This window comes from Scleropages formosus, chromosome 2 (genome assembly GCF_900964775.1).
Source record: "Scleropages formosus chromosome 2, fSclFor1.1, whole genome shotgun sequence".
Taxonomy (NCBI): Eukaryota; Metazoa; Chordata; class Actinopteri; order Osteoglossiformes; family Osteoglossidae; genus Scleropages; species Scleropages formosus.
The window spans coordinates 15,646,655-15,699,860 of NC_041807.1; the positions used below are offsets into that span (position 1 = coordinate 15,646,655).

The 53,206-nt window shown below is 43.8% G+C and overlaps 4 protein-coding genes across 10 annotated transcripts; 2 read left to right on the top strand and 2 right to left on the bottom strand.

Annotated features, from left to right (window-relative positions):
• Positions 1 to 3,097: 3,097 nt before the first annotated feature.
• On the top strand, positions 3,098 to 11,046 carry tnnt2e (troponin T2e, cardiac). The gene is made up of 8 exons (XM_018747151.2): positions 3,098 to 3,180; positions 6,231 to 6,291; positions 6,594 to 6,710; positions 6,852 to 7,133; positions 7,821 to 7,933; positions 8,583 to 8,673; positions 9,577 to 9,614; positions 10,698 to 11,046. The coding sequence occupies exons 1-8, from the start codon at positions 3,098 to 3,100 to the stop codon at positions 10,738 to 10,740; spliced, it is 828 nt and encodes a 275-aa protein (XP_018602667.2). The 3' UTR covers positions 10,741 to 11,046.
• A 100-nt stretch (positions 11,047 to 11,146) lies between these two features.
• On the bottom strand, positions 11,147 to 22,198 carry LOC108931665 (dynamin-1-like protein). Of its 3 annotated transcripts, XM_018747619.2 has the most exons (20): positions 21,988 to 22,198; positions 20,683 to 20,827; positions 19,187 to 19,222; positions 18,099 to 18,145; positions 17,356 to 17,427; positions 16,992 to 17,078; positions 16,734 to 16,896; positions 16,388 to 16,508; positions 16,134 to 16,265; positions 15,575 to 15,781; positions 14,791 to 14,911; positions 14,540 to 14,695; positions 14,361 to 14,450; positions 14,149 to 14,241; positions 13,983 to 14,036; positions 13,244 to 13,318; positions 12,697 to 12,858; positions 12,444 to 12,553; positions 12,026 to 12,185; positions 11,147 to 11,851 (listed from the first exon to the last, which is right to left on the bottom strand). In XM_018747619.2, the coding sequence occupies exons 1-20, from the start codon at positions 22,087 to 22,089 to the stop codon at positions 11,795 to 11,797; spliced, it is 2,190 nt and encodes a 729-aa protein (XP_018603135.1). In that variant the 5' UTR covers positions 22,090 to 22,198; the 3' UTR covers positions 11,147 to 11,794. The 3 variants fall into 3 exon arrangements, with proteins under 3 accessions (XP_018603135.1, XP_018603133.1, XP_018603134.1); XM_018747617.2 differs by lacking the exon at positions 13,244 to 13,318; XM_018747618.2 differs by lacking the exons at positions 13,244 to 13,318; positions 19,187 to 19,222.
• A 376-nt stretch (positions 22,199 to 22,574) lies between these two features.
• Positions 22,575 to 27,251, bottom strand: dnajb9a (DnaJ heat shock protein family (Hsp40) member B9a). 2 transcript variants are annotated; one of them, XM_018747094.2, is made up of 3 exons: positions 27,046 to 27,150; positions 26,174 to 26,407; positions 22,575 to 24,598 (listed from the first exon to the last, which is right to left on the bottom strand). In XM_018747094.2, the coding sequence occupies exons 2-3, from the start codon at positions 26,388 to 26,390 to the stop codon at positions 24,144 to 24,146; spliced, it is 672 nt and encodes a 223-aa protein (XP_018602610.1). In that variant the 5' UTR covers positions 26,391 to 26,407; positions 27,046 to 27,150; the 3' UTR covers positions 22,575 to 24,143. The 2 variants fall into 2 exon arrangements, with proteins under 2 accessions (XP_018602610.1, XP_018602609.1); XM_018747093.2 differs by having other exon boundaries at positions 22,579 to 24,598; positions 26,174 to 26,404; positions 27,046 to 27,251.
• Positions 27,252 to 31,337: 4,086 nt separating this feature from the next.
• On the top strand, positions 31,338 to 51,355 carry pnpla8 (patatin-like phospholipase domain containing 8). 4 transcript variants are annotated; one of them, XM_029248360.1, is made up of 10 exons: positions 31,338 to 31,455; positions 33,558 to 34,469; positions 35,435 to 35,584; positions 35,707 to 35,858; positions 36,072 to 36,166; positions 37,658 to 37,829; positions 38,080 to 38,137; positions 40,777 to 40,971; positions 47,989 to 48,184; positions 49,309 to 51,355. In XM_029248360.1, the coding sequence occupies exons 1-10, from the start codon at positions 31,384 to 31,386 to the stop codon at positions 49,590 to 49,592; spliced, it is 2,286 nt and encodes a 761-aa protein (XP_029104193.1). In that variant the 5' UTR covers positions 31,338 to 31,383; the 3' UTR covers positions 49,593 to 51,355. The 4 variants fall into 4 exon arrangements, with proteins under 4 accessions (XP_029104193.1, XP_018602979.1, XP_018602981.1 ...); XM_018747463.2 differs by having other exon boundaries at positions 31,377 to 31,455; positions 33,309 to 34,469; XM_018747465.2 differs by having other exon boundaries at positions 31,381 to 31,455; positions 33,368 to 34,469.
• The last annotated feature ends 1,851 nt before the right edge of the window (positions 51,356 to 53,206 follow it).

Consider the following 53,206-nt stretch of genomic DNA (forward strand, 5'->3'; position numbering starts at 1 on the left):
TGATTGCAGTCAAATACTTTATTACTCTCTAATGAAAGGCTGTTATTCCTGGGTTGACTCCGCCCATTTTCCTCTTAAAGTAACAGCAGTGCTAATTCTCAAAGGGAAACGGTAGTGCTTTACAGTGGATTTACCACGATCGCATCGATGTTTGTCTACAACTTGTTAAGTCCCTTTCCCCCGGCAAAAGATCCCGCCCAAAGACATATGTCAATCTCCATCAATTTCAGTTAGTTAGTTTTGCTCCATATGGTTTGCGTTTACATTTTTTGAACACACTCATATATTGCCAAGGAATTAAACCTATGTACAATTTTGTCCTCACATTATTTTAAAATTCTGTCTTCTTTTTTTTTTTTTTACCACTATGGGTATGTCTATTGTAGTGGATAGCTTTACATGATAACTGTTTAAAAGACTGACTTTGCAACTGCAATAAAGAAATGTCCAAAAACTGTCCATAAATGTTCTGTGTTTTGCCAAATGATTTTAGCGTTTGCCTTTTAAAATGTAGATAATGATTAAAATACACTTAAGAAAAGTTTTAAATCGATTTACTTATCCAAAGGGATAAAACAAGTATGATACGGAAAAGCCCAGTTAAAGTAGGAGCATAGCTTCAGTATACATATATTTTAAGCTAGTTCAGTCTAACAATAGATAATAGTTTCAGCATGCTGACCAATCAGAGCGCAGAAGAGTCACATGACCATGGGGACGCGTATAATGTAAGCCGTGAAGCCCGATTCAAGTCATCTGAATTCTGCACAGCACAGAAAAAGAGTCAGATCCCTTCCCTGTAGGTCTCAGGTAAGAGGAATGAGCACCTGCCTGCATGCCGTACTGCGGATGCATGCTTTGGACAAACTTGTGCACTTTAACCTGGCAGAAGAACACAGCGGATGCCACCTTGACCCGTTTATGAGATGGCAGATCGCAGTAGAACTTGGACCCTAGAGAAAATGACGGCATCAAAAATCACATAGTCACATAGTGTCCGTCAGAAATACTGCTTTTCCCAGATGGCAGTAAGACCAGGGATGAAGCTCATGCGGTGCGGGGATTTGGGGGTAAAACCAGTTTTAGGGCTGTCATCTGTGATATTTCATTCATTCAGCCACGTTGCCCCATGGCTGTGGTATTTCGCACGGCGACAGGAGCGACAGCATGTATTAGCCTCGGTGAAACTTTGAATCATCTGTGAAATCCTTGGAGGTCTTTGGAGACGTGCATGTGCAAGGGCTCAGATGACTAAGGTTTATCACACCTAAGGTCATGCTGCATAGACTTTTACAACCAAAGAAGCCTCTTTGCATACGTCACATATATATATGTACATGCAAGTATAGAGACAGTCAGCACAACATTTAAGGACAGAGCTGACTTATGCCTTTAACGTCCTTCTATGGACAAAGTCAAGAGCACGCTGCCAGGGACCCGACTGGGGATGGAGCCATCAAAGAACGCGAGCAGTGGAAACACGTGGATGTGGAGTCAGCCAGCACTACGGCACAGAATGGCCCAGGGAGACGGGAGAACTAATTAAACACACCGAGTTATTTTTCCACATCGCTTCGCACCTGTCCCCGCTCTGTGGGGAACGCAGTCCCCGACTGGTGACCTTGAATGTATAAAAGCAAAGACAAACTGCCAAAAGTGTTTCTTGAATTTATGACTGTATTTGCAATTTGTATAGGTTCTGACTGGGGAAAAAGTGCAGGTCACACTATGCTGGACCAGTTAGGAAGAGTGTTAGTCTCCGTTAGTCGCGCACACAGGTCGCACCTAGCATTACTCGCATGAGACCATGTACAGTTTCAGCACGGGGACAAAACGGAGAGGAATTACCCTGCAATTACACTGATTGTTTTGAGTACGAGGGGCCCGCTCAACCACGGAAGCTATGTTCAACGATCAGAGGTTGATGAGAAACGTGTGTCAAATACTGAGCAATCCGATCTCTCAGTGTGGCCAAAATTAACCCCGGAGGAACATATGGCGTGATTTACTATCATACTAAAAGTGTTGCTGGTTCAGATGGGCCAAGTAGCATTGTTTGGAGGGCTGATTCGCACCTGTTCTAAAAGCACTCTTCATTATTCTTAGAAATAGCCCCTCCGCACACTGCTTCCGCGTCGGCCGTGCAATCTATTTCCACACGGGGAGACGTCATGAGAACTTCCAGATGGCATATTTATCCAGCTGAATAACATTTTCTGAAATAATTTACCTGAGCGACTGAAAGATTTTTAACACAAGCACTGACTTAGATACAGAATGTACATGTATATGTACAGGACATACAGTATATGCCTGTGGGCTTTGTTGACCAGGTCAGGGTGTGTATGTGCACTCACATGGTGCACTTCTGCGTCCTAATCACTGTAGTCTACCTGTGTAGATGGGGAGTCATATTCAGTGCTGGGGAGGGTCAAGGGGCACAGAAGTCACATGACCTGAGCCACAGCCCTCTTCTTTGCCTGTCACACTGTTCGTGTATTCAGGGCAGGAATTTGGACCGAAATGATCAGCATGTTCTGTAGCTGGAGAGGTGGGATTATGAGAAGGTCAGATGAAGCCCTTTGTTGCCATGACCTTGTAGGAGGTAACAAAGCAGGACACAGCCAATGAGAGAAGAGGAAGGGTTCAGCTGCAATACAGTTGCTTGGCAACATCAGGGTCAATGGTGCAAATGAAGCTGCCTCACACCCAGAGATGCTTAGAGGTCCTGGGAGGAAATGCATAGGGATTAACTTGGTGTAGGAATGACTAGAGACTCAAAACTCTTAAAAGTTCATGGCCATGTTTGCTGGGGAAAAAACATCATAAGCAGTCTAACAAAGCCATGTACTGTTTTAAATTCATATTATGGATGAATGAGACTACACTCGAGAGGATGAGGCAACAGAAAGATTCTGGGTATACCAAACCTACCACCAGTTCCCTGAATAACCCCGTATAAATCTGCCTCTTGTGTAAAGCATGAATACTATTAGTTTCATGTCATTTACCAAAATGACAACACGGTCACAATACAGGTACATGGGTTGAACTGCAATTACTGTGATTCACGTGCAGGTCCAGGTGCAGTTCAGACATGGCCGACATTGAAGAGGTTGTAGAGGAGGTCATAGAAGAAGTCGTGGAGGAGGAGGAGGAGGAGGAGGTGGAGGAGATGCAGTAAGTATTTATTATTGTCTTTTATTTTTTCCAGTATGCCAACATTTCATTGCTCAGATTCCAGTGTCCATCATGTGCATGGATGATGTTTTAGCATCGAATTCATGTAACCGTCATCGGTCTAATCCTCATCAAATACTTTCCATCTTCTACTTTCTTTCATGTTGCCCGTTTTTGATAAAGGGAAGAAGGTAAGGTCCCGAATGCGTGATTCATTTGCATTCAAAACTGACAGTAACAGTTTCACTAATGGCTGTATTCCATAACTGACCTCCTGTCAAGAGGAAGACAAAACAAAGAAACGTGCAGCTAAAAGTGAAAAACCTCTCTGGTTTTTCCCCCAGGCTGCAGTTTGTATGTTAATCAAGGGTGTATATTACAGAATAAACTAACGCTCATCCATCAGTCCGTCCACGGCATTTAAGCTCGATGACCGATCTGTAGGTGGACTTCATAACGAGCATTAAACAAATATCAGTCGTTGAATTTTTGTGTGTGAAGTATCACATTTCCCCTCACTTAGTAACTGTTTTCTCATTGTTTTGTCTCACACAAAGTGACTGAAACGAAAGGTAATGTTTCCTTCCCATCCGTATACATTATATTTATTATTTGTTCACTTTGTGCACTCACTTGTTTACAGGTGTGTGGTTAACCACTGTGCAATGAGATCTTTTGCAAATTTGCCTCTATGAACGTAACCACCACCATGGCATATTAAGAAATACAGATTTATTATAGAGCAGCATACACTTAACTACAACCAAAAATAACAGAAATGGATCAAAATGACATAGAGACAGAAGTATACTGAACATATGTAAATACATACAGGTACATGACAGAGCTCAAGAGCAAAGGGTTACAATACTCAGCAAGGTTGGGTATAAATCACTAAGAAGATCCAAAAAAGGTGAATGAACCTTCAAGAACTCACTGGAATGATCATGAGCCTTCAGGATCCTTGTAAAAAACATCTACGGTCCTCATAGAAATATCTCAAGCTGCACCAGCAGTCTATAAGCCACTGTAAATCAAGTAAAAGTTATTTCCCCAATAAGTTAAAAAAGCACAGACATGTCCACTAAAGTGTAAAGCATCCAGCTTTGTGAACTGAGTTTAGCGCTGCTCATTTGGTTAATACAGGGGGAGAAAAAGATCAAATTGAGGGTTTCTAGAGTGGAGCTAGAATTAAGGTCCAAGCCACCCGATCAGTCCAAGAATCTTCTATGGAGAAAAATTAGAATGGAAAAAATACAAAATATTTGTATGTTGTGACCCAGTCAATAAATTATCTGGACTTCCATCCGGAGCCCAAAAGGAATCACCACCTTCATTCGAAATTCAAAATTATTTTTATTTTAATCCAGCTGCTGACCAAACAGAAGCGGTGATTGCCTATGTTTGTCAGTTACTTACCCCTAGCAAACCACTTCTTTTCATGTGCAAATGGGAACAGCAGGTTCAACATGGGAGCGCAACCAGTGGTTTTTGTTAACCAAGTTCAGCTAACTTCTCTCTTTAACCCAAGATTTCCCTCGTTGTGCTTCGGCTTGTTTTTATTCACTCGAAAACCTCCTGTTGCATGAAAGAACTGCTCGTGAAGCATCCCGAAGGTCATACGTGAGCTCGCACACTCTTCTTCTGAACTAAACTAGCCCAGTTACTCATTGATGTTTTGTTTTCTTCTTATTCCCTTCCGACAGAAGAAGGTATGTAATGTTTTCCCTTCCTTCATCAGTGTGCAGTGATCTGAAATGATTGTCTTTAATTCAGTTTTCATCAATATTAATAAGCTGATTAATGTCTTTACCCACAGCCCCTGCCGAGGAAGAGCCCACAGGTGAAGTAGATCTTGAAGAGCTATTTACATCGATGTATTCCCCAGTTGTCTGCATGATTTGGTCTTAAGAACATGCAATAATGTCTTTTTTTTCCTTTTTCTGTATCTTGCTACCTACAGAAGGTAAGTTTCACTTACAGTTTGGGGTTCTGTTGACTGCTGTACATTGTCTGTTTCAAAATATTTTTAAATAAACTCTGGTTTTCTTTTATATAACAGATGACTCGAAGCCCAAGCCAAAGTAAGTGCTGATATGCTACCAAAAAAAATATTTCCAATTAAAATCACATTTACATTTATCCATTTAGCAGACACTTTTCTCTAAATTGACATACAACTCAGAGTAAACATAAGCACTAAGCACAATTTCATAATTTCATAGCATAACCATAATTTCACAATAGGCAAAGCATTTTAAAAGTGTTTTATCACGATTGCACCTGCTTCCAGCATTTTTGCAGATGCACATTACACAAGTAGCTGCCTCTAAAATCGAGCACAATAGGAAATATAAAGGCGATCATGGCAGGTTGTGTGATGCAAATTTGGTGTGAGCTAACAGGAGACCAGGAGGGAGATATGCCCAAAAGAGTGTGCCTTGAAGGCTCTGTCATTGCCTCTCAAAGACAGTGTGAACTAAAGAGGTAAAATTGTCCAGGTGGGTGGAGGAAGGAGTGAAGTTTTTGGGGACTGTTAGGTGTGGACTGTTGTTTATTATGAAGCAAATGAGTTTTTCCTGAAGAAACAGAACAGTGAAAGGATGCAAGGAGATCCTTATAAACTGTCAAGTCTGAGATTTTCAAAGTTCTGCCAGTTCTCCCTAGAAGCACAAATTTTGGTTCTGTTAGCACAAAGCACAAATCCTATAACCATAGCTGGTCAGGGAATTCTGGAGAATTTTTCAGAATCTTGAAAAAACTATTTAAAAGTTGCTCTTTAGAGAGCTTTCAGTATTGCTACTAAGACAGCTGGTAGTATAGTAGTTAGAGTTGCTGCCTTTAGATCCAAAGGTTGCAGGTTTGATCCTCACCTCTAGCTACAATACCTTTGAAGAAGGTACTTATCCTAAATTGCTCCAGTAAACTTACCCAGATATGTAAATAATTGTAACCTTAACACTGTAAGTCACTTTAGTGGAAAAACATCAGCTAAATGAATAAATGTAATGCTGAAACTGTCACTTACTGCAACACTTTCACTTCGATAGGATGTTCATGCCAAACATCGCACCTCCAAAAATACCAGAGGGTGAGAAGGTGGACTTTGATGTGAGTGGGATTTTCATTTTATCAGTCTGAACATCCCCCCCCCCCCCCCACACACATACCACACTGGCCGAAACCGTTCATCTCAAGCGGGGTCACGGCGAGCCGGAGCCTAACCCGGCGGCACAGGGCTGGAGGGGGAGGGGACACACCCAGGACGAGACTCCAGTCCATCGCAAGGCACCCCAAGCGGGATTTGAACCATGCCCCCCTCCTCCCCCCACATAAACAACCCAAACATGGGCACACCAGAGTGCTGTGCTTAGAAGATGAGGAGATAACAGCTTTCCATTCCACCTGCACAGGACATCCACAGGAAGCGGCAGGAGAAAGACCTGCAAGAACTACAGTCCCTCATTGAGGCCCACTTCATACAGAGGAAGAAGGAGGAAGAGGAGCTTGTTGCTTTGGTGAACCGCATCGTAAGTCTATGCGGCACGGAGGGGTGCGATCCAGTTTGGAACATCACCTCCTCTTGGCGTAAGACCTGTAACTGTCTGCAAGCCTCAGATGTGTAGCTGGAGTGTCCAAAAAGCCTCTCCTTTGTGGGTGGGTGCATGCAGGAGAAGCGGCGCGCGGAGAGAGCAGAGCAGCAGAGGATCCGTGCAGAACGGGAGAAGGAGAGGCAGGCCAGGCTGGCGGTGAGAGTGAAGAACACACACATGTGGTATCCAATCTGTGACACACACTGTGAGAGACAGTGGCTTAACAAATGGGTTTCCCTCCTGCAGGAGGAAAAAGAGCGGAAGGAGCAGGAGGAGCAGCGCAAAAAGCAAGATGAGGATGCCAAGAAGAAGAAGGTCCTAACCAACATGACCCACCAGTATGGCGGCATCCAGCAGAAGGTTCGATCTCAGCCTAGAGGTTCAGAGCTCGGTGAAATACTCCATATTTCTTCTATAAATGGAGCATCTATTACCTTGACTCATCATGGCACTTCTAGTACTCACAGTTCTTGTGTACTTGAAATGCAGACAAACACAATGAAATACACTGGCTCTTTGTGATACGAATAGCCACGTTTCAAATTTCAGCAAAAATTCCAATTAATTTTAATAGTATTAATAATAGTAATAATATTTTCTTCATCTATACTCTACAATTTCCAATTGTTGCTGAGCAAACAAGTTCCTTGGTGCCAGTACATCGCCCTCAAACCGAATACAGCACGAGACTACGTTAATTCATCAGCTCGTTTGTCATTTTCTTGCGTGCAGAGGATCAGTACCAAGACAATGAATGCTGCGCAGGTTTTATAGAACGAACTAGACAATAATTCACAGGAGGATTTAATAGGCGTTTGTGAAAAGAAGGTATTTTTATTTTCCTTCGTTTTAAATCAGTTTTAATGTTGTTTAAAGTTCATTTCAAAAGATTAAAATCAAAAGTCTGTAAAAGTGTTTTTAATTTTAGCCATATTACACTTTTACAGAACCTATCCCATAAACCGAGGGACACCTGTATTGTTAAACTCACTCGGTCATTGTTCTAGATGGTTTTACTCATGGCTCCACACCCACCCCACCTTGCAGGGGGAAGGTCGTAAAGGGGCTAAGAAACCAACCGAGAGGGAGAAGAAGAAGAAGATTTTGGCCGAGAGACAAAAGCCACTCAACACTGACCACCTGAACGAGGAAAAACTAAAGTGCGTATGAAATATGTCTGTGGTGCCTGCAGACACACATAGTGCATATACAACCTTGGGATTAATTAACGGTGCTTTTCTTATTCACATAACCTTCAATTTTAATGTTAACCATTCAGATGATCACATATTTGTGCCATACACATTGAAACAGCATTCCATCTGAACTTTAACTTGTTGGTCAGCTGTGTAGTCTCCCTTTACTAGTTTGAGCCAGTAAAATTCAAATTAATTCTAGCCACTAATGCTTATACATTTGCCAGGGGCATTACGGTGGCACAGTGAGTAGCACTGCCGTCTCAAAGGACCTGAGTAGTGAACGTGGGTTTGATCCCTGCTCAGTCTGTATGGAGTTTGCATGTTCTCCCCATGTCTGCATGGGTTTCCTCCCACAGTACGAAGACATGCTGTTTAGGTTCCCCCATAGTTAGTGTGTGAGTAACACAGAGAGAGTGTGTTCCAGTGATGTATGGATGAGTGACCCAGTGCAAGTAGTGTATCTAGCAGTCACCCTGGTGAATAAGGTGTGTGGGCTGATAACACTACATAAAGTTCATCGTAAGTTGCTTTGGAGAAAAGTGTCACCTAAATAAATAAATGTACATGGTGTGTGGTAAGTTCCCCCCTATAACTGGATATCACTGCACAGAGAGAAAGCCACTGACCTCTGGCAGTGGTTGATGGGACTGGAAGCAGAGAAGTTTGACCTTGGAGAGAAGCTCAAGAGGCAGAAATATGAGGTAAGTGCTGAGGTCTCATGCACAGTCACTCTTATTCAGATGATGTTCTTATCTCAGCTCTGGAGACCCTCCAAAACACCTTAGGTCCACATTTGCTTTTTTCACCTTAATGTCCTCTTCTACATCCTCATCTTTCAATGATATTAAAACTTTAGAGTTCTGCCAAGGCATGGTAATATCTCTATACATCATTGCTTGCGTAACTAACACAAAAGAATGCTACACCATAATGAAAATGAATCCTGGGTAAAACTAATATGTAAGATGCAAGAGCGTGGCTCCTCTTTTGGTTTATTCTGTTTCCTTTCAAGACACTGGTGATATTGCAGCTCTAGTACACAGTGGAAAACACTTTGGTTTCAAAAGGTTTTTCCGTCAAGTCACAATCATTTACATAAGTCTAACTGAACTTGCATTGGTACATCCTAAGGATGATGTGTAAATGTTAAATGTAGAATTCCTTTTTGTCACAGCTTGATATTCAATGCTTATTACTCAGGTTTACAATCCTAATCAGGACTACAGGATAATAGCAACTCCTTTGCTGAGTCTAGAACCTATAACATTGTTAGGACAGTTTTGGATGAAGCAAGAAAAGAGGTTGTTGCTGTAGATCCCAGTAGACACCGTGAGATGATGCACAGGATCATCCAATGGTCACCAACACTAACCTACATAAAACACTCAAAACTTAATAAAACACTCCAGAACTTAATCAATAGCAGAAGATGTAACTAACTGGTGTGAAGGTACAAACCTTGCCCTTAGACTTCATTCACACTTGGGTAGCCTGCTCTCACCCTAAACCAGCATCCACACCCAAGACCAACATGACTGTGAAAACATGAAGGTTACACACATATTCTTCTAACACTGAACCAGGTTCTCTTATGTCCTTTACAGATCACTCAGCTTCTCGTTCGGGTCAAGGACCACCAAAGGTAAGCACCAAAAACCATCCTAGTGACACCCACAACTAAGCCATATTAAGGTCACTGTGGTTTGCTTGATGTTATAATTCCAAAGTGCTCAGCTTGTCTTTTGTGCCCTATCTCCATGTGGCTCCCAAACTATGGATTTATTTACCTTATGCTTTTATCCAAAGTGAGTTACAGTCCCAACTGTCTTACAATGAGTTACATATTTATACAGCTGGCTATTATCTACTGGAGTGATTGAGGATAAGGACCTTGACCAAGAGTATGACAACAAGAGGTGGAATTTAAACTTAGACCCTTTAAATACAGGGTAGAAGCTCTACATCAACTACACACTTTCTTTAATGCATAAATTTAATAACCTAAAAGTACTAAAGAAGAGTCATTAGACTAAGTCAGTAAACTGATTAAAGATTTCTTTCATATTCTGTTCTACACATACTTGCAGCTTAGGTTGATATCATGAGTCAACATCAGACATTTCTGCTTTGACTCAGGCAAACTGGATGGATCCATCAGCCTTTTGAAATCAATTAAAATGCTAAATACCAAAAATGTTTCAGTTGTGATATTAAACCAATACTGATCAACAATGGCCCAGGTTGTCACTACGATAGGACGTTGTTCTAAATGATGCCTTATATGTACGAAGCGCAACTATTTCTGTAGTTAAATGAATGTGTTCCATTAGGTTCTTACATGATTCCATGAGTATTTTACATGTCATTGTTGTGATCGTGCTAGCAGACTGCTCTCAAACCATAACTGCACAAGAGAGATGTTTTTTTTCTACGTGTGTTTAGCCTATCTGGTCTATGTCAGGATCGAGCAATGAAGTGAAAATAATCACGGCAGGTTTAATTGTTGTACTCAATTACACGGCAATGTAAGAACAGTATACATTATCACGAGTCACTGGAGCCCATTTTCATTATACAACACCCCATTATGTGAGGGACGGCTGTGCTGTCTACTGCGCTTTGCTCTTTCTCCACATTAACACTCATGGTGCTGTAACATCCTGGAACCTGTTGGTTCAATGGATGATCAGGGTCTGATCGCAACATGTCTTTTTCTTCTTCTTAGCGCCAAGGGTCGTGGCAAGGGCAAGATGGGCCGCTTGCGATAATGGGACAGCAGAAGAAAGCAGCAGAAAGTTCCAGAGAAGCGCCAATACTGCTGCTCCCGTGTTCTGCTTGTGGCAGGGCCCCACTATGCTGGGAGCATTTGCAAACTTTTTGTTGTATTATATGTACAAACAATTAAAATTAAAAAAATAATAAATAAAAAAATCACTGCACTAGCTCAAGTGGTTCGTTTTAAATACACCACATACTACTATCTTGGTTCAGGAAATGACAGCTGAAGATTGTATCTGTGTGGCAGGCTGTTATTTCACATTTAGACTGCATCACTTATTAATGTCATATCAGTTAAAAAATAAAATAAAAAAAAAAAAAAAAAAATTAAAAAAAAAAAACCAACACCACCTACAGACTGGTCCGCACAACAAAAATTTTCCACCGTGTTTGGGATCATCCTGGTAAAATACTTTTTTAATGTTATTACACCTCATCTTGATACAATATCTTTGCTCAGATGAAAAATTCAAAACCATCACACCCAAGCACCCACCATTGTAAGAATACAGGTCATCAGTGCTATCACCTACTTAGCACAATAAAATCTGTCTGGATTTCCTGTTTCGGAGACAAAGATGTGAACATAATGATGGGCTGCTGTCAGAACCACACGCAACCATCCCCAGTCATTCGTACAGTGCAACACTAACCATAACTCACACTGGATAATACAAAAAGTGGGTTTTTTTTTTTTTTTAAATTCTGCCAACTGAGGGCAGCCCAACAGGACAGGAGTTCTGCTAGTGTTTCGTACACCCTGAACTAGGAAGCATTAATGTGACTGTATTTTCTGCACTATTTTCGGTTTTCTAGTCAACACACATAACCAAGAGCACCATGACACTCATTCAGTGTTGACTGGTGAAAGATACTCTGGCAAAATATGTAGAAGCAGACAAAGACTAACAGATTATGGTTTACAGTTTACCGTTTCGTGACAGTCCACACAGTAAATAAAAACTATATTCAGACGTACAATGGATCTTCAAGTGGTTTGTTCTGAGGTCATGACTGGCCCGGGAAAAGGGCTCTGGGAGATCCTCACCACAGGTGAGTTTCCCGGATCTCTGCAATCACCTGGCTGGCTTTCTGCAGGGCCTGAAGGAACAGCATGATGGCGAACAACATCAGTGGGGTTATTTTATAATGTGTTCATTCCTGGTTGGTTTGAACATTCATGAAGCTGAGGCAACACTTGTGCAGTCACAGAGAACAAAGTCTCGATATTGCGCGCGCACATCTGCTTGCGTGTGTGCGGCGGGGGGCGCACACCTTGAGCATATCGGCAGCCTCACTACGGCGCTGTGCCATGTCCTCAGACTCCGTCAGCAGGTCGTCTAGCAACGCCGATTTGTAGAGCTGCCCCACCAGCTCACTCTGCAGACTGTCCTTCACATAGTTCACCAGGAAGTGCATCACTGCCTTGGGCACGCTGCACACAGAAGCAAAGGGAGACAGATACACACAAATGCACATGGCTCAAGTGGAAGCCAACTTTCCGACCGCCAACGTGATGCAAGACAGGATTATTCAACCACCACCCCAGAGAGCCAGAGATTTTTTTTTTCCCCCCCAGCATAATGATGTGATTGATCCCATTTAACCGGCCTCAACTTTGGGTGCTGTGCTGACAGCTGGGAAACGGATCGGTCACGGCTCTCCGGTGCCCGAGTGGAATACAAAGCGCTACCTGTCCTGGATATTTTTCCGGACAATGAGGAAGTAGGACTTAATGAGCCTCTCGATGACCTCGCAGTCCCGCTGCTCACGAGCTGAGAGCTTCCTAGCGACCGGAACAGGCTGCAGTATGACAAAAACAAAACCACAGGCATCTGTCAAAGAAGTGAAACGCTTCAGCGGGATACCAAAGGCACTACAATTGTAGCCCAGTATCAGCCTGCTCCCGACTCATCAGCATCAGTGAGCAGACCAGAAAGACCCACCACATCCAGCAGGTTCACAGCATGGCCCTTCTGTGGACTGGGAGGGACGGTTCCCTGGGGTTTGGTCTTGTCCTCTGTCAGTCCTTCCTGGCTCTTATTCAGCATTCCCCTCCAGTTCCCTGTGCTGGCCTCTTGGTCACCCTGGGCTCCGCCTCCCGCTACCTAGTGCGGTAGAACACACAGTCAGATCGCCAACAATTCACAGATCAACACCATCTAGGAGGAATACAGAGCAGGTACCGGTCCAGCCAGCAAGGACACTGTGAAACCATGCAGGGGCACTGTGGAGCTGGCAACGGTGATGGGGTCAAGACTCTCCAGTGCAAATGGGCTGCATCAACCACCTTCTTGTTTATACACACAGCAATAGCCAATTCCGACAAGCACTACTAAGCTTGGAGGGGCAATTATGAAAGGGACCAGGCAGAAAGGGTGGGCTTAAGCGGATTGCTTGCAATGAGACAATACTGGGAAAGCAAGAGGACACACACACACACACACACACACACACACACACACACACACACACACACACACACACACACACCTTGGCCCCCTCTGATTCTGCAGCAACAGGATGTTCTGGTGGGGAAACAGACTGAGCACCTGGACCCTTGAACGACTGGAAAAAGAGTTGGGAGGCTGACACAAGACCGAGAGCACTGAAAGCAGATATCAGTGGAGAACTTCCAGGAGAGGGAGGGGTTTTGACATAACCTGAGTGCACCTAATGTCCCATGCTTTGCGTCCGGGAACAGTGCAGCTACAAGTTTCGTGGTTTCGTTAACAGAGAGGACAAGACAAAAACAGTCATTACTAATGGACAGCGACACACAGCTTTATGACAAGACCAGAGAGTGACCCCTGCTGGCACTGCACTCCCCAGAAGGGCCAAACCATTAAAAAAAAGTCACTGAAAGACAAAGCTACTGAACTGTATTCTGCCTTTTTTGACCATACACCAAAACCCAAGTAATACCAAAACCTGCACAAAATAGTTAGGGACTTATACCTAAAAGCACACGGTACAGTTATGAAGCTTTGAAAAATACTGTAACAACTAGTAGCGGATGAAAAAAAAAAAAAAAAAAAAATTAAAATTACCCCATGTAAGCCTTTGGGATTAATCAATTTTTTGCATTTGCTCCACTTTTTTCAACCTTCATGGAAAATTATTATAAAAGGCTATATAGAACATGACATTTAGGCTGGAAAGGAAGAAAGAGTAGAGACAGGACTTCAGCAAAACTCAAAGGGAAAGCTGGACTTTAAAGATGGAGCCATACCTTGTCTCGGGAGGCCGCAGCGGACACCTCTCTCATTCGGTTACGCCTCTGTTCCTACAGGCAGCAACACGACAAAAAACACAGAGTGAACATTTCGCTGTTGGACTCTACTCCGTTACTATAAAAGCAGAAGTAGGCCAGCCTCCTGGTTCCTCCATGGCCCCACCTCGATGTTGCTGTTCATCAGTCCACAGGCATCAGCAAAGTCTGGGTGCTTGGTGTTGATGTAGGCCAGCTCGATGGCCACCAGGTTGTGCACCTGTAAAAGACGACCAGTTTGGGTTATAAATCATCAGCTAAATACCACAGAGACCGTGATACTTTTTTCTAAAACATTGTATCTGAAAAAATCAATTATGGAAATGTACAGGTACCAACCATGTCGTTTGTGATGGGGAGCCGTTTCCTCAGCAGGGAGGTGACCACTTCCACAATTGCATCGTGAAGCTTGGGGAACCTCAGAAGCTCCTGCAGGAACCAACAAAACATCAGAATTCCGCACTATAAATACAGGCAAAAAACCACTAAATCACTGCCGTGTGCGCGCGCGTGTGTACCTGTGTGCTGTAATTGCTGCAGTGTTGGATGATCCTCTGCATCTCCTCGTGCACCAGCTCCACACAGCGCAGGCTAGGCTCCTCTAATCGCTTCACCTGCCTCTTCACCAAAAGCTCAAAAGACACCTCAGGTACAAAGAGAGCAGGCCGCGGCCCCTGCGGACGCACACGCATACACACCTTGTTCTTCACCTGTCTCGTCTCACCCGATCGTGAGCGCAAAGAGGACATTATTCAAAGCGGCAACCCACCGTGGCATTTCTGATGGCTGTCAGCACATCTATGGTTGTTAGTCCACCTAGTGGGTCCACAGATTCCAGCGTTCGTCCAAACGTCTCATGGAATATGTAGCAAATTCTAGCTCCACCGCACCTAAATAACAAAAAGTACGTGTTCAGAGTTAATTCTGGCATTCAGTAAATATTCAGATTTTGTACAGATTGTATCTATAGATTTTTCCACCAACAGAAAAAACACCAGGCAAAAGTTTAAAAACAAAATTTGCAGAAAGTATCCCGAGATACTTTGTGTTCCAAGCTACCATTTCATTCAGTTTGTTTTTTAAAAATAAGAAAAAAATAATTTTTTTTTTTTACTGGTTGTCTGACAAGATCACGCTACTCTAAAAGTATCCAATCAGAGTTCTCATATTCCCTCTCATTTTATTATTTCTGTCCATCAGAACTCTCCTATCCGCTCTCACTTGATATTGCTGACCAATCAGAGAACTCCTACTCCCTTTCAAGTTCACTCAGGTCCTACTGACTGTCCATTCATATTCCTTCTTGGAGGTACCGCTGTCCAATCAGAGCACACCTGTTTTCACACAGATGTATTCCTGTCCCGAGCGATCCCATTTCCACATGGTGGTACTGCTATCCGATCCAGCATTCCTATCCATTCTTAATGTTTTACTACAGAAAAAACTGAACAGAAAGCTGCCCATTTCCTCCCAGCGAGGCCTTAATCGGAGTATATCCAGGGTGTTCCCGTGCAATCAAACCTTTCGTTCCACGACTCAAGAAGCGGACTCACAGTTCTGCAGTCTCGATGTACTTGGCCGTGCCCTCGATGGTGTTGCAGTACTCCGTGGCAAACTTGGTGATGAGCTGCAGCAAGGTGGCACTCTTATCCTCCACGGGTTCACCGTAGCTGCTGAGCAACGACTGGTACTGCGCCGCCAGCACATTGATGCGAGTCTTCAGCTCAGGAAGACAGTCGCGAATGTGGTGCATCAGCAGCCTGCATACAACCAATAACCACAGCAACATATTGTTAACCTGTTCCCATAAATCTGCCACAATATACCTGGTTTGACAGGCTAGTGCGTTACTCCCAGGTCACACAGACACATGGGTAGAGGTGCGGATACACTCGGAATAGCGATACCACAAATTTGTTCCGAGTAGACCAGTATTTTCAGAGCTCCAGCCCTTGATTCCAATTTTTTGTCAACAGCATTGAGTTTTAAAGGTACTTTCAGAAGACACGTTGAAGTCAGCGTTCTAAATGTAAACTCTATTAGTCAATAATTACAGAAATCTGGAATGTGAGCACCAACAAAGCAGCACTGCAGTGACCGAGACGTTCACACCTGTTTAGAGTCTTTGCCAGAAACTTGGTGCCATTTCTATTGGCTAGAGAGGGGTACTTCTTCTGTAGGAAGGCATACTCGTCACGGATGGCGTCAGCCACCGTTTTCTTGTTGTTAATGTCCAGCTGACTCCTGCGGTTGGCAAAAAGGACATTTTACATTTATGAACAAAAGGGCAGCAGATGATTTACAAAGGCAGATTTAGGAGCAGGTTGTGCAGAAGAACTGTATGGCAGTTCATTGTGGACAAGTACCTGTTGACCACTCCAATCAGCCCCAGCTTGACTGGAATGACCCGGCCCATCAAGACGTCCATTGCATCAGTTCCGGCATCCATTAGATCCAGTTTGGTGACAACGGCCAGCGTCCTCCGGCCTGCCAGAGGCATAAGACACAGATATGACAAACACTGACACAGAAAAGCTTAAACAAAGCCTGGGCAGCTCCAGGACAAGAGGGGCTCAGTCTACACCAGGGTTTGAAATAACCCTTCAGCCTGCACCTGGTTCACACCTGGATGAGCAGGTGAGGTCACATCAACAATACCATCTCATACTCATCAGGTCCTTGAGCTTCCTAGTAGGTGGGAGAAGCACTGACCATCAGGGTCCACTTCCCGGGCCACCTTGAGGGCCTCAGATGTGGCCATGTCGGTGTTGGCGGCAGTGACAGCGAGGATGATGCAGTTGGGGTTGCTGATGTACTTCAGAATCAGGTCTCGGATCTGAACTTCAATGTCTTTGGGCTGGTCACCTACTGGGACCTGAGGGTATGGGAGACAGACACGTTCGCCTCTACAGCTCATTCTTAACCGTTTCTGTATTAAAGATATTTCCCCATCATGCTGTGCTTGAATACCTTTGTAATTCCTGGAAGATCCACCAGTGTGAGGTTCACCACATGAGGAGAGAAGACCTTCAGATGAATGGGCTCATCGCTGATACCCTGAGGCAGTGGAAAACTGATCTAAAAACAACTGTACAGCCACCACATCACTGGAACAATTCCAGAAGAGACCCGAGTTACAGCATCATAGAAACAATACTGTATAACAAAGACTCCCTGTCATTAATGAAGGAAAGGTAACAGATGACCAGTTAGCAGGTAATAAATGAAGAATCAGTTCTTTGTATTTTCAGTTCAGACAAAGAGCAAATGTGGTTAATCTTCTGTCCTTCCAGCCTCATGACAAACCGGTTTTATAAAAACAAATTCCCCGCACCTTGTTAATGCCCGATACTCTGTCCGTTTCATTTTCAATTTCTTGCCTGATCTCATCAAAGTCTGTGTAGATCTGAAAACAAAAAAAGGAATTACAAAATGTAACAAAAACTTTGTTGATTTTTTAAATTTTACATTGTTTTGTTACATTAAACATACTTTTTGGCATTAGTTTGTACTATATGTCAATTTTTAGAAAAAAATTATTCCACAATCTTGAAATTAGCTAATTTTGGCACCAGGTTCCAAGCACCAAATATTACAGTACATTTTATGATCTGATGCTTTCTAGAAGGTTCTGGTGCCTTCTCGAATCTTCCAATGGCTCTAAAGTGCCAAACTAAAACTGACACTCTAGAAGAACTAGTGGTAAGTTTGTAATCAGTAAATTTCAATCATAATCAATGCAAAAATCGACATAACTTGGAACTTTGAAAATTTTGTTGCATTGCATTTACTGCCACACACTGCAATGACTGTATTAGCAACTTCATAATGACCTAAAAAAATAGCCTAGTATGTAGGACATAAAAAGGCCAAACCTAACATTTTCAGATAAGCACATGATGAGACTTCCGATCACAGCTGACGAATCAGAGTCATGTCAATGAGAGACTATTACTGATAAAAATAAAATGTGGAGAATTACATCAGGGACACCTGGTTGCTGCACAGCGCATGTTTAAACCCCACTGACCATAGTACCTAGCCCAGTTTGGACCTTTTTTTGGTTCCAGTACATACCTTGTTTTTCGTGTGCAGAAATTTTCCCCACTCTTCAACCTCCACACCTGTGGAAAAAGAGCGAAGATTTCCTAAATCGCTGAGAAAAGAAGACGTGGAGGTCCCACGATTTAGCCCTGCAGCAGTGGTGACATCACCCCCCCCCCAGCATCCTGCTCTTGAGCTGGTGAACTGAGTGCAAACACTCAAGACTGAGATGGTTGTGTTAGGCTTGTGTCTTCTGCTACAGGTGAATGTATGTCCTGTAAGAAAGCTCTAGATGTGTTTTCAAAAACAAATACTCAGCATCGACACCAGCAATGAAAAGCACCTGGGGAACAGGCAAAAAGGAAACTAAAACTAAAAAATAAAGCATATGACAAAAAAAAAAAATAAAAAATCAGCAGGAGATATTCAGTAGGTGAGTGGAGAGGAGGCTCTGTCTACATCCCAGCATGCCTCAGTTCAGAGTCACTTATTCAAACCCAACAGGGAACGTAGAGGGTGCCTCCAGGGTGTAATTCCTACAGTCACTAATAAGGCCCACGGGCTGACTCTTCTTAAAGAGTTTGTGCCGTTTAAATTGGCATTTGTGATGCTTAAATGGGCTGTACCCCAGTCAAAGGATCAGACCTGTTCCAAGGTTGGACCACTTTGGATTTAAGTTTACAGAGAAGAATGCATGATTAAGCGGTACAACTTAACAGGTAACATGAACATGAACAGGATTATATGTGCATGTAATGCTTACATATGGACGCAAGTGGAAAAATGCTAAATCTAGGCTGAGCCAAGCAAGTATAATTATACACAATGCAAATAAAGGCAGGGGGGCGCGGTGGTGCAGTGGGTTTGCCCGGGTCCTGCTCTCAGAGGGGTCTGGGGTTCGAGTCCCGCTTGGGGTGCCTTGTGATGGACTGCCGTCCCATCCTGGACGTGTCCTCTCCCCCTCCAGCTTTACGCCCTGTGTTGCCGGGTTAGGCTCCGGCTCCCCATGACCCCGCATGGGACAAGTGGTTTCAGATGGTGAAGTGAAGCAAATGAAGGCATGATGGGAACATAGCAGAAGAGCGGCAAAAAAAGCAGACATGTAGGAAAGAAGAGGAGACCTCTGTAAAGGCGCCCATTTGTCCACGAGGTGACGTCTGCAGCCAGAGAGAAACGACAGAGACACAACATCAGCTAAAGCCCAAGGGTGTTGCCAGACAGACAGTTCCTGCAACATGTTCATCTGTCATCTAAACCAGAATCCAAACAACAGGCTCATTTATCAGGCAATACCTGAAGGAAACAATGAGCGAGGCTGTTATAAAGCACTTTGAATGTATTCCTCTGTGTGCTTTGCAGGGCAGATTTGAGTCCCTTCAAAACGTTTCATTTTACTGATTCCACGTCACTTAAAAAAGTAACACAGTTGAACTCCGACCTACAGTTTCGAGTAACCAACTTTTCATTGACGCAAACAATTAAGTATTTAGGTTGATCCAACAAGTAATGATCATAAATAGTAAGCGCCACCTTTCGTTTTCCCAGGGTGGAGAAAAAGCATAAAGAAAATGAACAAGGTGTAGATGATCCTCTGCCTTCTACATCTATAGTTCTGAGCCTTCAGTACAATGCCATCCCTGTCTTACTCCACCTTCATAAACATTTCTGGCTCCAAGCTGATGTGCAATTGTGCTTCAAGGTAAATAACGTGCAACTGACATTCTTTTTGTTTTAATTTCTTATAATTATGCTTCAATATCTAATTACTGGCTATTAGTGAATTTCACGTAATGTGTGAAATAAGAGAAGGGATCGAGGAGTTGTCGGTGAGCACCAGCACCCTGATCTGGGCCTTTACTGGGCTTCCTCATTTACACTGTGTCGTAAATACTCCTGCCAGGGTTCTCCAAAAGTCCAGGCATGTGCACAAGCCACTGGGGCTCACCAGAGGGACGGGTTGTCTGCCCCGTCACCATCTGTGACCAGCTGAACATGAGACAGAGAAAGAAAGACAGTCTGCAGCGGTGATTTGTCCCTGTCCAAAGGACCGTGGTGTTGCATCCTACCCTGCACAGCTGTCCTGGTTGTTAGCATTTACACTTATATTGATTCATTTAGGAGAGGCTTTTCTCCAAAACAGCACACAACTCAAAGTAAAAGCGAATTTCACCAACAGACAAAGTCGATGCACAAGACACAAGTAGGTGCAAACAGAACTGATGAGGAACCCTTCGCCCATTCCGTGTCACGTTCAAATTAGGAACGTTGTGACTAATTAAGTGTGTAAATCTGGGCTCCAGCTGTACTGCTGAGGAAAATGGGAAGGTATCTGAGCTGACCAAGTTAGCCCTACTCCCAAAACTACAACTCCATTCTCTAGTCACACTGGAACAGATTTTAGGAGCAATATGTTTTACAAAAACGCATTTTTCTAAAGGGTCAGCAAACCAAAAGAGCTGAGTCTAAAAGGAAGGGAGGGGAAAAAAGTCAATTGTGTGAGGACCTAGAAAGACCACACACACACACACGAAAAGAACATTGCACCGAGAAGAAAGGACAGGGAACTCAGGCAGTGCAGCAAGCAGCAGTTAAGCACAGTGACAATGCTTCAGGATACCATTCTCATCGCCAGCCTTCCTGCGGTCATCTGCGTCCACGTGAACGAGCTGCAGGATGAGGGGCCGCCGTGTGACAATCCCGGTACCACGTGGCAGCAGGTCGCGGCCCACCAGGCTCTCCAGCACCGAGCTCTTCCCACTGCTCTGAGGACACGACACACAGAGTAGCTCGTCAATCAAGCGGCACAAGAGAAAAAGCGCCTGGGCCCACAGGGACCAGCCTGTATAAGACAGCGTATACCACGACAGACGTGGAGGACGTACATCTCTCAGGATGACCCTTCACGTGGGCCGAAAGTTACAGACGAAGACATCCCTTTAGAAGACTGGCAGAACACACCTTCCAGAAATAGGACACGTCCTTAAACCTATTAGCCCGAGATGTGCGGAAATAAGATCAGTGCGGGACTCCCTTCAGCTGAACAATCATTAGATCTTCAGAAGAAGGTATTTGTACAGTGTTGCCCAGTGACCACAATGTGCACATCAACATTACTGCATGGGGAATACAGTATACAAAATATGGGTAAGACCAGCCAGCAATGACTAAGAAAGACTTAAGTTAATAAACACTTAGTCCTTCAGAAGAAAAATTCAGACAAAGAAAACCCTTTAAAATTATTAACCTTTATTTCACCGACATCTTCTTTACAGCGTTAGATGATCAACCTTACTATGATTTAACAATTGACACAGCTGGGTATTCTTACTCCATCAAATCAGGGTAAGTACCTTCACCTAAGGCACTAGAGTGGGACTGGGTTTTGAACCCAAAGTGAGAGCCTCAACCACTGCGCCATCTGCTGGTCCTTGGCTTTAAATAAATTGAATGAGCATTAGGTTATCGCTGGTGACACTGAACACATGCTCAGGGTCAAAAAAAAAAAAAAATGCAGAAGAGACAGTTCATCACTGCTTCTTCAGCACAGTGATGATGATGATGATGATGATGAGCACGCAGCTGCAGTGCGGTGCTGGGGTCACTGCATCACTGGACCGTCCCTGTACTGCATTTGAACACGACTGACTCTGACAACGCGGCGCGTGTGCTGTCTGTCACACTGACTGACACTCCATGACTTACATGGACTGCGGCATCTGTTTTTCATGCATCACGCGGTGAACTCTGCACCAGCGAGTTTTCCCGCTGATAATGAAGACGAAGACACACACACACACACACACACACACACACACACACACACACACACACACACACACACACACACACGCGCGCGCCCGCTCGCTCAAGCTGAAGTTCGTGAATGGACAGTCACAGAAGGACACGGACGGACGCACTCTACCTGCGTTCCGACCACAGCGATCTGCGGTAACTGGATGATATCCGCCCCCACTGTGTTGAAAACGTCCTGGAGTTTGTTTATTACAGGGATGAGAGCCTCCATGCTTCCGCAAAGCGATCGCCTGTCAAGTCGAACAAACCAACTAAGCGGCAACCCCGCCAAACGGAGACAAAGTCACGCAATGTCCCCTTACACCGCCACCATTTATTCAAACCGGAAGCTAATCGCAGCATTGAAGCGTTGCATTCTGGGAGTGCGAGTCCCGACGATGGAGATCGCCTACAACGGCGTGTTACTGCGTTTGCTCACAGTCACTAATATTAGCTGAATGCGAATTTCATTTCCAATCCAAGCGCTATGAATGCAGCGGGATTTTCGAGAAATCTGCGGCTGCGAAAAATCGAATAAAACCTTCAGAAATGTTGGGCTGCGTTGTTGGGTTTTACTACGCCCAAGCCAAGCGCAGGCATTTATACCCCAAGTCAAGTCAGTGTCATGTTGTTATCAACAAGTTTACCTTCCTCCAGTGAGGTGTTCACACATTTGCAATGACTGAGTTAAGATGAAGGCAAAAGGTGGAATATTTTTCATAGTTTATTTCTTTCTAAACAAACAGACCATTTTGAATCCTTGGTCTGTTAAGATTTACACAAATCTTATCCATAGGATTAAAATACACAAAGTGCATGACAATTCCCTAGCAGACAAAATGAGGCCAACAAACAAAGGCAGACAAAAGATGTATACATATATTGCACATAAATTAGAAGGGAGGGCAGACCAACCTACAGGATTTGTATGAGGTAAAGGTAGGTGTGTTAAGGCAAAACACCACTAGCTTAAAGGTGGTCTTCACCATGAGGGAGCAATTCAGATACATCCAAGTGGCCACATATTACCAGGGTGCAAAATTAAGATATCCTTGGAGTGGGATTAAATAAAATCAACAAATTAAAATTGGCAAGAGTATTCAGTTACAATCCTTTCTTCTTAATACATAATTGTTAACATTGTGTAACAGAACACACTGGCTGATACATTACCCACAACTGCACACACACAGGTGTTACTTTTTAAAATATAAATTCCTAATGCCTTTGCCCTCAAACCAAAGATGTATATTTCTACTATATTCTAACCACCATGCTTTGCCACAGAGGTATCACTGCACATTTCAAAGCAAATATTCTTCAAATATAGAGTATTTACAACAGTCAGCATAATTGAGTGTGCAGCACAAGTACATTTCTGAGCACATTTTCACTCATGCTCAAGGAAAACCTCACACCCAAAAAGGAATTTGCAATGGAAGCCAGAATTTAAAACAGCTTTACACATTTTGGCAAGCGACAGGTCACACACACCACAGATTAAGTTCTTCAGGTACTCTGATGTTTTCCAAAACAATCATCACTAGTTGAAACTGGCTACAGGAAGTGTTATTAGTTGGTGTATTACTTTATATGCACATATAGTCCCTATAGCCATCCTGAGAGCTAGTGAATTGAGTATCAGTTGATCACACATCAGCTGAGTTAAATTTCAAATATAAAATTGTCAGGCATTCAAAAGATTTTTGTTACGTGGCCAAAACTCACTCAGTGTCTGAAGCTGCACTAGATATCCACACCACAGTCCATTTTTGACTATTTTCAGACAAATCTGTCCATTACAAATATTTGCTTTTTTCCCCTGTAAATACTGCAGATCTCCCAGCGACACCAACTAAATGTGTTTGAAGATGTTTTTGGCAAATTAACAGAAAGCAGGACCAAATTACTCAAACTGAGGGATTCACAACAGTAGAACTGAAAGCAAATTTACACAGTATTAATTGTGGACAAATGTTTGAATTATCTACCAAAATGAATGTACTTTATTGCTGAGAAGGAAAAATAATCTATTGCTAATTTTACATGTCAACAAAAAGTCATTTCAGCTAATATTTTTAAATAACCACAACACGAAAAAGCAAAAGCAAGAGCAAGTTTCATGCCTTCAAAAAGCTTGTTTTATAGTCTTTCCTCACTGAGTAAATTAACCTCATTCAAGTCACAGCAGAACATAGACAAATTATGTGTTAATACCAAAAAAAATACACCCTGACAAGCCAGTCCCTAGTGAGTGTGGGAAGAAAGGGAGCTCTCATGTAATCTTCAGGAGCCAGAGCAATCAGTGTAAGTGGTCACCATGTTGCCCCTGCGCTGGGTCACAGTTCTGCAGTGCTGTTTGGTGGAGCTGTGAAATCTGCTCTCGGTCCGTGCCGCATGCCTGCGTGCGCCTTCAAACCCGTGGAACGTGAACATCTTCTCCATGTCGTCAAACATATCGTCAAAAAGGCCCCCGCCGAAGGCGCCCTGAAAATGTCTCTTGTGGCGAGCGTGGGCTTCCTGGTGAGCCCGGAAGTGGCTATCAAAGTGCTTGTGCTGGCGCGCATGCCGGTTATGGCTGAAAGTGTCAAAGTCTTTGAACATGTCATCAAAGTTGAAGCTGAAGGGCTGTTGGAAGTGTGGCCCGCCGTTTTCACCTCTCATCCCCTCACCAGGGAACGAAGCGTGCCCAAACTGGTCGTACTCTCGCCTCCTCTTGTCATCCGATAACGTTTCGTAAGCTGTAACAGAAATGGAACTTTTCATCATCTTCGCAAATGTGTACTGCTTAACAACTAATGAGTGCACATTCCCCGATAAACTAAAACAAATGTACACATTTAGCTGATGCTTTTGTCCAAAGCAATGCACAATGTTGCGAAACCTACAACCGATTACCCCAGTCATAGACCTGGGTAGCTGATGTTCTTTTCTGGGGCAATTCAGGGTGATCACGGTGCTCTAGGGAGCAACAATGAGTTTAAATTAAGTTTAAGTTTGTCATAGGTACAAGTACCGTGTACAAGTATCATGAAATTCTTTTTGAATGCTTCTCCACAGACTATGGACAGGACAGAGACAATAGATATACTGCACAAAACAAAACAATGACAGTGAGTAGTGCAACAGCAATAACAATAAATAATGGTAACAGTAATAATACCAGTTGACAGCCAGAGAACTCAAGACAAGAGAATGAGAATGCTTAAAGTCACAGTGTAATTTACCAATATGCTTGAGTGTAGCAGTCCAACTCTAGTTACTAAAGGTGGCACATTGATGGGTTTTGTATACTCTTACAGCATTTACATTTATTCATTTAGCAGATGCTTTTGTCCAAAGCGACATACATCTCAGCAAAAGTAGAATTTATGCATTACATTAAGAGAAGAAGGAGACATAGCTGCAGAGATGAAAATCTCAAGCAAACCTAGTTTGTTACCTACCACTTGCACTGGGGTAAAAGCTGTTCCCGTACTTAGCAGTGCGGGTTCGAATAGACCTGAGCCGCTTTGCAGCTGGCAGAGAAAAGTGCTTGTGCGGGGTGACTATGATCTTTCACGATACGCATTGTCTTTCAGGCAGCGTGTGGTGTAGGTGTCCTGGACTGCTGGTCGCTGTGTGCCAATGAGGTGGGATCTCTTAAGAGCATGACAAACGTGTAAATGTTTAACAATTTTTGATTAGAAATTCTTAAACTGTGGATAAACCTTTATGCACAGACTTGTGTGATATGTCCGTTTTATAATCTGTGTTTCGAATTGTAGAAATACAGATAAACCTTTATGCAGCTACTTGTATGATGTATAACGGCTTATATAGTGGAATGTGACAAATTAACTGTACTTTAGAATCACGTGTGTGCATCCAAGTCTCTCCTTCTGCTGTTGTGATGCACTCTTATTTTTCTCCGAGATGTACGTCGCTTTGGAGAAAAGCATCCGCTAAATGAATAAATGTAAATGTAAACCTGAGTCAAAAGGTAGCAGCTCTAAGCACTACGTTACAGATTAAATGGCAACAGGTGGCAATCTAATCATAACTTCCAGTACGACCATTTCCAGAAACTGCCAGAGAACTTAATGGAACTTGAATGCGTGCGACCAGACAAACAAGGTGTGCTTTAATAATCTAATGTTTGTACCCAAGCCCTCTGTAAAGGAATGCAGTTTTCACTTAGTTTTGGAGAAAAGCATCAACATGCTAAAAATGCACGGTACATGCAGTAGGAGTGAAAGGAGCCATCCCTAGGTGCACAGGTGTACGTGTGTGTGTGTGTATGTGTGCGTGTGTGTGTTCAGCGGACAAACGCCAACCTTCTGCGATTTCCCTAAACTTTGCCTCCGCGTCGGGGCTCTTGTTTCTGTCGGGGTGGTACTTCATGGCCAGCTTGTGGAAGGCCTTCTTGATCTGCCGTTCCGTGGCATCCCTCGGCACGCCCAAGATGTCATAGTAGTCCTTTCTGGCCAGGATGAGCTCTGTTATCATGAGGATGCAGACGGCAAGTGCCAACGCGGAGTGTGCAGTAGCCATGGCGCTGATCCACCCTGCTGGGCCAACAACATGACACGTTTCATATCGAGTTTCGTGAAACACACCTTGAGAGCAACGCAACACAAAGCTGCAGTGTATCTAGTTTCATGTAACACACCAACCAAGAGCAACACCACACCCTCTAGCTACATGTACGGGGATGGCCTTTAAATTAATAAACACAGCGCAGCAGAATCAGATGCACACACAGGACATTTGTTTATAATAGCAACAGCCTGATCGTAACACACTCCTTCACCTGTCTCCCTTCTTACATTTCCGTTGTGACGTGTAAAGGGAGACAGGTGAAGGTACAAAAATCAAATTCAAATTGACAACAAAAGGATGGCTTTGCCAGTGTTGGGAAGAGCGCTGCTTCGGTATCTAATTGATAAATAAGTGTTGACAAGCCTATACCCACTGCTCTGGCCTGTCTCGGTTTAAATTTTTACCTGAAAACTATAGTACGAGCACGAAGTACTGGCTAACGGAACCAGACCAGTCGATCCGATCGTCGTACTAACCGCACCGCGGCCCCGCGCGCCGAGCCTCCGCACGCACAGCCCCCCTCCGTTAAAACTTTACAAGCAATCTTTGATACGGACGCTCTGTGGTGTTCTTGTCCAAAATAACTTGCGCAAAACGATTAACTTACCCTATTTGATGCCTCTGACGACTCCGCTTCACCCTAAACTGCTACTCCTCGGACAGTTTGCGTGCCACTACCACTGACATTCCTCCCGGTACAGCATTCCAGAAGCGCAGCACCACGAATCCTTATCCTATTGGTTCACAGGGCTCTCACGTGACGCACTGTCACTCGGAACGTGGGACGCTGTTGTGATCTGTGGCTATGAAACGTCACTTCCGTTTAAACTTTCCTTCGGTATTGAATGTAAAATATACCGGAAGCGCAATTGTACAGAGGGCGGTGATAGGCGGGTTCTCTGTCAGCTACAGGAAAACGGGCAGATATTATTAATTTATTAGTCCTTATAGCCAAATATCGTATACACAGATCCAAATTTGCTAATAAAAGCCTATAATATTTTCTGTTATTCTTAAAGAATTTAAGCAGTATGTAACATAAACAGTATCGAGGAGTGTAAGAAGACTGTACATTAGAATAGGGTTGATGTAATGTCTCTGGTTATTGGAGTGTTGTGTAATTTTTGTGTATATTTATTATGTATTTATTTATTTTGTTTGTTTATTTTCCCTGGCTACGTTTGATTGTTCTGGATTAATAATGCTCTTGTATTGTGAGTGTTTGAAATGTTTATTATTATTATTATTATTATTATTATATAATAAAAATAAAAATGTTAATAATAAAAATAATAATAAGGTTCTGTCACCTGCTGTAATATAAAACTTTTTAAAACCTGTTAAACGCATTACTATTCACTTACGAATGTTAACAAAAATCATATATAATAATAAGAGTAGTAATAATAACAAAATAAATAATCTGAAGTGAAGATTCCTGCTAACTGACTGGAAATAAAGTGAGGCAAACGCTGGTAAGGACGGGAAAGTTAATAGGCCTGGAACCTATGTACAAAACATGCGTAGATAGAGCAACTTAATGTTTTAAAATTGTTTTTAAACTCTCGCCACAGTGTAGAAAAAGGGATAAGATTAATACAAACTGTCAGCTGTCAAGGCCAAATAAACCAGTCGAGCCTTGTTTGATTTTCATTTGCATCTTAATGCACTTTATTGTGCTTAAATGTATGGATATTGATTTCTTCATTTGTAATTTCTTGCATTTTTCATCTTGACATTCTTAAATCGGAGTTCACAGAATCTCAATCTACATGAATCGCCATATGATGCTTTTTCTCTTTTTCTAAAGTCATGTCTATTGTCAGTGTTTAAATTCTGTACTACGGAAGTGTTGCACGGCGTCCGTCCACCAGGGCGCTCCACTTTACAGCTACATTTACATTTAGATTTTTTTTATTTCTCCAAAACAACTTCCAATGAACTCTATGTAGTGTTATCAGCCCACACACCTTATTCACCATGGTGACTTACACTGCTAGATACGCTAATTACACTGGGTCACTCATCCATACATGTATTCATCTGTTCATCTTTCCTGCTGTAGCCTACCAGTAAACCCTTGGCTGATGAATTGTTTCGTGATTTTTCATTAAAAAAAACCTATATTCAGTTCCTCTGAACATGAAGGTTCATCAGTTTGTCTCCATATATACAGACTGGGTTATGCTGATCTTGGCCTATTGACATATCTCAATTATATATATATTTTTTCATTTAGCTGACGCTTTTCTCCAAAGCAGCCTACAGTTATTTACCCATTTATACAGCTGGGTAATTTTACTGGAGCAACTGAAGGTAAGTACTTTACTCAAGGGAACTGCAACTGGAGGTGTGATTGAAACATGCAGTCTTTGAGTCCAGAGGCAGCAGCTGTCCTGATTGACTCAGTTAATCCTTTACAAAGGATTTCATTTGCAGCTGACTAACAAAAGGAATTAGAAAATGCATTGCAAAATGCATAGAATACTAAAAATGATCACAGCAAAGTAAGATAACCCAGATTTTGCTGTCATATGATAAGTTCACAAGAACACAAAGTTATACTGTATACAGTTGCTTTCGTGAAAAATACTTTCAGTTGCAAGGTGGGTCTACTGAGCAAGTGATCTCTGTATAACTTTTGGAAAATGAACAGAATGTATAACAGTACACATGAGAAATATAAAATGAAGACAAGGGAAGTAGTTTTGTAAAACAGGGTTAGGGTTAGGGTTAACCCTAACTGGTTGTTAAATGTAAAACAGTGTGCACTGATTTGCCAGCTTACAGGGAGTCAATTATTTAATAATTTATCTGATATTGTAGTATTGAATTGGAATACGTAAACAGGTATTATACCTGAATGGGTTTACACCTGTATGAAACCTGGATGGGTGGGGAGCGCGGTGGCGCAGTGGGTTGGACTGGGTCCTGCTCTCCGGTGGGTCTGGGGCTCAAGTCCCACTTGGGGTGCCTTGCGATGGACTGGCGTCCCGTCCTGGGTGTGTCCCCTCCCCCTCCAGCCTTCTGCCCTGAGTTGCTGGGTTAGGCTCCGGTTCCCCTATGGGACAAGCGGTTCGGAAAATGTGTGTGTGTGTGTGTGTGTGTATGTGTGTGTGTGTGCGTGTGTGCGTGTGTGTGTGAAACCTGGATGGTTAATGAGACTCATGGCTTTTCTGACCCATCTTGCACATCATTGGTCAGCACTGGTCTTGGCACAGTGCAGCCAAGAAGCGACGGTAGCGCTCTCCATGGTGCTGGACTGCACAATTCGGTCATAGCAATGCCGATGGGCTGAGGACACCGCGTCTAACACTCACACCGTCATACACTCCCACACTCACTCTGTCAATGAGCCAGTGCCAATAACCACTCATTCTAATGCAGGGTCATGTTCATCCTGAGCCTAAACCACGGTAAGAAATGTGCAAGAAATTAAAGTAATTCTGCGTAATGCTGGAAGACCTTGTTCTGGCACCGTTATTCTCTTGCTTTCAACAGCCAGTGAAATTAAACATAGCGGTTTGTCTTGCTAGTTGAGTGTGGCATCGGTCCGGGATGGCCTGAAGGCGGTACCATCATCGACTGGCACTGGGGGTCAGAGGGGAGCGGAGGCGGAGACTGAGGTTAGGGATGGTTTTGCAGAGGCCAGTGTTGGCAGATTCAAATTGGCTGGCACTACTGTTGTGCCTCCGGCCGAAGAGGATTTCCGTTATTATGGTCAGGAGGGCATGACCTTAGACTTTTCACAGGTGACCACAGGGAAAAAGAGACGAGGGAGGTTGGGCATGTCACTGGTACTACACTGGGGGTACCTGTTCAGATGGGCACCCCACAAAAGGCCGAGTAGATTATCTCCCCTCCCTTTTGGGACCAGATCACTCGGGTGTTTTGGTAACTGACTTGTCCCTGGTGGGGTCCCCTTTTAAGCTCAGTTTCTCAGGTTCCAGTGAGGGGTCCCACCTGGGAGCTGTGGAGGAGGGGGATTATTGTTTGGATAGATTGTTTAATATGTGATTGCCAAGCCCGGCGAACTGCTGAACACCTCAATCAACAACCCGAGCTACGAAGACCACCAATCTTCTCGATAATTTCCATATGTGATTTTCTTTGGATTTTATTGACGTTTTAGTCTTTCGGATGTTTACTATTTTTTTAGAGTTGCTGTTTACTGGTAAAGTTTTATTGTTGTATTTAATTTTGGTTTTCTCTATTTTGTAGTGTGATTTAATATTAGATAGTTATGGCAGATACTAAAAGTCATGAGTACTTTGTTGGAGTCCCATGACTTTTTGGAGTGTTGATATTTGCAGTTGTGCTTCTGAATGCATTAGTTGTAGAGTTTTGGGGTTATTGGATGATGATGGAGATGAACTGAACCAAAGTTGTCACGATTTGCATCTGATGGTTTGACTGGTGTTTATTGTTTGTTTTGTTGGGTTTTCATTAAATTTTGTTTGAATGATTTTGTATTTTGAGTTTGTTGAGTTGTGTGGATGTCTTATTTGGGGATGTTGAATTGTGTATTTTTATGGTCTTTAATTTTTAACTGGAGCTAATAAAGGATAAAAAAAAGTTTGCCTCGCTTCTTGGTCTTTTGGCTAATCAAAGTGTAGTTAGTCTTGCTATTAAAAAAGCAGCATGTAATTTATTCGGTGACCAGACGAGGAGCGAATCAACAGACAGGAAAATTTTACGCGTTAAGTTTTGCAGGCGGCGTCTCATTCCAGCCAATCTACGTGCTCCTTTTGCGAACGGCAAATCACTGAAGCGAGACAAGCAACGTCATGAGTGTATGACGGCATGTCTTATTTAAGCCAATCGGAACGCTACTTCTTTGGGCGACAAAAATGAACGCCCAATCACACGAGAGCGCATGTACCCACGTGACCAGTGGTTTTGTTGTTTTTTTTAGTATCTTGTCCTGCTGTTTGTTTGCAGCGTTATGTCAAGAGGACGTTCGTTTTTCGCGACGTCGTACACACTGACTGCAGGGACAGCCCGGCGGATACTGCTGGTATGTTTCCAGGCTGGAGTGGTGTATTGAAAACCACGTCGCTGCATGTGTGGTACGAGGTGTCGTATAGCTAAGCTACTCGAACTCGGGCTTCCTCCGATCTGCCTACACTCACTAGCTGACGCCTTTGGACTCTCTGTTATTTATTAATAAACCACGTAATTATTTACCTATTTAATTACTTTCATACACAGCTGACTGATTTTAATGGAGCGAGTCGGTAACACACCTGAGCAGCACCGAAAATAACCACTTTATCACGATTAAAGTTGTTGCGTACTGATCATCAGTGATCTTCTGCTCTGTCTGTGTTCCGATCTTCAACGTCACGGTCATTTGGACAGAAGCTCGACTCTCAAGTGTCACTGTCACTGACTGACTGTGCTGTGAAGGACACCACGTACCGCGCCGAGCCACGGTGCTCACCTACATTTAACGCTGTGCTAAACCGTGCGCCGCGGGAGAACGTGCACCCATCCCCCGCATAACGGCGTTAATTCGTTACGTGAAATCACCCCGTTAAACGAATTCCCGTTCTAAAGAAATCCTCATGGGAGAAAGTCAAAGTAATCGGTTCCCGGACGAAAAACAATCTGCTAAAAGTAAAATTAAAAACACCAGGCCTGCCAGGGTCTTCGTGCATGATAGTGAATGATGAAAGCAGCATGTTTGTAACAGAAAATATTATTTCTGGTGTTTTTATGTGATGTTTTCATTCATTCATCTATTGGCAGTACCTGTGCTGCTGCTTTTCTAGCGCAGGGTTTTGGAGGTGCGGAGTCTATCCAGGCAGCATATGAGGTGTGATGTACTCTGGACAGAGACATTTTTGATAGTTTTGCTCCCGGATGTTTATGACATAATAAATCGCACAAGATTGCTGCTTATGTCTTTTGCTCTCCAAAAAGCACACAGGTGTTACGCTGTTGGAGGTGCTGTGTAGCCTTACTGGTTAATGACAGCAGGTAACATAGTGGTTAGCGCTGCTGCTTTTGGACCCGAAGGTCGCAGGTTCAAATCCCACTTTCAGCTGTAGTACCCTTGAGCAAGGCGCTTACCCTAAATCGCGCCGACAGAATTAACCGGCCGAATAAATGGCGAAATACTAACTGTAAGTAGCTCAAAATTCTAAGTCACCGGAGAAAAGCAGCAACCAAATGAAAGTAAATGTTTGATGTTAGATGATCTTCATTTGATCATAAGATTAAGGCCTTTTTTTGCTTAGTGTAGGTCTGTCGCTGGTGGTAAATCTTAATATGTAATTTAAAAAAAAAAACCAATTACAAAGTTTATTTCCATAGTTTTCCCACATAGGACTCGGAGGACCTCGTCTGAATCCTGCTGTAGTGCCCTTGAACAAGGACGTACTTGACATTCTCAGTGTAATAAGAAGTGTACGGCTGGTTTTGTTACAAAGAAGTGTGACCGAGGTAGTAAATTGATGGACGCTCGCCAATTTGACACCACTAAGGGGCAAACACCTATTAGGTTCCTATTAGCTTTGTAGATTTCACTCCCAAAACTTCTGATACATGCTGTTGTACAGAATAGAATAGCTGTTATGGGAGTAATGACCACAGTATAGGCAGAAATTACATTGTATTGAACAGTAATCCCATTGTACAAAAATTGGGCCTATTTTTTTCCATAAGCTGTTGTAGCATTTTTCTTTGTAGAGAACCACGTTATAAGAAGGCTGAGTGTAGTCAGTCTCTGGAAGGTCAGCATTGTGTTAGACTTTTTTTATCAGTTCCTGTCTAGTTATTTTTAAAAAATGTGGGATCTCTGTAGCTAGACTGCAAGGATGGGTTTGATTACCCTGTTCCTTTGGTTCTTTTTTTTTCCTTTTGTAGTTCAATGTCTTTTCAGGGATAAAACGCCTTTTTTCCTTTTGTGGAAAATGTTTGTTGAGGATGAGGCTTGAGTGAACTGAAGGGATGCCGGCCCGATGGCTCGTCGACACCTCCGTGTTCCGCCTGAGCAGGGGCGGGAACCTATATCACAGACAGAGACAAAGGCAGCCATCACAGCAGGTGCTGCTCCCCCAGGCTCATGTGATGAGACCCCTGAGCAGGGCTGTTGGGTATCTTCGTTGGAAGCAGGTGCGAATCTCACGAGGTGGGGTGCTCAAGAGCCGGGTCTTCAGGGCACGTCAGCTCCCTCACGGATTGGGTCTGAGTTCTAGTGTATCCTTGCTGAGCACCTCTGCGCCCTGTCGACATGCCGATCCCCCGAGTCCTGGCCGGTCACGCCTCCGGAGCACGCTGGACACTGTCTCCCGAGCTGTCAGCGACACACACACGGACCTTCTTTCCAAGTTTGCACGCTTAAAACTAAAAACAACTCAGATGGCTCCCCAAGCAGAAGCCGAGTGTCCGGGGGCTGACCCTACCCCTGCTTCTACAAAGGACCCCATGGCTAGAAGCCAGTCCCCAAAGGTCCCAGCCCAAGTCAATGGGATTGCAGCGGCACCTCTGACAAAAGAAAGAAGGGAGACCCACACCGGTGACAGCGCTACCGATGAGACCGTGGGGCTGTTTCATCCAGGAAAGTTTCCTGCCAGTCTGGACCAAACCTACAATTACCTTGCCCACCATGTAAACACATACTTTGGGAGCGCTGTGAAGGCTGACCATGATGATGTTAAAGCTGATGGCCAAACGGATCGTAGCGTTCCTGTCCTAATGCCTCCGTCCGACAAGGTGCCCCTGGAGGCAAGCTCTGTTTCTCCTCCTTCTGCCACCGATGCGTCTCCCTCAAGCAGCCCTGTATCCCCCAAGAAAGGGATTGGGCAGTACTTGTCCTACCCTGGACACAGTGTGCAGGCTTTTGTGGGCAGCTACATCGCCCCGCTGGTGCCCAAATTCCGGCCTGATTCCAAAGGTGCTGTGGCAGTGAAGAACAAGCCCTCTGTGGGGGAGGAGACCCATCCAAATCAGGGGGATTTGACTGAGTCCAAGGAACAGAAGGCAGCCGAGGAGAAAGCCAGACGACTGCTGCTCCAGCGGGAAAAGGTGGGTGATGAGGATTGTGTCAGTTTTTGATGTGCTGGGGGCTGCAGGCAGGGTAGGCCCTGTAGACCCATGCCTTGTGACGCTCTGGGCGAGATGTTAAGAGGGGCAGGGTGGTGGGCATCCTTAATAGCATTAGAGAGATGATGCGCTCATGTTTAAAAGTACATTTAAACTAAAAGAATGGATGTTTTTCTCTGCATGTTCATGGACACAGAGAAACACTTCCACTTAGCAAACAATGTGCTGCTGAAGTGTGGCATTTAGCTTCTTTGTCTGTTGTGTCCTTATGTTTAATCAAGGAAGTCCAGAGTGGCTGTGAAGCGGTGAGTGTATTTTTATCGGTGCTTCTCCTACCGTACAGATGCCATGGAAGGTATATGCTGGAACAGCACTAACGGCGATGTGTTCGGCTCAGCTGATGACACCACCCCTGTAGAGACATGTTTCACTTGGGAGGTGGTCCAACTTTCAGGAATCCAATTTCCAAAAAAACACCACATCAGCTAGTTGGAATCTGTGTCAATGATATGTGTCCTAAATAAATTTGTCAGGTTGAAATATTCATCTATACAGACCGTAGTCTGCTTTGCTTAATTCAGATACTTCGTCAAGTTTGTTCCTGAAAAGGATCCATGCTCAGCTCCATCTCTTCTGACTTTGGTTCAAGTTAAGGTTGTTTTTCTCTTCGTTTCAGTACGTGTGGTTTTAGCTGAAGCATTCTACATTTGAGATTTCAAGTTGATACCCCCCCTCCAATTTCTTGTAGTGGCGTAGAATAATAATGGCTTTTTACGAGTCCAACAGAAAGTCCTCTCTTGGACCGTGAATGTGAAACCTTTTTGGTCACTTTGTGAAATTCACACATGGAGGATGTGCCATACATCCCTGTCTCCAGCATGTCAGGTCTTGGATGTTGTCTTTTATACATTATTTGAGGGTTTGTTGTCTGTGTTTTCTCTCTGTAGATCATTGCCAGGGTGAGCGTGGACAACAGAACCAGGGCGCTGGTCCAGGCCTTGCAGAGGGCCTCGGACGTGAAGCTTTACATCAGCAGGGTGGAGGACTTGAGCTATCATCTGCTGGAATTCCCAGAGACGAGGGCAGTGGCTATCAAGGTGGGTGGAGACACAGAGTTCTGTGTTCTTTGTTCTTTCCTCTCTGGAAACCAGAGGGCAGTGTGTGTGTGTGTTTAATGGAGCATTCCCACAGCATCTGTCCTACTTCATTTACCCTGTAGGAGGAGGTGATCCCTTGTCTGCTCCGCCTCCGCCAGGCAGGAGACCCTACGCTGCAGGCTGCTGTGAGGGAGGCCCTCTCCTTGGTGGGATACACAGACCCCGTCAAGGGCTGGGGGATACGGGTGCTATCCATCGATGGAGGTGGAACAAGGTATGTGCTTGTGTAAACTTGTGAGCATTCCTGCCCTGCTGACATCTGCACACACACACACACACACACACACACACACACACACACACACACACACACACACACGCACACACACCCTCGTGTTGATGCCATTTTAGTGTGTTCCAGCACTGTGTACTTTTGGTCAAACAGCTTGATGTCAGCGGTTTCAGTACTTTGCGTTTGTGTCCCCAGGGGCGTGGTGGCCCTCAAGACGCTGCAGCGGTTAGAGGAGCTGACAGGGAAGCCCACTTGCCAGCTGTTTGACTACATCTGTGGGGTTAGCACAGGTGAGGTACTCTGGCCTACTTTCCACACTGTTGCAAACACTCGGGTTAATTATATAAACGGGACTGGGGCAATGAACTCGTTTCGAAGCAGTCCCTAGCGACCCAGTTTTTGTGGCAGTCCAGTGAGCTGCTGCGCTGTGCCCCCCACCCCTGCATTAGCCTTATGGCCTCCAACATGGCTTTACAGGACATTTATTGCAAATGCAGCATGTTACAGTGCTGTTTGAAAGTCTGTGAACACTATAGGGATGCTCATTATCCTCGTACAAGATATTAACATAAAATGTAAATTGTCAAATTTTAAACACAATAAATAAGAGTAAAGGAATATGATTTACACACCTGATTTTATTTACCTACTTGGTTTAAACATCGGTGTATGAAGTGGAAAGAAACAACTTAGTTTTACTTAAGAATCACACGTGTGCAACCAGGTCTCTTTCTCCTGATGTAATGTACAAATTGTATTTCTCTGAGATGTATGTCGCTCTGGAGAAAAGCATCTGCTAAGTGAATAATGTAAATGTTAACCAATAAAACTGTGGATTCACTTATTTGTGCACCTGTACCACTTTATATGTGGGGGTGCGGTGGCGCGGCGGGTTGGTCCAGGTCCTGCTCTGCGGTGGGTCTGGGGTTCAAGTCCCGCTTGGGGTGCCTTGCGATGGGCTGGCGTCCCGTCCTGGGTGTGTCCCCTCCCCCTCCGGCCTTATGCCCTGTGTGCCGGGTTAGGCTCTGGTTCCCCGTGCCCCATCTGGGGCGGGCAGGTTCGGGTGGGCCTTGCTCAGGGTTCCTCCATCCACCACTTAATCTTTTCTGTTACACACATGACTTCCTCTAAAGCAATGTATGGAATTGGTTATTACACACCTATTATAGCAGATGAGAAATACTGCTTCTCATTAAATAACCATTTCATGATACAAAGAAGGAATACGGGGGTTCACATACTTTCAAGCAGCTCTGTAGTTATAAGTGAATTCCTGGTGTCTGTAACTGGCATTTTTGATGTTTTGCTCTGCTTTGAAGGTCATTCGGGTAGCCGAGGAGCTGGAGACCTATTACTGAGTAGGATTTAAAGTGGTGTAGCAAGTAGCGCTGGTGTCTCGCAACTGCTAGGCTGCTGGTTTAGTGGGTTAGATGTCCACTCAGTGTGGATTTTGCATGGGTTTCCCCTCAGTTTTCCGGTTTCTTCAAAAAATCTAGCAGCATGAGTTTTCTGGTGAAATTGCCCTCGGAGTGTATATGTGTGAGTTAATGAGTGTGTGTTTGTGTGTTATTGCCCTCTGATGGACTGGTACTCTGCCTCATGTCCTATGTTTCTAGGTTAGACTGTAATCCGCTGCAAAGCGTTCATCAATCATAGTTGGATGGATGGATGAATCCAATACACTGTGTATTCATCTGATGATTGTGATACAGCTCTTTGTGGTCCATACTTAAAAAAAACACTGCATTTCAGAAGTTCTGTGTGCTGCCACCCCCCAACAGGGGCCATCTTGGCCTTCATGCTGGGTGTGTACCAGATGCCCCTGGAGCAGTGTGAAGAGCTGTACCGGCGCCTTGGCTCTGATGTCTTCAAGCAGAATGTTGTCGTTGGCGCTGTGAAGATGGGTTGGAGCCATGCCTTCTATGACAGCGAGGTCTGGGAGTCCATCCTCAAGTAGGTCCCTACCACAGCATCTGCGGAGGTGTTCATAGAGAGCCAGGGAGACTATAGAGCATCAACGCAGAGCGTAGAGTTGCGTAAAATGGGTTGCACTGTGTTAAGTATGTCATTAACGATTTCACAGCAACAAATCAGAGAGGCATTGTGGTTAAAAATATGCTAGTGTTGTAGCAAAGAGTGTACTGCAAGACCTCTAGTGTCTTGATGTAACACAGCAATGTCATCATTTGGTTTCCTGCAACAGAGATCAAATGGGGTCTGATATTATGGTGGAAACATCGAGAAACCCGGACTGCCCCAAGGTAGGCTCTACGTAAGACATTGCTGAAACCTGGTAAGTTGAAAAAACATTAGGAACACACACACTTTCTGAACCGCTTGTCCCATATGGGGTCACGGGGAACCGGAGCCTAACCCGGCAACTCAGGGCATAAGGCTGGAGGGGGAGGGGACACACCCAGGACAGGACACCAGTCCATCACAAGGCACCCAAGTGGGACTCGAACCCCAGACCCGCCGGAGAGCAGGACCCAGGCCAACCCACTGCACCACCGCACCCCCTTCTAATATTAGGAACACTAGTAGGTAATGCTGAGGAGTTGCAGTGAGGTTTTTGCATGTGTGTTGTCTCTAGAATGATCCGTAGTATGTGGTACCTGCTCAGCTCTGCCGGAGGGTTCTTGCTGCTCTTACACACTTCTGACTGGTTTCCAAGTACACTCATCTCTTATATAACAGGGTCTCAAACTGTGAAAACCCACTACAACGGCTTATGAAAATATATACCCTTTTTTTACACTGTGAATTTATTATTCAGTACAGTGGCATTTTTGCCCATTATTGGGTTATTTTACTTTGCTCGCACCACCATGGGTATTTTATACTCTCCAACATCTTGTATCAGGCTCACACATGCACATGCTGTGCCTCAAAAAGGTTTTTGTCCGTTACTGGTGTCAGTCCAGCTATTTTCTGGCTATATCTCATCTTATGTATTGACCTTCGTGTTATGCTGGAAACTATGACCGCTAGTGTACAAGTGGGGTTTGAATGGTGCTGATTGAATTCCTCCTTTAGTGGATGGAGACAGGTATTCCTTTAACACGGTGAATTAAATTAAATTCCTTCAAAACAAAACCTACTGTACTACTTTCTTTCTCTCTATTACTTTGAACAGTCTCAACCAATCACAACCATTCATTAAAATAAATATTAATAACATCTCAAACGGTCTCAGTATTACTTCTATTATTGTTATTTAGCTTATACTTTTCTCCGCAGCAACTTACGTTATTAATCTACACACGGTAATTTTTCGTTTTATATATTTGTGTAATTTTTACCTGACTTATTCAGGGTAAATACCTTGCTCAAGAGTACTAGGATTTGAGCCTGAGACCTGCTCATTGCAGTATCGACTCTAAGCACTACGTTATGTGGTGTTCCTTAATACTAACTTTTAGAAATAAACTATAAACATTTAACCGTATCACATAAACAGCTTTAATAATGTGAATACTGTGATGTAATGCACTCGTTTCATTTTTGTACATTACTTTGGAGAAAGTGTCTGCTAAATGAATAAATATAAATGAATACTCATGCATAAGTGTAAATAAAGCCTTAATGATAAAAAAGGTTAATCTAACATCAAACACTTGTTAGAAATGTCACACAGCACCTCTAACACTACAGTGTTCATGGGCTTTGAGAGTGAAAGACACGGATGGGGTGATCTTGATCTATATTTATTATAACATAAACATTGTGAGCCAAATTTTCAAAATTTATCCATCTATTATGAAGTCTGCCTTACATCTTATGGTTCTAGGATAAACTGTGGACCTCTGTGACCCTGCACTGGGCAAGAGGTTATTGACAATGGATGAATGAACGAAAGGTGGATATATAATATTTGAGACAAAAATTATTAAAATAGTATCTTAGTGTAGGTGGGGGGTGCGGTGGCACAGTGGGTTGGACCGGGTCCTGCTCTCTGGTGGGTCTGGGGTTCGAGTCCCGCTTGGGGTGCCTTGCGACAGACTGGCGTCCCGTCCTGGGTGTGTCCCCTCCCCCTCCGGCCTTACGCCCTGTGTTGCTGGGTAGGCTCCGGTTCCCCGCGACCCCGTATGGGACAAGCGGTTCTGAAAATGTGTGTGTGTGTGTGTGTGTGTGTGTGTGTGTGTGTGTGTGTGTGTGTGTGTGTATCTTAGTGTTTTATCATTCTTATGCCTGAAAATACTTTTCATGCAGAATTTTACATGACACATTTTTAGTCTTGAAACGAGTTTTTTTCCCCTCTATGAGAAATAAAGGTAATTCAATCCCCACGCAGTGGGAATTCACTTAACAGTGATTTCATGTTTGAAGTGACCCTGTTACGTGAGGGACGAGTGTACATTTCTGCTAACACACCCAAAACAAATCTGAAATTGTTTATCTGTCGACAAGTTCCAGAAATAGTGCTTAATTCCACAAGTTGAGCAGATGTGAAAAGTTCTTTGCTGATGCGGAGGATTATTGATACGTTGCAGAAATGTAGGTTTTATCAAAAAAACAGATATCTGCTTGAATGGTTAAAAGACATCTTTCTTCCAGCTCATATTCCTTAGTCCTGTTATGTAATGACCGGGAACAGTCTTTACACGTTCAGTAATACTGACTCTGTGCTGTTCTATTATGTTCACCACCCCCTTAAGTTACACAGATGTGTTTTTCATTATTTAATGACCTCCTAAAAGGCCTATAATTACTTTCTCAGTACTGTTTGGAAAAGTGTAACATTGGCATTACATTTATGATTTAAATAACGATATTAGTGGTGTTATAACTGCGCAGGCCACAGGCACTTTGTGTCGACCTACTTGTGTTGCATTTTGCTGATGAGACTTTCCGTGCAAATCCGCTTTGCGCTTTGTCTTCTGCCTGCGCCGTCCCCAAGGTGGCGGCCGTGAGCACGATAGTGAACCGAGGCACACCGCTCAAGGCGTACGTGTTCAGGAACTACAACCTCCTGCCAGGGGTGCGCTCCCATTACCTCGGAGGGTGTCACCACAAGCTGTGGCAAGCTATCCGGGCCTCATCTGCTGCACCTGGGTACTTCCAGGAGTTTGTCTTGGGGAATGACCTGCATCAGGTATGACCACACACGTGTCTGAATGACTTCGGATGGGATAGCTTGGTCAGGATACAAATCCGCACTATAAACTCTCCGATAATACCGAGGGCTTGTTGTCAAGGAGCTGTAGACCATTCCACAGCAAGAGCACCAATTTGTCTCTATTCTTTAATACAGGACAAAGCAAGGAATCGCTTTGGGTCCTAACGTCAGATCGATGTTATAAGTTTTGTTGCAATCCACCGCAACTTTATCTGAGTCATTCCACTTAAACATACTGTAGTTTACCAGAACCAAAATGTATCACTGGCCAAAAGTAGATATCGGTTCATGGTAATATGTTTATAATAACTTATGGATTATTTTTCTTCTTACCATCACAGTTCAACCAGGAACGTTACTGATAATTATTCCCAGTTATCATTTAACTTTTACAGTGTTTACTTTCTTGTGTCAGTGATGTGCAGTACAGATATATTCCACGTTTTCCTGTCAGTCTGTGGCCTCGTGATGCTTGTTCGGGTTGTCTTTTGTTAGTGGCAGTGGGAATTTCTTCTCCTTCTAGCAACAAAAGCTTGGTGCACTGGATAAGATGGCACTATGGCCTGAATGCTGTTTTTTTTTTTTTTTTTCCTCTGCTGTGGTCCTCAGATCTGAGACAGTGACAGGGCTTCTCACAAATGCCAGGGTTCTGCTCGCTGTCTCTATGGTGATGGTGTGGAGGGTTCCACGCTCTGCTACCCTTGGTTTTGTACAGTACGGTCTGTGTGGGCCCCTCTATAACCCAAGGTTCCCTAAAATGCTTTTCTTCTTTTCTCCCCACACTCCAGGCCTGTGTTGGTATGACAGACAGTATGCAGCACCCTCCCTTTACGCTTTTGAGTTTTGAGTTGAACCAGAGGTCATTTCAAGGGTGTGAATCTGCCTCTCCTAAAGCCTGCAGAAGAGGCTCCTTGATGAAAGGAGGACCCACTGTTTTCACAACCGCTTTCGAGCGTCTATAAAACAGGGCGAGGGGATCTAGGAGAATGGAGTGTGAGTGTGTAGTCATTTACAGTCTGCTCCCACTTTGCAAAGGTGTTGTGTTTATGAAACGCCCTTTATAAATTCAACTCTCATAACTCAGCATAATTGCTGTAAATTTCTGTGACTAAATATAAATGTAAATGATTTTCAAATGCGGTCCTCGTGAATGTGAAGACACGCCTCCTAGGACACACACTCATGGTTAGCCTGATGTGGATAACGTGGTACAATAGGAATGGTGCAATTACCTGTGCTGATAAAGAAAAATGTCAACATGGGACAAGGTCATTGATCCTCAAATGAGCCCACACTGCATACTCTCTTTAAGAGAAGGTTTCTGCTCTTTGGATTCCCTGTTAGTTCTTATCTTGACAGGAGCCTCTCCTGCTGGTGAAGCTCCCCCCCACACAGTTATGCAGTTAAACACTTTCATGATGCCTTCATGGCAGTTTGGATCACACTGTGAGTAGTCTGCACTGCTGTATTATGTCCTTGTGTGCCTCACACTACTTGCACTGTTACATTTACATGTCATTTTATCTATTTGTTTAACTGCTGCTTTTCTCCAAAGCACCAGCTAACGTTCATGTTCTGCTCTTATCCTGCTGGTGGAGTGTCAAGTACCATACCATTTGACCCTAGGGCATTTTAGGGTCATCATGGGTTACCGACCAGTCGGGATCCATGTCCATCAGTCACTGCTGAGCTCACACGCTGTGCCAAGCGGGTTTAGGGATGTCAGTCACGCCCTTGCTTTTGATTATGCCTTCAGATCTCTCTTATTGGATTAGGCTAGAGCCTGATTAGAAGCGCACCAGTGAAAGTCTACCACATTGACATGCTTCCTCATACCAGGGTGTCAGTTAGATTTACTGTACAGGAAAGTGTCCTATGACAATCTTTAAGTAGGTTATTAAAACTGGAAGCTGCATCATTTGCCAAAACTAGAGTATGTATAGTTGAGTCATATTGCCAGTGTCATCGATGATTGTTAAGTCAGGGTAGGGAACCATCACACAGGTTCCCCAGTGGAAAGCGGGTGGAAAATTAATTTCTGCAAAGCAAAGGAATTAGGTTCTGTACTCATGCTTAGCTGATTTCAAATATCTGTCTGCAGATGAATGTTAAACAGCAGCACCAGTTTCTTCACTAGATTTTTTTGCTATCTGCCCGCTTGGTATTCTCATGCACCAAAGGTAAAGCGCGGAGGTTCTTGGTTCTGGCTCTGTTGTGCTGGAACGACCTTCCTGTCAGCCACAGGGATGGGAGACAGGAGGTAAAGGATTGGACCCAAGTCTGGATACATTTATTTTGGTGCGTTCGCAGGGACAAGACAAAGAACGAAGGTCGTGGACAGGCGTGGGTCTTCCAGGGCGTAGCAAAACTCGGTAACTGGGAGAGCAATCGGGGTCAGAAGCCAGGAGAAATCACAAAGCCACATAGGGAGGCGTTTCCGCAACCCGGTGCTGTTACGGTGCTCCCTTTATATCTGGTTGGGTTGATTAGCAGCAGGTGCAGTCGCTAGGTTTGCTGCCAGGGGCGTGACAGTACCCCCTATCCTACGGTCGGCTCCAGCCGTCCGCTGAGGTGGGTGCCCCCTGGGATGGGGCGTCGGGCGGTCTGGATGTTCCCTGGGGAAAGAGGAGATCAGGGTCGGGTCCAGGATGTCCTTTGCAGGAACCCAACTGCGTTCCTCGGGGCCGTACCTCTCCCAATCCACCAGATGCTGCGTGCGGCCGCGGTGACGTCGGGAGTCTAGGAGCTCCCGAACTTTATATACGAGGGCCTAATCTACCAGCACTGGCGGGGGAGGCACTAAGTCACGAGGAACCTGGAGGTGTGACACTCCATACGGTTTTAGGAGGGAGACATGGAATGACGGATAGATCTTGAGAGTTGGGGGCTGACACAAGCGATACGTGACGGGGTAACCTGATGGATGATGCACCACGTTCTGGAGGGTTTCTAGTATCTGCCGCAGAGTCTGATTGTGTGAACCCAGCAGGACTCCCTGCGCGGACACTGCCTTTTGCAGGCGCTCCAATTCCGCTGGGTCCATATCTGGCGGAATCTTCTGTCAGTCACAGGGACGGGAGACAAGAGGTGAGGGATTGAACCCAAGTGCGGGTATGTTTATTTTGGTGCGTTCGCAGGGACAAGGCAAAGAACGAAGGTCGTGGACAGGCGTGGGTCTTTCAAGGCACAGACGTTGTTTCCAGGGCATAGCAAAACTCAGTAACTAGAAAAGCAATCGGGGGTCAGGAGCCAGGAGAGTCAGAAACAGGCAGTAAGGTACAGGGAGTAGAACGCTGAATTCACAAAGCCACGTAGGGAGGCGTTTGGAAGATTCCGCAACCCCGTTCGCTTACGGTACTCCCTTTATACTTGGTCAGGTTGATTAGCAGCAGGTGCGATCACTTGGCTCACTGCCGGGGGCGTGACACTTCACCCTCGCTCAAAACTGCTGAATCTCTGTCCACATTCATAAAGAGTCTTAAAACTCACCTCTTCCAGACTGACTTCGCTCATGATCTCTTAAGTTCATGTACGGTGTAAATGTTCATCCACCATAACTTTAAGATCATACCTGCATAAACCTTTACCCAGCCACTCATGTAATGTAACATAATTGTTTATATGTATCTTAAATACTATGAAGGTGATCAGGAATCGTTGATATCTGATAAAGTTTTATGCTGCTACTTATGTAATGAACATTGGTGCGTATGGTGGGAAGAAACAAACTGACTGTACAGGTACTTAAGAATCACATGTCTGCAACTCAGTCTCTTTCTCCTAATGTAATGCACACATGTCCAGTTGCTTAATGCAGCCATTACTGGGACCATGTTTTCCTGCCTCTGAATCTTCGGACATTACTCTATTGCTTTTCTGTGAAACTCAGCTGTTTCCCAGCTTTTCCATCAGGGGAGGCAGCCAAAATGATGTGTTCTGTTCTTACGAAGCGCTTCGTAGCTCTGACTGAACCAAACCGCTGTTTAGGTCCTCCATTCCTCACCTTCTGAGCAGCTGATTTACGTGTTTATTCTGTTTAGACTCGGATGGAACGAGATATCTCATTCTCTGCAACACCCTGCTGTCCTGTTTTGTTGTTTTTTTTTTTTTTGTTCTAGCAATTTTCCTCTTAATTGCTGACCCTCAAGCATTATATGTGGTGTAGTCAGCATCCTGACAGTTCTTGCATGAGTCAGAATGCTGCAGGTGCAGGGAGTCTCATTTTTAAATCATGAGTACCTGGAGAGCAGCAGAACGCCTACTGGAGAATAGAGATTAACCTGGGAATGGAAACTGTCATAACTGTTCCCTGTTCCCAGAAAATGGAAAGGTTACTGTAATGCATCAAGCTTCAGTGCTGTAAAAACCACATTTATGGAATCCTTATGCTTTCAGCTCTGTGTTCTTTCTTTATTTGCTTAGCGCATCGACCACCCATAATACCAGCAGTCCATGTTAACGGGGGCTGATGACTGCATGCCATGATGATCAAGACCTGCATATATAAACCTGGACATCAGCTCATCAATTTTTTTTAGCATCTGATGACTGTAGCAATGTTAGTAGCTGTTTAAGTTGGTATAAAAAGAATCCTCAGAGGGTTTTTCCTCCCTTGCCTTTCATTTGGGAGTTTTTTTTTGTTTTCTTTTTTCTTTTCCTCTATGGCCTGTTGGCTTATGTATAGCTTTAATAACTAATATAATTCTTGTAGTACTTTAAAGTATAGCTAATCTTTTATTTGTATTATGTCTCTTGATCCTTTGTTCAGCGCTCTGTGTCACTGTGTGAGAATGCTGTATTAAAAACAAATTTAATTAAAAACAAAGAGGCATATTTGGAACTTGAGCTAATACTGAATTGAAGCAGTCAGGTTTCATTATTGTTACTTAAAATGACAGGTGACTGTTTACTGAATCAGGTCAGGTTAAGACCCGTGGTGCAGCACAACAGTCCTTAAGACTCTAGAGAACTCGCAGTACAGCATAGTTAATTTTTTTTTTCCACCCACGACCCAAAACTCCACCTAGATTTGTTAGTTCAACTCAGCTTGAGCTCACTTGCAGCATCCCAGGCCTGTAGAGTCATCATACTGAGGATGTTCCTACAGCACAAGGAGGTAATTACACAAGAGAGTCAGCAGAGCTTGAATTCCCCACGTGTGGAAGTCACCTTTGACCTGCGTCAAGCCGAGCGTTTGATGGGCAGCTCGACGGGGCAGGTCCGAGGTTTTGCGCTCACAGGCGGATTATTGTTCGGCGTTAGGACCAGGTCCAAACAAGTCTCGGTTTGACATTACCTCCTCCCCATCGAAAAAAGTGGCCAGTGTCCAAATATCGACCCCAAAAGGGAAAATGGAAGAAGAATGACCCAGTAGACCTTTGCCAATGTGGAGACTCCATTCTCTCAGATCTCGGATGTCTGCCAGCACCAGAGGCCTTTGCTGCGTTTGAATAACTTGTTTGTTTCAGAGTTGGTCTGTATCCTATATTGATTCAAGTCCATAATCCCTGAATGGTATTTTCTTTCATAAGACACTTTTTGTATTCTTCATTGCGCCAGCCTGCCTGATGAGCATCTCTTGGCTGTAATCACTATTTACAGGTGTGAGTTAATAAGATTATGCGTATGACTGCTCACTCAGCTCGCCGAGGGATAGTGTTGACTACTGCACCACTGAAGCAGCGCAGCATCTATTACTATGTGTGAATGTGAGATCATCTCACAAAATCAGCCCTTATGAAATGGTGAATCATAACATTGGACTTCAATGGGCGAGTCCCACATGTCATTTTAGCTCTGGAAACATGAATTCTGAGTCTTCTGTTGACCACAATCATGATAATTGGTATTAAACAGCAGAACTGACGTCTGTATAGCTGGAGAACGGGGTCAAGACATACTGAAATGGCTGATGTGCACTTTTTGGACTTCAGTCGCTGGTCAACTTGATTTTTCTCTTTGGTTGGTTTCTTAGAGCAGAATGTTCTTAATTTTTTGAATGCTGTAACTCGTTCTAATATTCACTAAAGATTTCTTCTGAAGCACAACACAATAATGGCATAACAACATGTTGAATTTTGAGGGCTGTCTCGGCATGCACTCCGATGTTGGTTTGGTCAGATTGGGTGCGGACAGCGGTTCATGTTTGAGCACTTTGTACTCAGAGTGCTCAGCAAAGGCACGACTCCTTGGGTGTCTCCCTGGGGCTGAGAGCTTCCAAGCATCCCACCGATTCCACTGTCTTCTGCTTTGTGGCTTCTTTCCTGTTGTTTGTGATGAGCCACCTAGTTATTTGTCTATTTGTAATTTTCAACATTATAAGATCTGCAAGACTGTTCTGAACATGAGCAGAAGGGATCAATAATAGATGTCCTCTGCCTGGGTGGGTGTGCTTCATGCCTTCAAGATCTTGTGCTTAATCCTTTGGAGGGCTTTATTTTTTTCAGAGATTGACTCCTCTTTATGATATTGTAATTTTTCTTTTTAGCTTTTTTTAATTTGTGTGATTTATTTGCACCCTTAAGCATCTAAATGTTGGCTGCTTAAGTTTTGTTGTTGTTTTCATAAAGGCTCAAGGCAACCAAAAAGTTTCCCTGGCCTTACCATGATTAACAAATGTGCTTTGATGGATGATTCAAAACAATTAGATATGTAACCAAGCTCTTTAATTTGTATATCTGTTTGTTTGAATTAATGAGAAATTATGAGACATTTATATTTAATTTTTCTCCTCCTGAAGCCTAAGCCACACTGCTGTCTCAACACACATATTATTTGTGGTGTCTCTTTCATTATAAGGCCATTACCACTTAACTGGCACTTTTCTTGTTGTTCATCCCCCTTCCCCTTGGTTTACGATTGACTTGAAGCGTTTATTGAACTCTTAATGATTCTTATGCTGCATGCTTTATAGTGTCCAGTGGAGCTGTTCTACCGTGCACTGTAAAAGAAGGTGGCTGACTGCCTTCCTGTACTGTCCCTCCACCTATGCAGGACGGCGGGCTGCTAGTGAATAACCCCACAGCAGTGGCGCTGCACGAGAGCCAGTGCCTGTGGCCCAGCACTCCGGTGCAGTGCGTGGTCTCCCTAGGCACAGGCCGCTTTGAGAGTGCCGGTCGCCACGGCGCCACACACACCAGCCTGAGGACCAAGTTGAGCCATGTCATCAGCAGTGCCACAGACACTGAGGGTAAGAGGCCTGTCCGTTGGCCTTTCAGAAACTTACATAAATACTGCCTGCATGAGGTTTATTTCCTGCCAGTTTTAGATGTGAGAAGGTTCAGCAGATGCCCAGCATCATTTTGAGCAGCCTTAGGTGCCTCTCTTGCTGTAGGAAGTGTCATGGTGGTAGAGGACATGGATTTGTAACCTGAATGTTATTGTTCTAAGTCCCCGTTGAAACTCAGCTGTTGTGTATAAGTGCTACAGGTTCCTTACACCCTTTGAGGGGTACATAACCTGTTCTGAACCACTAAAGTATCCAAACAGATCAAGGGCAAAAGGTATTTCACAGGAATGATCACATAACACTGCCTAAGACATTCCAGAAAGGTGTTCACATATTTCAGAATTATTAATTGTGTTGCAGATCGAATGTTAATTTTTCTGATAGTAGAAAGTTAAACACTTCAGTCATGCACATATTTACGGAGGGAACTTCAGGACCAAAACAATAAAACACATTTATTTGGCAAGTATGTAAGAGTAGTCAGCCTACTTTCCATAACTTCATTAAAATATTTGGTGGTTCCACACACGAAGGATAGAGCACAAAGGTTCTCGGTTCTGGCTCCATTGTGATGGAACAACCTCCCCCTCTCACTCAGAGCTGCTGAATCTTTGTCCACATTTAAATAGGGTCCTAAAACTCACCTCTTCCAGATTCACTTTGCCCATGATCTCTCAAGTCCATGTAAGGTGTAAATGTTCATGCACCATAACTTTAAGATCATCCCCGGATGAACGTTTACGCAGCTACTCCTGTAATGTAACGTAAACGTTTATTTGTATCACAAAAAAAATTAAGAAGGTGATCAGAAATCGTTGATATTTGATAAAGTTTTATGCAGCTACTCATGTGATGAACATTGGTGCATATGGTGGAAAGAAACAAACTAACTGTACTTAAGAATCACATGTCTGCAACTATGTCTCTCTTTCTCCTAATGTAATAATGCACAGATTCTATTTTCTCTGAGATGTACGTCGCTTTGGAGAAAAGCGTCTGCTAAATGAGTAAATGTAAATGTAAAACAAGATTTGTTTTGCCATTTTTAAGAGTTTTCTTCACCTTTCTTTTGCCCGCACCCCTAGAGGTCCACACCATGCTGGATGCCCTCCTCCCCCTCAACACCTACTTCCGCTTCAACCCGTGCCTGAGGGAGGACATTCCGCTGGACGAGCGACGACGGGAGCGGCTAGCGCTGCTACAGGCCGAAGGTCTGCAATACCTGGAGCGCAACGAGCATAAGCTGCGACGGGCAGCCGCCGTGCTGCAGCACACCAAGAGCACCCCCCAAAGGCTGGCCGAGTGGGCTAGGCTCAAAAGGGACATGTACCAAGGCCTTCCCTTTCTCTCCGGACCCAAACGTCTGTGAAATGAGGGAGGCGGACCAAGGGGTACAACAACAAATAGAAGGGCACAGATAAGCAGATCATACATCCTTGCGGCTGAAAACGTGCAGCTCAGAATTTAAAGCATGGTTTCTCTCACTGAGGTTTGCATCCACGTTGCAGTCTTTTACCAGTACTGTTGTTAGGACATTGTGGCAGGCTCCAAGCTCAGATAGGATGTGTCCACTAAGAATCAGATTCTGAAATTCAACAGTTGCTACTTGAATAGTTAAGAGTACTGCACAGTGACTGATTGTGTGTCATACCTGACTGCACAAGAAACACATTTTATTGCTCACGTTCAGGCTTGTCATTTTTATACAATTTCTGCTGTAACTGCACCGTCCCCTCTCTCTATGGGTTTGTTATATACTTATGCTCTTATCCAGCATGAGTTTGATTTAAGTGTATGTTATTGTCCACTGAGATGAAGACAGAACTAGTATATTAAACCGCTAATCACCTCCCATGTGCCATTTTACCTCATTTACATTTTTTATTCATAGCTTTTCTTTAAATGTGTGGCATACGGAAAAAAGTAGACACGTCTGTGGTAATGTGCGTTGCGTTACAAAATTCTGTATTACTTGAATAATTGTTCATCGGGAACTGAAATTTCACTCTTTCTGGTTCTTTTGTTTTCTATCCTTTTATTACCCATTTGCGGCTAATGACTGGTGAATGTGTCAGATTTCAATTCAATACGTATAAAGGATGAGTGATCGTTAAAATTAGCTTTGCTCTTGTACTTACAGGAATGATTACATATTACTACAGTAATATGTAGACATTTGAATATTAATACCTGAATATCAATATTGTAGCTCTCGTATTTGCAAAGGCGATGCTGTATATTTTATAAGTAATTATACATACATTTACAAGATTATGTTAAACATTTCCTGCCCTTTAACAGACTTGAGTGGGTTTTTTTATTTACATGAAACAGGTTCACTAGTTCACAGAGACCCTGTATGGAAAGAGAGAGTTTGTGAGATGATTTTTAAATAACTTTTTACTGTCTGTCTTGCACTGCCCTCTTTGTGGCTATAAATTGGTTTGTTCGATTACCTGACTGCAGTCTCTCCTTTAGGTAAAGATTAATGCTTCAAAATTACCATCTCTCCTGTGTAGGATGCTGATTTCCTTGAACTATAAACAATTACATGTGGCTGTTGACGTGCGATGGCTGTAACAATCAACAGATGGACGCTGTGTGATGAGAAAATTAATAATGGAAGCATGTGCTGTTATTATACACCACTGGTTTGCTCCACTCAACCAGTTGCTCCTGTGTAAAGAGTGTTTGTGTACCATGCTGTCACACAAAAACATTGAAACTTTTTGTCCCCGTGCACCACTGTCTCTCAGCCTCTTGCTTATGACCATTTACAGTTTCTTATTGACAGGTCTGATTACGGAGACCTGAACTGTTTCACAGTTGCAAATGTATCTATGGAATATGCTCAGTATATTGGTTCCCACACAGCACTATGGAATAACAGAATTAATGAGTTCTGTCTGAACTGGTTTCCATGGTTGCAACCGGTCATTTACCATCCTCACCGGCATCACTGACAGCTCTGTGCCCTTTAACCAGCACCCGCACCATCACAGGCTGGTTGCCGTGGTTGCAAGTAGGCAAATTGCTCCTTCACGTGGCTCCAGTTGCAGACACATGTACATCCTCAGAATAAATTGGTGCAGTTTGGTTTTGTGAACATGACAAACACATTGAAATAAAAGATTCAAGCAGTCCTCAGATGCAGCTCTTTGCTTCACACAAAGGAAATTAATACCTATATTATCATAGCATGGGCCAAGATGCTATGAGTCCCATGAACTCTTGCTGCGGTAGATGAGGGGCTACAGGAGGGCCTCCTTGTTAGACAACAGTGTGCCAAAGACAGAGGACAGATTGGTTTATTATACACTAGGACATCTCCGGAGGCCTTTCTTGAGGAAAGAGAATCAAGAGTGTTCTGCTGCTGCCGCCTTTCATTACTGTCCTTGTTTTATGCCACAGAGGAAGTGCAAATGTTTCTGGAAAGTTTCATATGGTTTGGCCTAAATACTTCTCCATTTAAATGATTTACATGATCAATTTCTTTGTCCTTAACATAATCAAAGAAAATGAGCAACTTGCTTTTGGTATTTGTGCCAGAAAAACCAAACTGCCAGAGAAAATCTCTGGTATTGAGCTTGTCTGTCCTACATATATACTATATAACAGGTATTTCCAGCCTGTCCAATCAACTAGGAGTGCCTATACCTTTGTCCATCCATGTGTTCTGGACACTACTGGCAAGGACACCGTTCTCCATTGGCCAGTGTCTGTACTCTCTGTGCAGATATAGCTATGACCGAGTTATCATTTCCAACAGCAGGGACCATCTGGCGGTTTTTCGCCCACCCACGCTGCTACCATTCTGGGTGCAGAGACGCTTCCTCGGTCACGTGTTTGTGCAGATTATCTCACCGCATATTCAGCAATACCCATTACAAAATGCACTGTCTGCATTATAAAGAACAATATACCCACTCGAGAGAGAACAGCTGTCAGGTGATTGTGAAAAATTTAATGCTGCAGTGACATGGGATTAAATCGAAATTGAAATTGTGGAAAGCTAAATTAAATGCCTTTTTAATGGTAAACTGAAGCACAGAAAATCTGTGCTGTGATTTTGTTCAGGTTGAGTCTTTCCAAAAGACTCTAAAGACAGTGGTTTGCTGAGTTCCCACCTCTGCTAAGCACCATGGGTTCACCTGGTGTAAATTCATCTTAATGTCCGCAGGATCCACTCATATCTCACAATACTCTGTACACAGCTCCTGGTCCAGCCCACGGTGATGTCTCAGCTGAATCACTGCAACTCCTTCATGTGCGGTCTTCCAGCATCTGCCATCAAGCCTCTCCAGCTGATATAGAAAGCTGCAGCACAAACGTGTTTGACATGTCAGAGCATTACCATGTATCTCCATTCCTGGTCTCTCTCCATTGACTTCCTGTAGCTGCTCCTATCAAACTGAAAACTGGTAAGTGTGTATAGTACAATCAAAGGATCTGCCCCCTGATACCAACAGAACCCAATTATTCCCTATACCCCAGCAAAGCGCTGTGCTCCTCCACCTCTGGCTGCTTGGTGAGCCCATTCACAAGAGGTCCAAAGTCACAATCCTAAAGATTCACAGTTTGAACTCTGACGTCGTGGAATGAGCTCTCTCACTCAGAGCTGTTGAGTCCCTTTCACCATTCATGAGTGTGGGTGATTGACTGAGAGAGTGTGTTCCATGATGTATGGATGAGTGACCCAGTGTAAGTAGTGTATCAAGCAGTATAAGTCACCGCGGTGAATAAGGTGTGTGGGCTGACAACACTACGTAGAGTTCGTTGGAAGCTGCTTTGGAGAAAATTGTCTGCTAAATAAATAAATGTAAATGTCAATCTCATTAATGGTGTCAAAACACATCTCTCTCGGACCCACTTCTCTCCGGATCTCCTATTTGCTCCATAAACTTATACAACCTTATCTATTTAAAAAAAATCCTCATCATTTCTATATGCAGGTACTTGCAAAAAAAAAAGGTGGTGTTGGAC

Excerpts from the sequence above, each read along its gene's own strand:
- tnnt2e (XM_018747151.2), top strand. The coding sequence starts at position 3,098 with ATGGCCGACATTGAAGAGGTTGTAGAGGAGGTCATAGAAGAAGTCGTG. Across the intron at positions 7,134-7,820 it reads ATGGCGGCATCCAGCAGAAG|GGGGAAGGTCGTAAAGGGGC; the intron begins GTTCGATCTCAG and ends CCCACCTTGCAG. Across the intron at positions 9,615-10,697 it reads CGGGTCAAGGACCACCAAAG|CGCCAAGGGTCGTGGCAAGG; the intron begins GTAAGCACCAAA and ends TCTTCTTCTTAG.
- LOC108931665 (XM_018747619.2), bottom strand. The coding sequence starts at position 22,089 with ATGGAGGCTCTCATCCCTGTAATAAACAAACTCCAGGACGTTTTCAAC. Across the intron at positions 16,509-16,733 it reads CCGGGAAGTGGACCCTGATG|GCCGGAGGACGCTGGCCGTT; the intron begins GTCAGTGCTTCT and ends TGCCTCTGGCAG. Across the intron at positions 14,912-15,574 it reads TACATCGAGACTGCAGAACT|GTGCGGTGGAGCTAGAATTT; the intron begins GTGAGTCCGCTT and ends TTTGTTATTTAG.
- dnajb9a (XM_018747094.2), bottom strand. The coding sequence starts at position 26,390 with ATGGCTACTGCACACTCCGCGTTGGCACTTGCCGTCTGCATCCTCATG. Across the intron at positions 24,599-26,173 it reads GTTTAGGGAAATCGCAGAAG|CTTACGAAACGTTATCGGAT; the intron begins GTTGGCGTTTGT and ends TTTCTGTTACAG.
- pnpla8 (XM_018747463.2), top strand. The coding sequence starts at position 33,393 with ATGCCGGCCCGATGGCTCGTCGACACCTCCGTGTTCCGCCTGAGCAGG. Across the intron at positions 35,585-35,706 it reads CGAGGGCAGTGGCTATCAAG|GAGGAGGTGATCCCTTGTCT; the intron begins GTGGGTGGAGAC and ends TTTACCCTGTAG. Across the intron at positions 37,830-38,079 it reads GTCTGGGAGTCCATCCTCAA|AGATCAAATGGGGTCTGATA; the intron begins GTAGGTCCCTAC and ends TTCCTGCAACAG.